The following is a 72,089-nucleotide window of genomic DNA, read 5'->3' on the forward strand; positions in this document are numbered from 1 at the left end:
AATGTTGTTGATTCTAAGACTGAATGACGGGTGTTTAAAAGCTGGTGTTTTCCACAGGAACTTACCATTTCTGTTCCCACTGTCGGTAACGGAAATAGGTCTGACCGGCAAGATAATTCATTTATGTCTCCTTGGCTGCTTACTTGTGCTGATGCTGTTGCCCAATATTTGTGCTGACGCAATAAAACGGTATGTAAGAAAGTCCTGAATGTTGTGCAGTGGTTGTTCTGTAGGAAGGGGGAGAAGGTTTGTAATATGCACAATGCTTCTGAATGTGTGTATGGGGAATCGAGGGAGTACTTGGTATGATGGTCGATGTGTGGAACTCCGTGTATATTCTATTGGCCCCTTTCACACTCTATCAAGTGCTGATAAAGCTGTCTCACACGAGTATGTGGCAGCTTCGTGTCCCTCACAATGATCCCTGAACATCGGATACTGTTCACGCCACTTACGTATCCCACTAGGCCTGGTAACAACACTAAACATGCACAAGGCTAGTGTAGTCGGGCGGCTGTTCTATCTGTCACACACAATTGCAACTCTAATCTTTCACATATCTACCAATGGTGCTGAAGTGCAAAAATCTGCACTAACGTCCAATAATGCCTTCTGGGTTTTTCACGTTTTTGGTGTGCAGTAAAATCAGATTGGCTGGAAGCATATTTGAATTCTGGCCACTGGATGCACAGTCTTTGACATAAAAACTGACCGCCGGCCGGCCGCCACAGAGACTAAGTCCGAGTCGTTCACTTAAGGTGGCCAATAAAACTGACTGCTCCTGACAACTCTAAGTCCGGTCATCTGCACAATCTGGTAACACTGTAAGATGGCGAAGTGTTGTCTACAACCGAGTTATTATGAACGGAGTGAGCCTGTGAGCTTACGGTAACCGTAGTGCATTCTAAACTTGAGTCGCATGTTCGCGTCCAACTGTTCACATTTCGGTCTAAAGTTATGAGTCTGATTGAACATCGAAGACAATTCGCTTAACATACTACCCACCCGCAATAACAAATATTCCAGAGATAATTCCGCAGGACAGCTCGTGGCTGCGTCCCGATCATAACAGCTTACGCTCGAGCGTTTCCTCGCGCTGCAGCGGCTACCGGCCACCGGCCAGACGCCACCCGCCGCCTGAAATCCGGCGCCGGACATGTGAACTCGGCGCCACGCTGTCATTTTCGAATTTGAAGTTCTAGTTATCATCTTGCAGTTAAGCATTGGATTTTGCATACTTGAAAATCATGGACTACAGTTAAGCGTTGTAAAATTGAGTCGCAAGTGGAAAAAGGAGTAACATCTGCAACACAACGTTTACTTTTGGTATAACAGCGGGGTGAATGTAGAGGAGGCAGCTAGAAAGATTTGAACTGTGGGTGGAGCGAGTGCCTTCGGGAAAAATACGTCAGAAAAAGATATTCTTGTTTCAACAAAGATCGTTCTGGCATGAATGATTTTCCACATTAAGGAAGTCTCGACTACTGATACATGTGACAGATTATCATTTTACCTTCATGCGACATTTGCATTCAACAGGCAAAGTTCAGAAGTCTGGTGTAGGAGTACTGCATGCTCTAATTCGAAACAACAAAAATCAACGGAGTGACTACTATTGACCGTCATCAGGTCGCTCATTGAGCATTCCTGTGCAGTACTGTTACTGGTGACGTGTTATGATGCCTTTATCGTTAACTTCCTAAGAAGAAATGAAAGGCTGAGCCCCACCAAAAGACGTTGACTAAAGTGTAGTGTGAACATAATATTTTACATTTAATAGCCCCATAAGTGTGTATTGGACTACGAATTCTGCCCCAAGGGGTGTGTGCAACACAGCTGGAATTTGTTGTCAACAACTGAGACACCTTTCGGTCGCAGTCTAAGAAAGTCGAGCAACAAAACTTCATCACCTGTGCTACTGCATGATAACTCACTCTGTTGATTTGAGAAACAAAACTGTCCGGGAGATTGGTAGGAAAGTCGTCTCTCAGACACTTGTATTGATAGGGAAGTCCTCTCTCAAGCACTTGTCCCTCTCGTCATATATTCGAAAAATATTACCTTTCCCGCTCTTGGTCGATCAACTGTCAAGGCAGTTCATTTCTAGACGAAAATACTCTTAAAACTACACTGGTTTAATGACATCGTTAAAACAAGTAGGTTTTTTACGGGCGTAGAATTTGTAAACAACTGTTGCATTGTCAGATTGTTGTGGATATCGCGAAAGAAATTTCAGCTGCTGAATGATTTCTCTTTGATGATTACTGTTGCGTTTAGTAAACTAATGGAAAATGCAAATAAAATATTCACTTTACTAATACAAATTAAATTCAGCTTACTACAGAAACATCACGACGGCAGTCTATCTTAATAAAGCATTAAGTTGAAAAATAGTTCAAAGGTCTCTGAGCACTATGGGACTTAATTTCTGAGGTCATCAGTGCCCTAGAACTTAGAACTAGTTAAATCTAACTAACCTAAAGACATCACACACATCCACGCCCGAGGCAGGATTCGAACCTGCATCCGTAGTTGTCGCGCGGTTCCAGACTGTAGCGAAGCATTAAGTGTCTGTAAGACGATTGATCCTATTTTAACACGAATTAGTAGGATATTACCGACTTTTGACTTCGAAAAGATCTGTATTTACTTCATTTCCTGTATCATTCGCAAGTATTATGAAAATGTGGCATCTCATAGATAAAATTATGCATTCACAACAACAAAAAATATGTCAGCAGAAAACAAAAGTGGCATTATGAAATTGGCAGTACCGAAGGGTGTCCGCTCTGACACTAAGGGTTACTGTAAGTAGCAAGCCGAATTTTGCTCGAACGTTATCTTACGATTCCCTTATTGAGTTTGTATCTGTCTGCTTGTAGCTCAGCTACAAAAGAATTAAAAATCTGGCTATCAGCGAGTCTCGAAAGACGAACGAAAGCAGCTTGCACCTGGTAGTCAAGCACGTTAACTGAGAACTGTTTTTTCTTAAGTGGGAAGACATCCATTTGTAGTTAAATTGTTGGCAAATGTCAGTCAGACGTGTGCCGTTGGTCTAAGCGTTTCGGTATGTTGAATTTGTACCATTGATTTTTCTGCAGGTTTTTTCTGTTCCAAATAGAGAGTTGAAGTCATCTTGGTGAATTTTGCTCATAGTATTTTCGAGTGTGTTCCAGAATTTTCCGACATTTTTGATGTTTTTCTTATTTTCGATGTTGGTGGGGCATGTGCATTGATGAGTGTATACTTTTTATTGGGGCTCTGAATGAGCATAGTCATAAAGTCGATTTTTGATGGGTGCTATTTCTCTGACATAGTTGATGATTGATCTGTGTTCGAGAAAAGCAATGCCGAAGATTGGTACGCCTTTCGCTACCTTTTGTTGTACTTTGCTCTTGAAGATGCAATGGTTTGCGTAATGCAAGGTTTCACTGTCAGTGGGTCGTGGTTCGTGAAGGGCAAGGATGAGAATTTTTTGTTGGTCGATTTCTTTCGTGAGATTATTTCGTTTTCGTTCTTGAGTCAATGTACCGATGTTTAGTTTTCAAATGCATGTTTTCTGCTTGTAGGGAACGCCACAACACTATCTTTACTTAACTAGATAGTCAACGCTAAATTATGCGTGCCACCATTAACGTTACTGTAAGCAGTTTGACAGCATAACACCACCTCAACTACTGACAACCTGAGCCATATCATCACGCAGTTGTAATTCGCAGTGATTACAAGTTGCTGATGTTTGTCAAGAATAGCGGAAAGCGTCTCTGAAGTTCCATTTGCATTACGCATAGGACCGAGAGAATCCTAAATAACAGTAATAGGTCACCCAGCGAAGAGAAGAGTCCACGTACTGTCTCAAGTTCTTGCACTTTGATATTAATGCAGTTCCCGATAGTTTCACACTAACAGGTTCTTAACCCTTAAACCTAGCTAACATAAGGACATCAAATACATCCATGCCCGAGGCAGGATTCGAACCTGCGACCGTAGCAGTCGTGCGGTTCCAGACTGTAGCGCCTAGAACCGCTCGGCCACCTCGGCCACCTACGTGGCTGTACATAGTCACGTGACCAAGTCAGTTTCGGCCACAGTCGGGCCTACAGTTCACTCTGCCAAGTGTTTAGCGATGTGTAGTTGTGATGAAATGCAGTGTGTAGTTTAAATCGACAAGTGTGTAAATGAAAATATGAAATGATCGTATGCCATTTATTGGCCGGAATATTCCCTTTTTAGTTGACGCCACTTCGGCGATTTGCGTGTCAATGATGATGAAAATGATGATGGACACACAATACCCAGTCCCCTGCTGGGAATCTAACCCGGGTCCCTTTGCGTGGTAGGCCGTAACGCTACCATTTTTTTTTGTTATTCTCATTTTTGTTCTATATTGTTCGTTGATTTTGTTCGTGGCGGACGTCCTATGACACTTGTTCTGGTTGTTCGTTGATCCGTTCACTTAGTTTTTTATTACAGAGGATAGCTAAACCCTGTGACCGAAAACGCTGAGTTACCGTGCCGGCTCACTGAGCTATGGATGCAAACAAGAGTGTTAATGATTACTTAACATATTATTAATTACTCATGAAACAGCGTGTAATGAGAGGTAGTAGGATAGTTGTACGAATAGTAAATAGTTCACGTGTGCTGTTTAAGGATTCCAACATTTACAGAAGAAAAGTTCAGAAGACTTTGAAAGTAAAAAGGAATCCAGTTTAATCTGAGAGAATCGTTTCATTAAAAAAAAAAAGCGTGGGAGGCCAGGTCGTCAGCGTATTTGACACAAATACTTTGCGCCTGAGTTGTTTGACAGCATTTCCTTCCGTGCACTACCAGCTGGTGAAATTAACCAGTGTCTAGGACCTGCCAATGAATATCAGAAGAATATCATCCTACAATTCCTCTATGTTAAATAAAGAGGAGAAACGTCGTTTTCAACAGGGTGTTTCATAACAGTTTCTATTACTTCTAGGGCCTTAGAGAGAATTTAGTAGATAAAGTTTTGATAAGGAACTCCTGTACGAAAATGTGCCTCTTGAATATAAAATAATTTTTAAGATCGGATCAGTTTCAAATTCCTTGCTTCTCGGCACGGTAAGTAATGGTATCGGTCCACAATACTTGTATCCAGAACGTTTTCGTCTCGCCTTGCTCTAAATACGAGGGTGGTTTGGTAAGTCTAGTAAAAAAGCAAGAAAAAAATGTTTGTTTCGTGAACAATTCACCTTATTCCTCGGCATAGTCTCCTTAGATGGATATACAGCTGGTCCAGCGAACCTCTGCAAAATACTCGGTGGCTGCAACTATCAGTTCCTCATTTGACGAAAATTTCTTCCCATCAAGCCAAAGTTTCAAGTTAGGGAACAGGAAGTCTGGTGATTAGGAGGAGTGAGGAATCAGCCCAGAGCCCAAATCATGCTCTCTCACCACAAGTGTCAGATGATCCGACAATGAAACACACTAGAGTCGAGTTATGGTTCTGCCTTTTTTCCCAGTAATCTATACGGATTATTCCTTGAAAGTCCCCAAAAAAGAAAAAAAAGCAGTGGTCATCAACTTACCAGCTAACAAATGGTCTTTGACTTCTTCACTACACTTTCACCAGCCTTTGTCCGTTGACTCTGGTGTGTAATGACGGACCCAGGTTTAATCAACAGTTACAAACTGGCGCAAAACTTTTTGCGAATTACAGCTAAACATCGCCAGACAGTGTATTGGAACGTTGAGTCGGTTGCGCTTTTGGACGACTGTGACAGATCGCGGCACCCACCTCGCACACAGCTCCTCCATAGCCAGTTCCCCGTGCAGGAGACTACGCACTCGCTCAAATGAGACGCCTTCAGTCTCAGAAATCTCACGAATTTTTATTCGGTGGTCTTGCACTACCATATCATGGATTTTGTCAATAGTTTTCTTTTTGGTGACCTCAATTCGTCAATTGGAGAGCGCTTTACATTCGGTGCTTGTCTGATCACGATTAAATTTATAAGTATAAAAGTAAATGACCTTCAGTGATAGTAGAGAGCCACGTGAACGTCATCCAATTGTGTTTTGGTTCCTGCAGCTCTTCAAGTGAAAATGGTTAATAACAGTACGAAACTCGACACACTGACCTATTCAGACGCCGGTCAACAATGAACTGTACACTGTACATCGTTCAAATTCTTTACACAATTCTTGGAATAATCAATCTTACCAACCAAGAAGCCCCAACAATAATATTCATTTCTTTAGTCGAAATGTACCAGACTTATCAAACACACTCCTATACCATTTTCGTTCAACTACAACGATGGCTCCGATAAACTGATACCTTCGTAACTAGGAGGACGGACTGTGGTGCTCTACGGACGCACTCCAGCGTCTGTGGAACGTTTGTATTGAGCACGTGTTATAGAACAGCACGGCGCTGCGAGAAGCAACTCCTGTAGAGCACACAGGTCCACTGTGTGTGTGTGTGTGTGTGTGTGTGTGTGTACGACCTTCAATCTTACTTTATATAGATACTGTAGAATATTTCGTACGACCGGGTCATATGTATCTTTGTACTTACTTGTAGTTATTTCTCTCTCACTCTCAGCCTTGCTTCCTTTCTCTGACATCGACAGGGCCGTGGCTTGGAGTCAGGTAGTATGTTCATGAAGCATATATTTCGCTTCCATTCGAAAGTTTGCAACCGTAAACAGGGACATCAAACTTATTTGTTATTTTACAGGAATGTGTACGTAATAGGACAGACGAAAGAACAAGAATTTCATAAATTTTGGAACATTGCTCCTGGAAAACAGCGATCAAGTAATAATAAAAAAACGGAAACAATCGAGGATCACATGTAAGTTGTTGAAATTTAAAATTTTTTGATCAGAGGGTCTTTTCGATCTTGGTATGATCATCATCAGACCATTAAAACCCCATGACGATGGCTTGAGATAATGGCGATCGGCAGCCCGCTATGTAGCAACGATTTATCGTCGCTACGTAGGGCGCTGCTATTCGGAAGTCTTTTCAGCCGTCATCATGGGGTTTTAATGGTGTGATAATGATCATACCAAGATCGAAATCAGCCCCGTGACTAATATATTTTAAATTTTTACCACTTAACTAAACAACACCGTTTTTTGCCTTGTTTCACAATTTTATTATTAACGTTACTGTACAACCTAGGTTTCGGGTTATAAGCAGGACTGAAACTCACGGCTAGTGTGTCAGTCTTGTTACACTTGACAGACGGGGAGGAAAATCTGTACCAGGCTTGAAGAACACCACAGAAGCTCGAGACTGAGGAAGGCTAATTCACACTTCTCAGAACATTGCCGGAACATTAACCAAAAATACATGATATATTTACAAATCTTATACATAGAGGAAAAGGAGGCCAAACTCAACCAATTACAGATTGTAGAAATTAAAAGACAGATGTGCATATCCCCACACCTATTATTAAACGAGGAAACCTATTTCAGTTATTCACTCCTTTTAGATGAGATCACAAACCCAGGATACAACCAAAACTTTGGGCCCCAATCCATCGTAGTTAAAAAGTTCTTGGCTGACGCATATCTTCAGTCCTGTCATTTTAGTGTAGTAGCTGAATTGTGTAATAATGTATTTAGTTTGTTAAAAATGATCATTGACGTGATTGGACATTAAGCTATGGATCGATACGTTAAGAAGTTTACATATTTATCTGTGTATTATCGTCTTTGGATTCAGTAATGTACTTGAAAACGGACTTATAACGCGAACCCTACGTTGTGCAGCAATATTAATAATAAAATTTGGAAACAAGGCGAAAACAATGTTTGTTAGTTAATTTACAGTGTTTCACCCAGAACCCATAGTTGATGCAGTTAAAATGATTTTACAACTTACATGCGATCCCAGATTGTTTTAGTTTAAAAACATATAAATCTGATGCGTTTACGAACAGAGCTATGGAATATAAAAAGTAATACACTCCTGGAAATTGAAATAAGAACACTGTGAATTCATTGTCCCAGGAAGGGGAAACTTTATTGACACATTCCTGGGGTCAGATACATCACATGATCACACCGACAGAACCACAGGCACATAGACACAGGCAACAGAGCATGCACAATGTCGGCACTAGTACAGTGTATATCCACCTTTCGCAGCAATGCAGGCTGCTATTCTCCCATGGAGACGATCGTAGAGATGCTGGATGTAGTCCTGTGGAACGGCTTGCCATGCCATTTCCACCTGGCGCCTCAGTTGGACCAGCGTTCGTGCTGGACGTGCAGACCGCGTGAGACGACGCTTCATCCAGTCCCAAACATGCTCAATGGGGACAGATCCGGAGATCTTGCTGGCCAGGGTAGTTGACTTACACCTTCTAGAGCACGTTGGGTGGCACGGGATACATGCGGACGTGCATTGTCCTGTTGGAACAGCAAGTTCCCTTGCTGGTCTAGGAATGGTAGAACGATGGGTTCGATGACGGTTTGGATGTACCGTGCACCATTCAGTGTCCCCTCGACGATCACCAGAGGTGTACGGCCAGTGTAGGAGATCGCTCCCCACACCATGATGCCGGGTGTTGGCCCTGTGTGCCTCGGTCGTATGCAGTCCTGATTGTGGCGCTCACCTGCACGGCGCCAAACACGCATACGACCATCATTGGCACCAAGGCAGAAGCGACTCTCATCGCTGAAGACGACACGTCTCCATTCGTCCCTCCATTCACGCCTGTCGCGACACCACTGGAGGCGGGCTGCACAATGTTGGGGCGTGAGCGGAAGACGGCCTAACGGAGTGCGGGACCGTAGCCCAGCTTCATGGTTGCGAATGGTCCTCGCCGATACCCCAGTAGCAACAGTGTCCCTAATTTGCTGGGAAGTGGCGGTGCGATCCCCTACGGCACTGCGTAGGATCCTACAGTCTTGGCGTGCATCGGTGCGTCGCTGCGGTTCGGTCCCAGGCCGATGGGTACGTGCCCCTTCCGCCGACCACTGGCGACAACATCGATGTACTCTGGAGAAATCACGCCCCACGTGTTGAGCAATTCGGCGGTACGTCCACCCGGCCTCCCGCATGCCCACTATATGCCCTCGCTCAAAGTCTGTCAACTGCACATACGGTTCACGTCCACGCTGTCGCTTCATGCTACCAGTGTTAAAGACTGCGATGGAGCTCCGTATGCCACGGCAAACTGGCTGACACTGACGGCGGCGGTGCACAAATGCTGCGCAGCTAGCGCCATTCGACGGCCAACACCGCGGTTCCTGGTGTGTCCGCTGTGCCGTGCGTGTGATCATTGTTTGTACAGCTCTCTCGCAGTGTCCGGAGCAAGTATGGTGGGTCTGGCACACCGATGTCAATGTGTTCTTTTTTCCATTTCCAGGAGTGTATATGCAAAGACCGAAGCTTAAAAATGGCATTCTCACAGTTACCATCGTAATACAAGATCTGTAAAACAAGCCGTAGTTGTATTCAGCTCGGGTTCTTAAGGTGTTTAAACTTTTTATGAGGTTCGTTGCGTTAGTTTCCGTGTGCATAGGTTGCGACCTGCCAAACGACCGTTTTTGTATACATTACGTTCCATTCCGGTCTTAGATGTACCGCATTTAAGAAATTTATATTTCTCTCGTTGATCTGCTAAACCACAATAAAATATTTAACACAAAGATTCAGCTGTTATTTCACACTACCTTAATCGATTCCTTGAGTTCATTTAAGAAATTGTTATAAACGCCTACTATCAAGAGGCATATCGGTGAGAAATAAGCAGGAGAAATACATAAAACTTCCGCATGACTCACCAGTAGTCAAAACCCGAAGTGTCATCGCCGGTCTGGTTGTGTTCTAAACATTCATGGTGGTGCCTGTTTGTTCTATATCGTGTCTCCCTACCACTTTCGCGCAACGACGCTCTGAGCGTGTGTTTTAAGGAATTAACTAGTTTGAACCTGCGACCTGTTTCTGGTAAGGAGAGGCCAGACCACACATGACATGTAGAATTCAGAAGAGTTCAGTGAGACTAGCGATGATATAACCAAATACTTAATGATCTCAGCGTCAGCTCCACAGCACTCCCTGTACAAGAATCTTAATACTAACTAAATTTAGTGGAAAGGGTTCAAGGCTTTCCTATTTTTAGTTAGCTGGTAAAATAACTTCGAAAAATCAGTTAAGTTTACCATTGGAAATTTTATTCTACTCACGAAACATCATTTATAAATTGCACTATTGATAAAAGGAAATGTTTTAATACAGGATGGTAAAAACCAACTGCGTTTGACAAAAATGTGAACGAATATTCCCTGAATGGGTTTCCAAGTTCTACAATCGATCGAAGGGTGACCTATGCCATATCACATCTATAATCTAAGTTTAATTTAAGATTCACAAAAGAGAAAACTATCAAAATGGTCTACAGTGACCCTTAATTATCTTTAATTACTTACTTGTCGTACATTACAGGGCTGGTGTGGCTTCTCAATAACTATATAAAAGAAAAATCATCGCGTTTCAGATCTTTTCTTCAAGTGGCAAATGTGAACACCATGAGTTTTAATTATCGATCGACACTAGTATTACGTAAAAAAGGGGTGTAACAGATGAGACTTCTGCAGTTCTGAGTGAAGCTTTATGCGCTCAAAAATGCGTCATCGCGTGCGTTCATTACCTTGTCGGTGTTTAGGCAGCGTCAGGACGACAGCGGCCGGCGCACCAGCCATCCAGCTCGCCGTCTCGGAACTAACTCTCCTCTAATTTCTCCTTACTACAATTTACCGAAGTTGGTTTAAAAAAACTATCTGGCTGTGTTTTCATATGACCAATCAGGGTCTCAATGTTAACCTTAAGCTCCGCCTACAAAAATTCTGTCTATCCAATGTGAAACGTTATACTTTTCGTGGTGGGGCAATGTTTTTAAAGTTTGCAACGTAACAGAGACGCTAAAAAGTCTCACGCTAAAACCTGCAGCTGGTGTGGCCCTTTTAGCGTTATCGTAAGACTTATACTGTTCTTCTGGAGGACTCTATCTTTTAACATGGGCTGGGGGTGGTCCTTGACGTACCTGAGACACGAAAAAGTCTCACCCTAAAACTTGCGGGTGGTAGTGGCCCTTTTTGTGTTATCGTAAGATCTATACTGTTTTTCTGGAGGGCTATAGCTTTTAACAGGGACTGGGGGGTGGTCCTTGACGTAACAGGGACGCGAAAAAGCCTCACGCTAAAACGTGCGGGTGGTAGACTTAGATGAAGGCTGGCGACGTGGGTGTCGTCCGTCCCTTATCGTAGGGCCTTCTAGCTTAACACGGTTCTGCTCTCGGCTTCTGTCCTCGTTTCTCCCCTCGGAACTGCGACATGCATTTAGGCATTCTTGTGTTAGTCTGTGGTATTCCATTTGCTCACTCGTTACTCGTATTACTTTGGTTAATTTAATTTCACGATTTATTCGGAGCTATATGACATACTACTGGATTTTCTTATCACGTCAGGGTTTTCATGGAAGGTGTTGGATTTCCCTGACACCTTACAGTGTACCAACATTCAGGAAACGTCGAGTTATCGTTTCGGGAAAACATAAACAAGTGCAAATTTCTCTTTTTCTTGTTATCTTCCTCACTAGTGAAATGCAATAGAAGGAGATCCCACACACTTCCACTTCCGTCCTTTTCGTGGCAATGCTTAGGCTCTTGTAAATAGTACTGGCACGCAAGTCTTTTGCCACTAACGTTACCGGGAAATATTGCCCGGCAATGCTACCGAACGCGCGGTTGCGATGCAAGTGACCGACGATGTTGCCGCACAACATTGCTCGGCTGTGTTGTCCACAATAAGCAGTTATTATGGTCCGTGTAGAGTAGGACGACAACGATTTGATCGAGCGTTTCAGGGGGACGACCAACATCTTCAAAAATTTTAAGGAAGATTTAGGTGCAATATATTTCATTTGCAGAACAAAATCGCATTTGCTTGGAATGCATGACAGTAGAGATATAAATATAAAAAGAACAATTGGCATACTTTGCTTCCTTTTACGCTATTGTGTCATACGGTATCATATCTTGGGGTTAATCTAGAATTCGAGAGAGAGTTTTTAGTGTGGAAAATCACTTAATAAGATTCGTGTGTGGCTTATGTTCAAGAACAGCATTCTGAAACCTATGCAAAAAAACTGTGTGTAATAACTACTGCGTCTGAGTATATTTATTCCATAATGACGTTTTTCATGAGTAATATGACTGGTTTTCCAGCCCATAGCTTGTTTCACAATATCAGTATGAGGAATGAAACCAAGCTCTATCGTTCCACTTGTTAACCTCTGTACAAGAATGTTGGCATTACCACGCTGAGCGATGATGAAGTCACATTTACATAGCACACAGTAAGCTCGGTAACGTTGGAAACCGTGGCCTTTAACGAAGAAAATTCTTCATCCTCACTACTTCAAATAAACATTCAAGCATTTAATTGCTTCGTAGAGTTTTTGCATCTTCGTTTCCACTGCGAGAGCACATTATGAAAATAGATTCCCTTTAGAAGCAGATGAAGACAGACGTGAACGCTGATCAGTATAGCGGGTATAATTTGGGGAAGAAGACCACACAAATCGGAACATTTCGTGTCGACTGTCCTCAGGCTTCGATTGCTACCAACTTAAGCGATCTGTCAGTACTCGCTCTTTCGAAGCGTTACGAAATGTTGTTGTGTAGTGTAAGACAATTGAGAAATAAATGATGTAAAGAGTGTGTTTAAACATGAACATCTCTGTAAATTGCCTTCTCCAGTCCCTGTTAGTTCCGTGAGTTATTTATACCATAACTGCTCGACGCTTGAAGAAAGCGTGGTAATGCCAACTGCAGCCAACATTCTTGTACAGAGATTAATAAGTGGAGTGATAAAGCTAGTTTTGCATCCATGGGTTGCCATTAGTGACCGAGGAACAAGTAGAAATTTTCCTTCTGACGACCCCTCTGCACGCGTAAGCTGTGTCATTCTTTCTACGTTCGTTGCATTTCCTTGAACAGACCGTCTGCTTTCGGTAGAAGCACGAACACAGAAAAGATAATATATCGACAACAGTATAGGTTATAATACCATAACTTTTAGAGGTCTTTCGGTCACGGAATTTGAACTGTCTTTAGCGGGATTGATATTTATAACAGTGAACACTGGCGAAATTCGTGGGAGAAGCAGGAGGTCAATAAAGGAACTGAGAGCATTTAAAAATGATTGCTATAGTACGGGAAATCCCGATAAATATGGGAGAGTTAGTGATACTGGTATAAAGGCGCTTTTAGGCAGTGGACAGAAGAGCGAGCCCAAGGTCGCGCCATGCGGCTAACCTGCACTACAGCACTGCCCCCAGCGCCCCTGCAGGGTCTGCCGCCGGCAGCACACGCCGCTACTTTGCCGCACGGGTCGTGCGCTGTAGCAGAGGTAGTCACGCCAGCCGCCCAGTGGAGGGTCAGCGACGCGCTAATGGCGTGTGGTCCTGCACGCGATCACACACTGGCTGCCCCGTGAAACGGAGCACCACGGATGAGTCCTAAGAGAGATCTAGAATTCATATCACAAGTCAGCGCCATCAAAAATTAGTCCCTTTTGGATCCATTGCACCTAGAAGTACGAGTTCTTGCACCTTCGAGGATAGAAAAAGAACAGTTTCTTTCCCTCCAAACTGCTCCCTAAACTGATTTAGTGACCAACTGTAGTAGCCATTCCTTCAAAATTTTTCTGAAAATTATGTGAAAAATGTGAGGAACTCAATGGTGAGGTGGAGTTTGGTTTTAGGAAAGGTTTATGTACAACAGGAACAGTAGGTGCACTAAAAGCTCTAGCACAAAATTGCTATAATCACGATTTAAATGTACACTACTGGACATTACAATTGCTATACCACGAAGATGACGTGCTACAAACGCGAAACTTAACCAACAGGAAGAAGATGCTGTGATATGCAAATGATTAGCTTTTCAGAGCATTCACACAAAGTTGGCGCCGGTGGCGACACCTACAAAGTGCTGACATGAGGAAAGTTTCCAACCGATTTCTCATACACAAACAGCAGTTGACCGGCGTTGCCTGGTGAAACGTTGTTGTGATGCCTCGCGCAAGGAGGAGAAACGCGTACCATCACGTTTCCGACTTTGATAAAGGTCGGATTGTAGCCTATCGCGATTGCGGTTTATCGTATCGCGACATTGCTCCTCGCGTTGGTCGATAACTGTTAACAGAATATGGAATCGGTGGGTTCAAGAGGGTAATACGGAACGCCGTGCTAGATCCTAACGGCCTCGTATCATTAGCAGTCGAGATGACAGGCATCTTATCTGCATGGCTGTAACGGATCGTGCAGCCACGTCTCGATCCCTGAGTTAACACATGGGGACGTTTGCAAGACAACAACCATCTGCACGAACAGTTCGACGACATTTGCAGCAGCATGGACTATCAGCTCGGAGACCATCGCTGCGGTTACCCTTGACGCAGCATCACAGACAGGAGCGCCTGCTATGGTGTACTCAACGACGAACCTGGGTGCACGAATGACAAAACGTCATTTTTTCGGATGAATCCAGTTTCTGTTTACAGCATTATGATGGTCGCATCCGTGTTTGGCGACATCGCGGTGAACGCACATTGGAAGCGTGTATTCGTCCTCGCCACACTGGCGTATCACCCAGCGTGATGGTATGGGGTGCCATTGATTACACGTCTCGGTTGTTAGCATTGACGGCACTTTGAACAGTGGACGTTACATTTAAGATGTCTTACGACCCGTGCCTCTACCTTTCATTCGATCCCTGCGCAATCCTACATTTCAGCAGGATAATTCACGACCGCATGTTGCAGGTCCTGTACGGGACTTTCTGGATACAGAAAATGTTCGACTGCTGCCCTGGCCAGCACATTCTCCAGATCTCTCACCAATTGAAAACGTCTGGTCAATGGTGGCCGAGCAACTGGCTCGTCACAATACGCCAGTCACTACTCTTGATGAACTGTGGTATCGTGTTGAAGTTGCATGGGCAGCTGTACCGGTACACGCCATCCAAGCTCTGTTTGACTCAATGCCCAGGCGTATCAAGGCCGCTATTACGACCAGAGGTGATTCTTCTGGGTACTGATTTCTCAGAATCTATGCACCCAAACTGCGTGAAAATGTAATCACACGTCAGTTCTAGTATAATATATTTGTCGAAAGAATACCCGCTTATCATCTGCATTTCTTCTTGGTGTAGCAATTTTAATGGCCAGTAGTGTACTTGTATGTATTATTGAATATGAAAAATCCTTTGGCAGAGTACAATATCACAAGCTTATGAGAATTATCAAAAGCATGTATATACATCAGAAAGACATCTGCTGTATTCAGATTTGATGTCGGAACTGAAACGCCCCTGCTCGTCCCTCTTCGCGGTTCTTTGTAGTGTCTGGTGAAGACCTGTTGCGGCAGTGGCCAGACACCACCAATTTTTATCGGCGTACGGTGCGTGAAACAAATCACGCGACGTATTGTTCCATAGACTTCCTCCTAAATGTATGTTGGCGGATTTGAATAGTTTATAGGCCCTGCTATATGTACAAAATAAAGCCAAGCAAGCGTCGGCAGCCTCGCTTAGACCATCGAGACAGGGTTAAAACAAAACCTTCCTCTATACCACTATTCAGTGCCCTGAAGCCATCTGGCTACGTGCGAAAGCTCCCAAGTCCGATCACTGGATTGGGAAACAAATACCGCAATCATTCACTACTCCATCACCAATCAGTTTCTTTCACCTCTTCTGTAAACAACACAGGAGCACAGTCTAAAACCAAAGAGGGTAATGACATACACCAGTCATCACACTAAAAAATTTCAATTCAAGCAAAACTTAGTTTTTTCTCCTTCTAACAATCCTCGCAAAGTCTGCTTTGTTCTATACATAACGCCTCCAGCAACTCAGTTGCTCCAAACACTGTTAAGTGGCTTCTTCCTAAAAAGTTCGTATACCCTCGCTGACATCAACACCCATCCAATGAGATGTTTCAGACGCGTGGAAATGAACACACTTCCAAGCACTTTTTGAACCTTCCACACACGAAAACAAGCTTACTGGCCCCTGATTATAAACTTCCAAAATACTGCTCCACACCACTCCACCCCAAAGGACTCAAACTAGCCTCCCACACGTTACCAGGGTCACCAACCGATACCTTGACTTCAAAACTGTTCGTAGCTCCTAGACATTCTTTCCACGTGCAGACGTTTCGGCCAATTAGCCTCCAGAGCAGAGAGCAGGCACTGCTGTTGGCCATTTCCCACTAATGCTCGACGTGCTATAGTAAAGTGCTGCTGCCTGCCCCGACACATTCAGAAGTTCATTTTGCAAAGGTATTAGGAAACGCCAGCCATTCTGTGGTTTCTGCTAGACAATGTAATGTAGTAATTTATGACGTGATTTTTTTTTTACCTATACAAAATTTTTCTTTTATGTTAAGATTTTAAAAATAAGTTTGAGTGCGTAATTGCGTTTCCCCTGTCATCGGAATTAAATACTCTCATATAATTCTCCCAGTAATACATCCAGTTTATGTTCTTCTATCAATTATAGCCTTTTAAAATTGAAAGGAGATACATATTGAGTTTATTTTCTTTTATAATCAAATATCAATTCTACTTTGAGATAACTAGAAGAATAACTTACTCAGCTCCATTTTCGATTTTTATTCGGAAAGAAAATAAGCTGTTTATTTTTCTTTCCTTGCATACACTTGCTGTTTTCAAGTACTGCTGTGTTCCCCGAAAGAACGCAATCTTCGCGTTTCGCAATAAAAACAAAACTAGATGCCACCGCTACTCTCTTCGGCATCAGGTAATGGCGTTTTACTGCACGTAAATATCCAAAAAATAATTTTACTATGCTTAATATTGTACACAGGAAGCGTTTCGTTCTTGAAGTAGAAAATAATGTTGCTTCTTACTTTCTACTTTTCCAGTGTAACAATTCGAAAATTGGGTAACTAAAGTCGATTCTATGTTGCGCTCAATACTAACTTCTTGCATATTCTCAAAATCCTGAATATGACTGTAAAAAAAAGGATAATGTTATTTCCACTTTTTAACACTGACTGATTGTATGTTATGGCCGACAGTTGATTTCACAACGACCAGCTTCAATGCTGTAGGCGTTCATAAGCATGCATGGTGTGTACTCTTTATTTATACCCTCATTCATCAATTCTGACAAGACGGGAGCCATGTGAACTTCTACAACAATACATATAGCGAAATTTCGTATGGATTCACAATATGTTAAAAAATCGCCATTCGCGTAATTTAAAAAACGAAATTTTGCGCTGGTATTCAGTCTAATATTTATCTATAGCTAACGTGGTGCAATGCTTTCACTGCGCATTACACTCATTGTTCAATGTGTGACTGAAGACATTGCATTCCGTATGGAGTGCTGATGTAGAATAGTTAGTGGTTAGTGGATGCCCACAGGAGACACACACACACACACACACACACACACACACACACACACACAAACACACACACACACACAGAGAGAGAGAGAGAGAGAGAGAGAGAGAGAGAGAGAGAGAGAGAGAGAGAGGGGGGGGGGGAGGAGAAGGAAGCTAGAACGGGCGCTGGAGATATAGAATTCATGGTTTTCAACTAAATTCTTCATATTTCGAGCGATTATCGTCTGCGACCATACTAAATCGCAGCTTTAGCAATGCGGAGAGCTATAGCAATAGTGTCGTTTTTTTAAGTTTATTTCTGTTAAACCACTTTAAGAATATTAATTTCGAATTTGTCCTGATTATTTTTGTTACTAGCTGTCAACATTTTCTCAATCGTTCTCATATTTTTCTCTTTCAAATTTTAAATTTTCAGTGACAACCTCACATTATTGGTGTAGGCCTTTGATAAAGATATTTCTTGTGAAAACCTTGTTAAATATCAGAATTTGATCATAAGAAGAATGCGATGTGAGATCTTTGATTAAAAATGAAGATACTCCTTTTCATATTTAATGATACGTAATTATGAACGTCGCATGTACTAATGAAATATTATTTTAGCATCAAAGTAATCGACGTAAAATCATTGGTGGGTACCTATAATCGTTTAAGGTACAATAAGTTTTGGGTAATTCTGGTCAAATTTACCTTTATATGTTATCAAGCTACATAAGAGACGGTAATTTTAGAATATTGCCTCCTCTCTGATAAATTTATATAAACATGAAGGTGAGTGATCACCACTTCATTAGTCCACGATTCATCACATGGAGTGTGGATAAGGCTAACTTTCATAAAGAAGGCCAGTCAATGGTTTGAGTACCACACCTCCAGAAAACAAGTCCAGTTGTTAAAACACTGGTCACGTCATTTAATTTTAAGAAGGAAGCCTTTCATTTAAGGACGTTAACACCTGTTGAACACTTACGTCTTCGGGCCTCCGAATATTTTTAGTTCTATGATGCTTGTTGCGAAAGAAAAGTGGCGTCTCTATGGCTACAATGCAGAACTTTCATACACTTGGTAACACAGGGCGACTTACTCAAGAAACGATTTCCGTGATAAGTGAACAATGTCGTCGCGTGTGTTGTGCAGCAGGTGCCAGTGGCATTGTTTCCTGCCACCAGCACGCATCCTCATCCGGGGAGAGCGGCTTCAGGTGTCGTGTACCACAGTGTGCAATTAGAAGCACGAAATTGTCGATCAACGCTGGAGGGAGGTCAAGAATTTTAATGGCCGAGTAGCGACTTGGGGTATTTTCCGGGATGCCTCTACGAGCACTTGCAACGGGTAACACGGGCGCTAATTCCTTTTGCAGGTACTATTTAGTGCATGGAGGCCCCAGTCATCGTGGGTTGCAGTCAGGTGCTAACAGAGAGATAAATGCAATTACGCCTTTTGCGACCGCTCCTTCCCCAGCAGGCCGTAAAATCTCTGCAGTGCTACTTTAAACATCGTCTTCTGCTTCCTAGTCTTTCTATTCTGGAGTTTTTCGTATTGCGTCGTAATAACGCAGGCTCTGAGTTGTGAAGTAGACCATCACTGAACGTATACAAAGAAGAGCAGCCCTATCGGTCACAGGCTCGTTTGTTTGGTGGTAAAACAGAGCAGCATTGCTAGAAGAACTTAACTGGCGAATACAAAAAGGCGGCATACCTCAAGTGAAAAGCACCACAGAAAGTTTGAAAAGCCGGATATCTGGAAAACTGCGGATATTTTTCATACTTACGGGGACCCATCCCGCAGAGATCATCATCGTCAGGCATATACTGTTCACTGCTGGAAATAGACCTCTTCCAAACTTCTCCATACACTACAACTTGCATCCAAGTTTTTCCTGCTTGTTTCTTTAAGCAATCGGTATATTTTCCATCAGATAGTCCTCTTGGCGTTTTATTATCAAGGTTAATCCAATATTGAATCTCCTTAGTCCATCTCCAACCACTTCGTTTCGCTAAATGTCCGGTTTATCTGTTTCTTGTAAAACGCTCCTGCACCTTCAACTCCTGGATTTCCTATTATTCTTTTGTTTGTTTTTCTTCCCTTTCTTTTTAGGTCCTATATGGAGTTTTACGCTGCTCGTTTAGCGATCCACAATTTATTAATTGCTAGAGCGCTTAATGTCCAACATTCAGTTTCCCCAAACGAACCCTAACCCATAGAGATTGCCAATGTGTAACAAGACTGAACAACATCTCACAAGGAGGTGTAAGAACAGGCATTCTTTCCATGCTTAATCTGAGGATGGAACGGAAAGTAACCCTTATATATGATACAATAAGAAAATAATCTCTACCGCTTGCTTTAGTTTAATACGTGCTCGGACTTTCCGTGCAGTCGGGGGAAATCTTACTGGCAGCCACTCTTTGGCGAGCGATGCAAATTATTCCATCTATTGCTAAGAAGATTAACTAGAAAGTATCTATTGGCAGATATAGATCAATATTCTGCAGAGCTATGCATTTTTTAAATTCTCAACGTAGACAGCTCTTCGAGTAGACCCTTGATAGAGGGGCGGACGGAAGCATAATCGGGAATCTTTTTGATTTTCCGACATTTCCTTTACAACCAAGAGAAACCTACCAAAGTCCTTGATGAAAAACGAGGGATGGGAAACATGCAGGGTGACAATTGTTGAACTATATGAAATAAAATCGTCATAACTTCTTAACGGTTTGCTTTAGAATGTTCAAACTGCACTGTTGGTCGCTGGGCGTGATGGGAATTAGCATACGCTGAATGGTTTTGTTTAGTTACGAAACCCACTTTCACTTGGACGGGCTCGTCAATAAGCAAAATTGGCTCATTTGGGGGACTGCGAATCGGCATTTCGCAATCGAGAAGTCTCTCTACCATCAACGGGTGACCGTGTGGTATGCAGTGTCCGTCACGGAATAATAGGTGCGATATTCCTTGATGGCACGATAATTACCGAATTGTACCAGAAGGTTTTGGAAGGTGATTTCATCCCTACTATCCCTGAACCTTATTTCGACAAGATGTGGTTCATGCAAGACGAAGCTCGACTCCATCGAAGCACGAGAGTGTTTGATGTCTGGAGGAACACTTTCGGGACCGCATTCTAGCTCTGGGGCCTCTATTGGCCGCCATATTCTCCGGATCTGAACACACCCTACTTCTTTTTGTGGAGCTTTATTAAAAACAAGATGTATACCAATAACCCCAAAACCATTGCTGAGCTGAAAGCAGCCATTCAGGAGCTCATCGACAGAATCCAAGTTCCAACATTGCCAGTGATGGCAGGCACATAGAATACGTCATAAGATAAATCCGAATATCCGTAGTGACGTTTACCTGTTGAACAATGTGTGTACAAGATGTAATTTGTAACTAATTTACCTTTTTTCATATAGTCCAATAACTACCACCCTGTGTTTAATTGAATTCTGGGAACATATGTCTCATACAATAATTATGAAAGCCTAGTGTACATGGAAGTGTATTTGCTTATGTGTAAGAAGAGTAAGCCTATGACATGCTCGACATATGCTGTGTACCGTTTTGGTTTCCTACTGACTCTTACAGTGATATTTTGTCAAATAGTCTTAACGGCGGTCTCGAACCTTATTTTGGCTACGAAACGGGGATGAACTTGTCAGTGGTCCCAGAACCAACGACAACGCTCTCTTGCTATGCAAACGCAATCAGAAAGGTTCCAAGATCTGGTCAATGGGCCGAAGAAATTACACCGCTAACAGCAAAGCTCCTGAACAGGACAGGCTGATCAGCTAAATTTAGGATGTCTTTGAGTGTCTTGCTATTAGAGATAAAACTAAATGCTCATCAGTATACTCAGTCTTTCTCCCAGCACTACGTTTAGCAGATGAAATTTTCCTGCCCATTCTTTTATGTTACTAATGAGATTTAATCACCTCTCCTTTCTTCTTACTCTTCTGTCTATCGTGGATGTTGGTTACCTCACTACGGACCTTTATTCAATGAATCGCAGTATTAACAAGTTGGCCTGCCCTTTGGAATCCTGTCCGCTGCTGTTAGGTTATCTAAGCAAGATATTCTTCTTCGCCCTTTGCGTCTTGTATCGTCCATCTTCCTGCCAGTTGTCAACTGTAGCAGCAAAATATATTTGGTGCTCCTCCGTAAAATAGGTAAGCAATTTTTCTTTTTTTAAACGTTGCTAACATCGCACGCTGTTTGTGTATTCTTCGCAATACTTCGGTGTTGGTTAACTTTGCTGTCCGCGGCATTTAAAAGGCGCCGATCTTATGTGCTTTTGGTGTATTTAGTGTCCGTACGTCAGAGCCTAACAGAAGCACAGGCAATATACACCATCTTACAAATCGATCTCTAAGTTTTTGAGTCTAGGTCCGTGCTTGCGAGAATTTTCGTGAATGTCATGAAAGAGAAATTTTACGATCTCTATGCGACATTTACCACCACGCTTGATCACCACACTTTACATAGCTAAGTTCCAAGGTATTTAAAATTGTCTACTATTTCTGTTAAGCAGCCACTGAACAGTAGAGTGACATTTGCAGAGGAGTCGCGCTAGACCTAGACCTATATTTCTACCGTAATCTCCTGCTCTGTTGACGAGTTATTGAAGATCATTATCAGCAATGATCAGCAATCAGCATACCGAATATTGTTGATGAAGGCTCCATTAATCTTTAAGTCTTTTCTATACTGTCAGTTGGTTCCTGAAACTTACTTTCTGAGTAAAAAGTGTAAAACAGGGGCTACTTATCATATACTTGCCTGACTCCTCTACGGATGTTAACCATGTCGGTGCACTCATTATTAAATTTAACTGTGCTGGCTGATTCCGTAACGGATAATTTACAGGCTGCGACATCTGGAGAGGACTGGGTGCTATTGTGAGCAACAATGTCGGTTTCCGGGTGAGCGAAAGACTGCAGCTGTTCTCCAGCCAGAAGATAAACAATTGGGTTCCAATAGTCTGGCTAACACATGATGACCTGTCAAGAATGGGTTGATATAAGTTATAGAGCAAGTGACGCATCAACAGAACATTGCTGCAAAGCCTTGAAATCACAAGGAGATGTATTATTTAAGTTATGATGCGGTCCACCATTTCTTCAACTTTTCTATTAATTATTTTTTCTCGTCCGTACACTTAATTCACGGAAGATCCTAGTAACTTTTCAGCTATTTGAGATGGTATCTCTATTGCCCTATGCCTTGCTAAGTATTTGTGATTATTATAGCAGACCTACTCATTATTCTAGTAATTCTCCCTATAACTCACGCCTCCCTTGTTATTTCTAGTGTCTTCCTTTCGTAAACCTGCTTCTGTACGTTAAGGTGTACATCTTTCGGGAAACAGATATAAGCCAGACATGGGAATCAACTTTCCCACTTTTTATATCGTTTAGGGTGATTCATGGTCAGTGTTCATAAATTTCCTTATATAATTTTTCAAAGAATGAAGATTAAAGTACAGCACGAATTCAACATAGGTTTCTTGCAAAAATTTTGATTGTTTAATTGGACAAGGATGGGGCAGAGAGGAACCATCAGTCATCCGCATGATGTACTTAGGAAATCCACTCGAAATATATAAAAGAATAGTCTTCCTGAGATGTAAAGCCATTATTCCTACACACGATCTCAGCATCTTCATTCATTAAATTGTCTTCGTCTGTCTTAGCATGTTCCTAGTATTTAGTATCTCCTGACAAATTACCATAAGAACAGAAAAGCCACTGTGATTACGTAGTAGTGCAAAGGCATCAGGACCAGATAAGATACCTGTAAGGTTCTAGAAAGATAGCACAGGTCATTCCCGTTTTCAAGAAGTGTCTTAGGACAGATGAACGTAATTGTAGGCCTATATCGTTGACATCAATTTGTTGTAAAATTGTGGAACATTTTTATGCTCGAGAATTACGACGTTTTTAGAAAACGAAAATCCCTTCTATAAAAATCAACATGCTTTCCTCCACGAGAGGACGCAAGTTAACTCCATGTTCCTTGATTTCAGAAGGACATTTGACACCGACTCGCACTGCTGCTTAATGAAAAACATACCAGCCTACCGAGTATCGGACCAGATTTGCCACTGGATTAAAGACTCCCTTGCAGATAGAAGTAGACACGTTTCTCTTAACGGAACAAAACAAAAAATGGTTCAAATGGTACTGAGCACTATGGGACTTAACTTCTAAGGTCATCAGCCCCCTAGAACTTAGAACTACTTAAACCTAACTAACCTAAGGATATCACACACATCCATGCTCGAGGCAGGATTCGAACCTGCGACCGTAGCAGTCACGCGGTTCCAGACTGTAGCCCCTAGAACCGCTCTGCCGCCCCGGCCGGTGGGACAAAACAGACGGATGTAAAGGTAATTTGCAGAGTACCCCAAAGAAGAGTGATAGGACGGTTACTGTTTACAGTGTACGTAAGTGATCTAGTAGAAAGCGTCGGAAGCTCTGTAAGACTCTTCACAGGTGATGCGGTTGTCTATAAGGAAGTACCAACCCCGTAAGCCAGTATAGACTTGAAAAATGACCTGCAAATGACTGATGAATGGCGCAGGCTGTGGCAGTTGATCCTGAACTTAAATACACTGATAAGCCATAACATTATGACCACCGCGACGTTGGATACCGCCATTTGGTGTTGCCTGCATGTGAAGAGGTAACAAAAGTATTATTGGAGCAGACAGAGACCTGCAGAAGGTATGGGCTTAAAATGTGGACATCCATTGAGGTAAGTGACTTTGACAAAGGATAGTTTATTAATACGCAGGGCCTGTGAAAGAGTATATCGAAAACGGTGAAGCTGGTCGAATGTTCACGTGGTGCTGTCGTGGGCACCTACGGAAAGAAGTGGAATGATAGTGAAACTATCACTAGGCGCTAAATGGTTGGACGTCCACGATTTTTCACTGAACGTGAACTTCGGAGGCTTGTCTGTTCTGTAAAGTAGGCTAGGTGGTGATCTGTTACATTTACCCAGAAAGAGAACGATGCTGGTGAATGCACAAGTGGTTTGGAGCACACCGTTCATCGTCCATTGTTGAACATGGAGCTCCGCGGCATATCACTCCTATGTGTTCACATTTTGACCCAACGACACCGTCAGTTACGATTTCTGTTGACACGGGACCAATGTGATTCGACCGTCGATCAATGGAACTGTGTCAGCTCTTTGTCTCCACAAACGCCCTCATCCAGGTGAAACGGCGGCTCGAAACGTGCAGCGCGCCACGGGCGCAGGCTGGCGGGAACAATATTATGCAATGGAAGACATTCTCAGTGCTTGCATGGGATTTGTGGTAGTAACAAAGTCACGCTGACAGCTGCGGACCGACTGCATCTCTCCATGCTTGATATCTTCCCCGACGGCGATCTCTTCTTTCAGCACTGTAATTGTCCGTTTCTCGGAGCCAGAACCGTGCTAACCTAGTTTAAGGAGCATTACAATGAACTCACGTTGATGTCTCCGAGACTGTTAATTCCATATTACTGAAGAAGGGAATATCGTGTCGATGTGTGTAACAGCTGACTGGCGGTGAAACAGACGATTTGGAAATGTCTGGGACAAGTCAAGGGGGAACCGGCTGTTGAGCGTTGAGTCCCGAGTCCCCGGGAATTCCTTCTGCCGCTTTCTTGGCAGACAGCTGCAGCGACGCGGCCTTCACGTCATTAAGAAACATTTTTTCCCCTCCACGGCGTGACACTCAGGTAGCCAGGGACGGAGCGTTCTAGAACCTTCCAGAGCTATGACAGCTGCACCGTAGGGGAGCACACTCGAATTCTACGATGTCGGGGACACCACCAACAATTTCAACACACACGTTACGTTCTTCCAACACAAAGACTCTTCCTTACGGAAAGAATATTGAAAGTGTGCAACATTTTGAAACTCAATGATTATAATTGGAAGTCCCTATGTACAGAAAAAACAGACGCCGGAAAAGCAGTAGCTAACTTCTGACATACTTCACGCTACCGAGGAAAAAAAAGAAAAAGAAAAATACAAAGTTTGAGATGTGAAGTCAAATGATTCAGCACTAGTAGTGGAGGGAAACCGACAAACAAATCGTTGGATGAGAGCAGTCTACTACTTCAAAAGTACTTCAAAACAACATCTTGAATGGGTAAATACACTCCTGGAAATTGAAATAAGAACACCGTGAATTCATTGTCCCAGGAAGGGAAAACTTTATTGACACATTCCTGGGGTCAGATACATCACATGATCACACTGACAGAACCACAGCCACATAGACACAGGCAATAGAGCATGCACAATGTCGGCTCTAGTACAGTGTATATCCACCTTTCGCAGCAATGCAGGCTGCTGGTCTCCCATGGAGACGATCGTAGAGATGCTGGATGTAGTCCTGTGGAACGACTTGCCATGCCATTTCCACCTGGAGCCTCAGTTGGACCAGCGTTCGTGCTGGACGTGCAGACCGCGTGAGACGACGCTTCATCCAGTCCCAAACATGCTCAATGGGGGACAGATCTGGAGATCTTGCTCGCCAGGGTAGTTGACTTACACCTTCTAGAGCACGTTGGGTGGCACGGGATACATGTGGACGTGCATTGTCCTGTTGGAACAGCAAGTTCCCTTGCCGGTCTAGGAATGGTAGAACGATGGGTTCGATGACGGTTTGTATGTAGCGTGCACTATTCAGTGTCCCCTCGACGATCACCAGAGGTGTACGGCCAGTGTAGGAGATCGCTCCCCACACCATGATGCCGGGTGTTGGCCCTGTGTGCCTCGGTCGTATGCAGTCCTGATTGTGGCGCTCACCTGCATGGCGCCAAACACGCATACGACCATCATTGGCACCAAGGCAGAAGCGACTCTCATCGCTGAAGACGACACGTCTCCATTCGTCCCTCCATTCACGCCTGTCGCGACACCACTGGAGGCGGGCTGCACGATGTTGGGGCGTGAGCGGATGACAGCCTAACGGTGTGCGGGACCGTAGTCCAGCTTCATGGAGACGGTTGCGAATGGTCCTCGCCGATACCCCAGGAGCAACAGTGTCCCTAATTTGCTGGGAAGTGGCGGTGCGGTCGCCTACGGCACTGCGTAGGATCCTACGGTCTTGGCGTGCATCCGTGCGTCGCTGCGGTCCGGTCCCAGGTCGAAGGGCACGTGCACCTTCCGCCGACCACTGGTGACAACATCGATGTACTGTGGAGACCTCACGCCCCACGTGTTGAGCAATTCGGCGGTACGTCCACCCGGCCTCCCGCATGCCCACTATACGCCCCGCTCAAAGTCCGTCAACTGCACATACGGTTCACGTCCACGCTGTCTCGGCATGCTACCAGTGTTAAAGACTGCGATGGAGCTCTGTATGCCACGGCAAACTGGCTGACACTGACGGCGGCGGTGCACAAATGCTGCCCAGCTAACGCCATTCGACGGCCAACACCGCGGTTCCTGGTGTGTCCACTGTGGCGTGCGTGTGATCATTGCTTGTACAGCCCTCTCGCAGTGTCCGGAGCAAGTATGGTGGGTCTGACACACCGGTGTCAATGTGTTCTTTTTTCCATTTCCAGGAGTGTACATTCATAGGAATGATATACGAGAGGGTGAGTCAATAGGCTCGTGTGAGTACAGCGCTAACTATGAATTTCCGTGATCCAAAAGGAAGAATATTATGATTCTCAGGATGATGCCATGTTTCTTAACTTCCAGAAAGTCTTCAAAAAGTGGTTCAAATGGCTCTAAGCACTATGGGACTTAATATCTGAGCTCATCAGTCCCCTAGACTTAGAACTACTTAAACCTAACTAACCTAACTGTGATATCACACACATCCATGCCCAAAGCAGGTTTCGAACCTGCGACCGTAGCAGCAGCGCGGTTCCGGATTGAAGCCCCTAGAACCGCTCGGCCACAGCGGCCGACAGAAAGTCTTCAATACAGTTCCAAATCTACGCCTAGGAAACAAAATACATGCTTGTGGGATATCTGAATAGAACTGCTATTTAAAACTTCCTTTCAAGCCGAATTATGTATGTGTCTTAACGGAGAGGCCTCGTAACAAGTAATGGTCATGTGCGGTATGCCTTAAAGTAGTGCGATAAGCTTGCTGCTCTTAACGATATCCAGTGTGTGTTACAATCAACAAACTGACACGAGTAAAGGGAAGCGGTAATAGAAGCAATAACGTTCGAGTAAACTTACTGTCCGATCGGAAGTATCTGGACACCCCTATGGGTCCACAGCACGTGGTTGTGCGGTAGCGTTCTCGCTTCCCACGCCCAGATTTCCGGGTTCGATACCCGGCGGGGTCAGGGATTTTCTCTGCCTCTTGATGACTGGGTGTTGTGTGATGTTCTTAGGTTAGTTAGGTTTAAGTAGTTCTAAGTTCTAGGGGACTGATGACCATAGATGTTGAGTCCCATAGTGTTCAGAGCCATTTGAACCATTTTTTAACACCCCTATGCAATGTGGAATTTACCATTAGATCTCACAAGAGGCAGGCCCGCCCATATAAAGAAGGTGGGGAATGTTGTCAGTACAGATGCAGTAACAGCCGAATTTGTCGGTCAGACCTTATTTGCAGATAAGAGAGCATTTTACTTCATTTCTAATTTTCTGTTTCATATACGTGAGAAGACTGTATCAGCGCTGCAGTATGTACAGAGTAAGGGTCAAAACAGACTACTCTGACGTGACGTCAGACATGAAGCGATATTCACATTGGCATGATATATAGCAACATGAAACAACTACTTCTTGTGCATTGAATTTCCCGACAGTTTGTTTTGAACCTGCAATCATGAATGTACTCCGTGTTTTTAACATGCTAGAAGAAGAAGAAGAAGAAGAAGAAATGGCTGCTCTGTGTATTGCATCCATTTGCTGGTCTAGAGAATGGGTGCACGCTATCAATATGGGGCGAAGCGAATTCGGGGAGTTCCAAAATTTAACTCTTCGACTAATAGAAGATGGAGAGCTGTTTAAGTGGTATTACAGAGTGACAAAAACTGAATTCTGCCTAACTGGTCCGACAATAGAGAAACGCTCCACTCAACTCAGCGAAAGCATTCCGACTGAGATACGACTTGCAGTTTGCTTGAGGTAAGTGCTAACACATTTTTTTATTGTATATCTGGGAAGGCAAAAAATTATCACAGTGACATTTTGGAACTGTTATTGATTTTCTTTTCACAAAGTGAGTTTTGTTATACATCTGAAAATTAATTACAAATTAGTAAAGTTTTCTTGCGGTTTCTCTCGCCAAGTGAAGGAGAACGTGGAGTCCGTTGAGCAGAGCAAGCTGTGTTTATTTTTCTTAGGAGATGGTGTTGAGGAAGATTGATAGAATGATGATGGATTTTTATTAAGAGTGCTGTGGTAACTAGGTTCACCTGAAATGAGCTCCCACATGCAGCTTGCAACGCTGCCCCCCCCCCCCCCCAAAACAACGTTGCTCTCGTGCATCTTGTTACCTGATGCAACGGGTGCTCTTTGAAGAAGTACTTAGAAGCGCAAACGTTGGTTGTCTTTCACAACTGTAACCATTTTTGTACGGATGACAATAAACGTTTTTTTTTTCGACATAAGGCCTTAAAGACTCTTTGCTGTAGGTTCAGTGAAAGTAGCTGGAGAATCTGACACATTGGCTGTGGGATTGTCGATGGCCTCCGCCATTGTAGTGATTTTGTATAGCCTGAATGTAAGCATACCGTACTTCACTCCAATTGTCTCTACATTCATTACATAGAACAGAGAAATGAGTTTGGAATTCCAGGCTAGTCTATAGTTATCTATCAGTTATTCACTTATTCTCCTTTGGTGCCCAAAGACAATAAAAGGTCGACTAGTTGCCAAAGAACAGCATAAAGAGTAATACATCAATAATCGGCCTTTCTTTCACTGTTCGTAGGTACTTGGCAACTGGAAATTCTTACAGAACATTGGGTTTTTCTTTCCGCATTGGATTTTCAATTATTGGACAAATAGTTACAGAATGTTGCGAGGTAATTTGTAAAACTCTGAAATCGATTTACTTGCCAGAACCAAACAAATACGAATGGAAACAGATTGCCAAGGATTATGATGAGAAGTGGAATTATCCACACTGCATAGGAACTTTGGACTGAAAGCACGTTCATATTCGAAGTCCAGCTGGTGCTGGTTCACTGTACTATAACTGCAAAGGCACATATTGCATTGTTTTATTGGCTTTGGTAGATGCAAATTACAAATTCACGCATGTTGACGTTGGAGCTTACGGCAAAAGTAGCGCTGGAGGAACTTTTGAGTGATCTGAGATTGGGAAAAGATTTAAAAGCAACAAACACGCCACAAGACAAAGAGCTACTACCACCAATGCAGAAGTTTCCTTATGTAACTGATGTAGATGGAGCCTTCCTTCTTAAAACCTATTTGATGCGCCCATACAGTAAAGCAGCCATTAAAAAAGTGACGAAGAGAGGGTATACAACTACCGTCATCCAGTAGCTTGACGGACTGTAGCAAATGCGTTCGTATTACTACCCGGGCACTGGAGAATATTTCTAAACCCTACTGAAACTAAACCAGGAACTGATTTAACTTCCACCTGCCTACAAAACACGCTTCGGAATACATCAACCAATATTTCCTCTTTCGAGGAACAAATGTAAATGGAAAGTGAACACATTCATGGTGTAGCCAACCACAAACTCATTCGTAGAAATTTCGTGAGAGAAGCGGCTTTCACCAGAGATAAGTTCAAAAAGTACTTCGTTTCTGATCATGGTCTAGCAAGTTGTCCTTTACAATGACACTCCATTCGCAAAGGTAGAGTTTCTCCGTGACGTGCCCAGTATTATTTATTTAATGGGTGCATTCGTAATAACCGACCATTTTAAATTCAATATAACTTAGTTTCAATTCCAATTTTGAGTGTTATATTTAGTTATAAATTCATATAAACTAATTTATATAATAAATATCTGTTATATTCATGTCTGGTTTTATTTGATATTGATTAATACTTTTTTCTATCAAAATCAAATATAACGCCTATTGAAGTATTATAAATTGTAAAAAAAGAACAAACTAATAAAATATATGGAAAAAATAACTGTCTTCACTAACCCGAACCGGCCGAGGTGGCCGATCGGTTCTAGGCACTACAGTCTCGAACCGCACTGCTGCTACGGTCCCAGGTTCGAATGCTGCTTCGGGCATGTATGTGTGTGATGTACTTAGGTTTGTTAGGCTTAAGTAGTTCTAAGTTCTAGGGGACTGGTGACCTCAGAAGTTAAGTCTCATAGTGGTCAGAGTCATTTTAACCACTTACCCAAAATGCCGAGTTTTTCTTCTATTTCGTCCCAAGCCTCTTTTCTTGAATGCTGTTTACAATATTCCAGGTCTGTAGGGTCATACAGCACCGGATTTGACTCAACGTACTCAGTCAACATCTCCATCTTCAAATAATAACTGGAAACGGTAAGGAGAAACCAGTTGACTCTTCTGACGGCCTCCCAATACTGACGAAAAATCTAGATCTTTTGATATTCTTCCCACGCGTCATAAGGCGTGTTGCGTCAGATTGCATCTTCTGGCGCATTCCCTCGTCACGTCAGCTCAATATAAACATACTCTCACAAAACACTGTATTGCATTTTTATATGAATCGCATTATAATGTGAGCCCACGTAACTCCCACGCCACTCCCACGTCACGTCAGTGTAGTCTGTATTCACGTTAAGGAGCGAGCGGTAGGTTCCGACGATGGCTAGCAGTGGCGGTTGGCCATCTGGTGGTTTCAGAGGCAGTGGGGTGAGGTGCCGATGCAGAAATGGCTCGTGACACCAGCAAAGAGATATGTAGGGAAAGTACATTTATTCTGTCGCGAATCAAGAAATTGTTAATAATAAATATTTTCTGACAAAAGTTGCATTTTGCCACTCAGACATTAGGAGGAGTATGTCGGACATAAATATTATTTTCCAGTAATTTTATAATGTCAGGAAACGTTAATATTGATAAGTAAGTGAATAACTTTTGCATTCCCAAGATTTACGGCCTTATACGAACGATACCGATTCTATGCTCAAGTTACAGACAGTCGTCGATACGATGCCTTTCGATCTAGTCATGCGGTAGACATTGCTCTTGTACCGCTAATAGTTAACTTATAATCACTGTGTACAAGTTCAATTTACAGTGTTTCTTAAATAAATGTACCATAATGGCGTCCTGTGTAAAAATTATTTGCACAAAGAAACTTCTTCACACTTCGTTACATAAAACATAGGCAGTAATATTGCACTTTTAGAGCCCGACGGCGCTGTTACTACCCTGCAAGGGGATATAAAGCTACGAGAACATCACCACATTACAAGTAGGAAGAATTGCTACGTGGCAGCTTACCAAGTCAGTTGAACGAAGGACTGGCTTCATTATCGCAAAACTCAGATGGGAAGCGTGGCCAGTTACACAAATGTATGACCCTTATACTAAAGCCTGTAGAGTCATCGACTAAACTGAAACACTTCTGGAGGTTTAATGCTAGGGGGGGATCTTGCAAAAGCTCATAGGCAGTAGTATTGCACTTTTAGAGCCCGACGGCGCTGTTACTACCCTGCAAGGGGATATAAAGCTACGAGAACATCACCACATTACAAGTAGGAAGAATTGCTACGTGGCAGCTTACCAAGTCAGTTGAACGAAGGACTGGCTTAATTATCGCAAAACTCAGATGGGAAGCGTGGCCAGTTACATATACTGTATGACCCTTATACTAAAGCCTGTAGAGTCATCGACTAAACTGAAACACTTCTGGAGGTTTAATGCTAGGGGGGGGATCTTGCAAAAGCTCAGTAACTTCGAACGTGGACTGTCACTGGATGTCACCAGAATAACAGACCTATCAGGAACGTTTCAGCTCTTCCAAAGCTGCTCAAGTCGACTGTTGGTGATGTACTTGCGAACAGCCGATGGAACAGCCACAGCTAAACCCAACACAAGGCAAACTTCACGCACTGCCGTACTGGGATCGACCAGCATTCCAGAGTTTGGTCGTAAAGGACCACCTGAAAATAGAAGAAGCAATCGCAGTGTGCCACAGTCGGCCCAACTGGCACAATAACTTCGTGTAAAGATAAAAAACAATGGGGTACAGTGGTCGAGCACTTCCTCGTAAGCAACCCATCGCTGTACTCAGTGCTAAGTAATACTTAAGATGGTACAAAGAACAATGCCACTAGAAACTGGATGGCTGGAAACGATTTATTTGGAGTGATGAATCACGATGTATCCTGTGGCAATGTGGTGGAAGGCTTTGGGTTTGGTTAGTGCCTGGACAACGTTACCTACCAACATGTGTGGTGCCTATAGTGAAGTATACAGAAGGTAAGAGGATGGTTTTCATGGTCAGGATGTCACACACTTACTGCATTTATAAAAACGCTAAATGTAGTAGGATACGAACACACTGTACAGCATTGTGCACTGAGTACAGTAGAGGAACATTTCGTTAATCTTTTTTTTTCAGCATTACAATGCGACCTGTCATAAATCAGTATCTGCAGCCAACGGCCGGCCGCGGTGGTCTGGCGGTTAAGGCGCTCAGTCCGGAACCGCGTGACAGCTACGGCTGCAGGTTCGAATCCTGCCTCGGGCATGGATGTGTATGATGTCCTTAGGTTAGTTAGGTTTAAGTAGTTCTAAGTTCTAGGGGACAGATGACCACAGATGTTAACTCCCATAGTGCTCAGAGCCATTTGAACCATTTTTGCAGCCAACGGATTATGCATGCCATCATTTCTGAAATGAATTGCTATGCCCTGAGTCGCAACTTGAATCAAATGAAATCACTTTGGGATAAGTTCGAACGTCAGCTTCGCTCAGACTCCATCGTCTAACATTACTAATCTTTCTGGTTTCGGATACTGAGGAAGAATGGGCTGCAATTCCTCCAAGACATTCAGGTACCTCAATAAAAGTGCCCCCAGCAGATTTCAAGTTGTCACAAATACAAATGGTGGAAAAACAACATTTTTCTGTCCACTAATTGGTGTCCGGATGCTCTTGAACAGATTTTGTAGGCCTATAACTGCTTATGTGCGGTAACCAGCCACCACAGACGTCAGTAAAGAGAATTCTCCCAATTAACATCGTTGTTTTTGAAACGTAAAATTTTCAATTAAGACCACATCTAATTCGGCTTAAATTTCAGTCACAGGCTACTTTAACGAGAAATACAATGAAGTTTCACGAAGTTATATGTTAAAGATTACTGTATACTGTGCCTGTTGAAGGAGATATTCTGCTTGTCGTCCTCACATTTTGATTCATTACTGCACTCGTTTAAGCAGTGATTTACCAACTCTTTCAGAAGCTTCAGGATTATGAGGTACATATTGACAAAAAATGTACAATTTGCTGGTCCAGTTCTTCAGCCTTATCAAGTGGAACACTGTACACGTAACTTTTGCAATGACCCTAGACAGAAGAATCTAGATGGTTGATACTACGAGCCACGGTACAGGTCCTGCTCAACCTTTCCATCTCGGACCACAACGCCCCGTTAGATATAGTCTTATAGCGGCAGCAAAAAACAAAATGTGCCAGTGCTCTATTATGCATGTACCACATTCGCCAACCATGGCCCACATATGAAATCTGAGCCTTACTATATGGCGACTTAACTGAAAAATTTACATTTAAAAAACATTTGTGTCAACTTGGACAATACCTTACATTGATTTTTAACCACAATTCGCTATTACCTTACAAATGATTCGTTGATGGTCCTGCAACATTATTGCGTCTATTATCGTGCATTTTCACGAGGGCTTATTTTCGATGGTATTTATGATGCACCCTGTATATAAAAGACCTGTGTACCTACGAGCTTCTTTGGACAACATAACTGTGGATATCTTCCGCGCAAAGAGGAAACACAAATACCCTGAAAAGCCAGGAGGTAAAGCTATTCATTCGGTACGATAGTAAAATCTCGTGCTGTGTGAATTTTCATAGCGTAAAAACAACTTGATATTAGAGACTGGCGTTGATAGTGTACCGTCCCGTCACAATGTTCCTGCTGTCAGGAATTTCCTTTTGGAAAACACTCAGGTAAACCAAATTACGAGCACTTCCATCATTTACATAAACCACGATGAGGTAGCGAAGGCTGAGAAGCTTTTCTCGCCACCCTATATCAAAATATAGAAATAAACTTGAAATGACACGACGCAATAAATTTAAGTTCTCATAAATGTCTTCTGACGCCTTCTCTGGAAGACGATCAGGTGAGATCGGCCCTAACGAATCGAACACAGTTTTTTGAGAGGACTCTCTGTACATCTCCAGATTCACTGCTGTCATAGCATTAACGATGTCACTTAAGATGTTTGATGAGAATTAGGCATTCCAGGGGACAATCTCCGCAGGGCGTAGATGGAATTCAAGTTAGTCGATGGATCGTCCAGTAGAGAAGAGTTAATAAATTTGGTTGTTAACCTATTTCATAGAAGAGATGACTATTTTGAATTTGAAATGACGCCCATGAATTTAAACTTGCGCTTGACACAAATGGTTTTAATCCGCAGCAACCATGTCCACGCTGCTTACTGATCATGAATTTGGCTGAGCAGATGGGATTTCGTGTAATCTGTTTACAGGAGCACTTTACCAAGCAAGGCAACGTCAGATCTGTGTAAGTTATTATTACAGGAAAGTTTCCGATAAGAGCATTAATCATCGTTAATAAACCTGTGTAGGCTGTACGACTGACATAGTTGTGTGGTGAACAAGTCTTGGTACCAGAATTAAACATTTCTTTCAGTAAACAGCAGCATCTTTTAAATATGTGCTTTTAGTTCAGTGAACAGATTAATATCCATATAAAGAAAGAAAGACGTTTCTACGAAGCTCTACATCATGTCGCGAATAGGGGGACTGATGACCTTAGCTGTTTAGTCCCCCTTAAACGTCCCAACAACCACCACCATGTCGCGAATGATAGGAAACAGGGTTAAAAATCAAGTAAGATGTAGGCTTGGAAATTCTTGCTACGAGCGAGGTGGATGTGACCGGACTTAGCTTATGTGTAATGTTCAATCTGCTAACAAGAGCGGGCTATGCCGCATCATGAGGCTCGAGAGACGTTACAAGCCGCAAACGTTGGACGCAGCAAACATAGCGGAGTACGGCCTGTTTGTCACATAGGCATCTCGTGCTGCCGTGTGACACACACGCAATGCTCGAGAGTACTGGAAGCTTCTAGAACAAGTGGTGCCGGGTGCACTACCGCCTATAAAAAGGCTAGCCGCCATATTGTTGGGGCAGTGATGGCAGTGGTGAGGCAGCTGGTCAGTCGGTCAGATATGGTTTAACTGGAGTTATGATGCTGTGAGGTTGTAGTGTAGTGCTGCGTAACCACGAAGGGACTTAGACTCATTTCCATGTAGTCAACACTTAGTCCGGCAACGGCCTTGCCGCAGTGGACACACCGGTTCCCGTCAGATCACCGAAGTTAAGCGCTGTGGGTGTGGCCGGTACTGGGATGGATGACCGTCCGGGCCGCAATGCGCTGTTGCCATTTTTCGGGGTGCACTCAGCCTCGTGATGGCAATTGAGGAGCTACTCGATCGAATAGTAGCGGCTCCGGTCACAGAAAACCATCATAACAACCGGGAGAGCGGTGTATATATATTTCATCAAAACTTGTATATAGAACTGTTTATAAAACGGACGTGCCAGGGGTGCTTCCAGTGTACATTCCTCATGCAATGGTTCAAATGGCTCTGAGCACTATGGGACTTAACTTCTGAGGTCATCAGTCCCCTAGAACTTAGAACTACTTAAACGTAACTAACCTAAGGACATCACACACATCCATGCACGAGGCAGGATTCGAAAGTTCGACAGCAGCGGTCAAGCGGTTCAAGACTGTAGCGCCTAGAACTCTCGGTCACTCCGGCCGGCCTCATGGAACCATTTATCATTGTGTCCGGTGTACCGTGAGATCCCAACAGAGTTCCGTATTCTAACTCACCCTACAGCACTCTTTTCAGTGGAGCGAGTGCACAGGAGGCAGCCCAAGACCACAAGACCTCCTGCCAAGAAAGTTCTTTGACGTGCATTCATGCAGTCCTTCCACTCCCTCTCAGGACTCGTCAGTGGGGCACAACAGGAGGAGAAAACTATTTGGTATCAAGTGTGGGGTAGGGGTGGAGAATCGGCAGAAATAAGAGTACAGGAATAGGCAAAGGGGCGTCAAATAGCACCAGCACAGAGCCAGAGGGTAGACACACCGCGTCTGCACAGAGGGTTGTCGCATCGCGCCAACACAGCACCAGCGTCACATCGCGCCGTCGCGGAATCGGAGCGTGGCAGATGGGCGCCACCGCAGCAGCTCACCCATCTCGCGCCGCACTCGTTGCGGGCAGGTCCACGCGTTGGCCACCGACAGCGCCGACTTCGCCGTACAGGCCACAAGAAACAAGGTTAGTGAAGGTGGGAAATGCTGACGCAGTAGGCTCAGGCGGGAGTATGCATGTAAACCCCAGTGAGAACAGATTTTATTTATGTTACAGTGAGGTTACCAAGTTAGTGCTACATAAATTTGAGGGGGGACAGAGAAAAACTGTCCGAATTCATAGATAATTGTGATAACGCTTACAAATGAGTAGATCCTAGTAATAAGCAAGTATTTTAAAGTTTATTATTGGCCAAATAACGGGCTCCGCCCACAGTAAGGTATTAGAGATCACACAGAAACTTGGTCTGACGTGAGGGCAATTTTGTTAGAAAATTACGAAAATAAACGCACTATTGATTACTATGCCTGCACCATGTTCAATGGTAGGCAATAAAAGGGGGAAAGTGCGGCTCAACTGGGCTCTCGCGTGAATTCCATGTAATTCCATTTTAGAGAAGAGGGCCATGGATGACTATGAAACTGCGGGATGCAATGTGTTGCTTGGGAAGTTAGGACGGACCGTCCCTTATCATTTAGCTATAAAATAGCAGGTCAGCAACTGGAAGCAGTTAATTCCACAAATTATCTGGGAGTACGCATTAGGAGTGATTTAAAATGGAATGATCATATAAAGTTGATCGTCGGTAAAGCAGATGCCAGACTGAGATTCATTGGAAGAATCCTAAGGAAATGCAATCCGACAACAAAGGAAGAAGGTTACAGTACGCTTGTTCTCCCAATGCTTGAATACTGCTCAGCAGTGTGGGATCCGCACCAGGTAGGGTTGATAGAAGAGATAGAGAAGATCCAACGGAGAGCAGCGCGCTTCGTTACAGGATCATTTAGTAATTGCGAAAGCGTTACGGAGATGATAGATAAACTCCAGTGGAAGACTCTGCAGGAGAGACGCTCAGTAGCTCGGTACGGGCTTTTGTTAAAGTTTCGAGAACATACCTTCACCGAAGAGTCAAGCAGTATATTGCTCCCTCCTACGTATATCTCGCGAAGAGACCATGAGGATAAAATCAGAGAGATTAGAGCCCACACAGAAGCATACCGACAATCCTTCTTTCCACGTACAATACGAGACTGGAATAGAAGGGAGAACCGATAGAGGTACTCAGGGTACCCTCCGCCACACACCGTCAGGTGGCTTGCGGAGTATGGATGTAGATGTAGATGTAGATATATACAACGTTTGTATGATGAGAGGATAAAGACAGTAATACGGGCTCAAGGTGAACGGATCACCCTCTCCGAAGCTATTGATTTAGCAGCTCTCAAGATACATCAGTGTGAGTGCCGTGTTTACACAAGGTTTGTATGATGAGAGGATAAAGACAGTAATACGGGCCCAAGGCGAACGGATCACCCTGTCCGAAGCAATTGATTTAACACCTCTCAAGATAAGACATTAGATTAGTGTGAGTGCACTGTCATTCTGCTCAATCCACTATAACGCAACTTTAGCCTTGTCGTATGGACTAATGTCTCAAGGTTGACGGACTACAAACGTCCCGCAATAATGATCATGACTTTAGTATTAATACACTTTAACATTACATAGAATATCAATACTACCCCGTTTTCCCATATATTAAACAGTGAGCAGTTATGGAAATTTATATCTCAGGGCTGTGTATGTCAAGTGCATACCGCCACCTTGTTTCGCTTTGCGTTCTCGTTCACCGTGTTTGATGACGCGCTATGACCATCTCTCTCTTCCTATTGGGAGAGATGCCCGTACCATCTTTTGGATAGTTAGGCACCCCATAAAACACCTTTTTTTTATAGATGCCAACTAAGTGGATATTTTATGTTTCCAGAACGTATTCTTCTACAGGGGCGTGAAGAGAAAAAGACCAAATTGTTATTAATAAAGCAGAAAATGGTAGTTACTCATAAGGGAAAGGCTCTATAAAGTTTAGTATTCTAAGGCAAACCATAGAGTGGAAAATGAAAACCGGTTTCGATTCAAAAACTGCAAATGGTTCAGGTTGTTGCTTGAGTTCAGCCAGTGAGAAGCGCCTTGTGTGAATACTTATAATTTTTTCTGCAGAACTTACCTCCAACGAGTTAAGATCATTGGATAACGCGAATGAAATTAGACAGACTGCCTTTCCATGGCTTTCGAAGGCAGACGTAGTTGTAGAGTGAACTAAGGGCACAGGAGGTCCCAACAATACACATTTAGTAGCCTTCGAAGTAATCTCTGTCAGCCAAAACACGTTTTTAAATCGTTCATAGAGTTGCTTGACACAGTTAGGAACAGATTGCTTTGAGCCTGAGCGAAGTACCGATATCACACGCTTTTCAGAGTAGGTCAAAATAAGCTGTCGATTTATTACCGAACTTAAAATGAAACTGATAACGCCAGGTCTCAAATACTGCGTCGAGAATTGGTACCAAAGTTTAATTTCAGTCGTCATTTACTTTTTGCAGCATAAAACCATGGAGGTATAGTAACCATGTAGACAACAGAAAAAGCTCATACACTTATTCATATCTCTGTGAATGAACGTCATACCACTGTATATGATAAGACCCAGTTTGTTTGATACTTGCACTGTGACAGTCCCGACTATTTTCTAGGATTTCACACTCATGGTTGATGTCATGAGCCGTGTAACGGTCCAGTTATATACATTTTGTTGAAAAAAATTCCTCTTTGAAGTAATAAGTTAAAATGTGTCACAGAAGATTATGAATCTTAAATAACTGCTGAGTGGTGGGAGATGGCAGGCAAGTGTGGAGGGAACGATTTATTAATATTTTTGTAAAAATCTGATCCGTGTCTGCTGCAAAGAAACTGGAAGGAGCCACGCAGTTACGCGTTCCGGAAATGGTATACGTCTGAATTTACTGTGGATGCGGTGTGGGGGCGGAACAGTCGCCACTGAAACAGAGCCTCTGTATGCTCCACCAACGGATATTTATATTAAGAGGAAGCACCAGTTCTTGCTTTGTTTACATGATAGATATTATTCAAAAACCGATGTATTTTGTTTGCCCTTCGGTAGTCTGCTGAGTTCTTTGCAAAATCCACTGACGTGAAAATGTGCTTGGTTTATTTCCAAATCATTTTGCCTCGTTTGTAGATTTTTAAATCGTGGCTGAGCTGCAATCATTTATTCCCAGTATTAACATTTTGTGTTCGGTTGTTGTACGAGAGGCAACTGTAGCTGCGGGACGTTGTTAAAGCAGTCAGATCGTAATCTAGGCCCCAGTTATGACTTTTATATTGTAGCATCAGTCTCCCAGGGGACTTTTACTTAGGCCCTTTAATACTGTGGTTTATCCGAACCAGACAGTAACAACAATCTTACATTTTTGCTGAACTCCCGCATTCGGGATTCGAGGTTATCAAATACTGTTTGAATAAAATCCTCTCATTTTCAGATAGGGTGGTTGCGGTTATTGACAGCCGATAAGAAAGTTCTTAAATCAACAATTCTATTTCTGTTGAAAAAATGATTGAACCGTATATGAAACGCTTTGTGCAGAAAGGCACGGTGTCCACATTTCCTAGTATTACAGTAGCGACAATAAACGGAATAATACCGGTTTGATGCAGTTCATTTCGTGACATGTATTTCTGGTTTCTTGACGTAGGTATACTTGCTTATTTTATACATGCAAAAATCAAGTATGCTGTTAGGGGAAATAAGAGGACGACTTTGCTAGTGTTGGACATGTTCCCTTTCTGCAGTACACTGGATTTTCAAATTAATTTTAGCGTTTAGTTATTTGTTTTAAAATAGAACTGTACATTAAGCATCTGTTATTCTGATCAACATTGTTTGTTACATATTTTTGAGTAATATTTGACGTTCGCTTGATTCATTACTCACTTATCTTCATCTACATGACAAAATGCCTTAGCTATCGGTCAAGATGCAAATGAATTCCAAAAGTACATATTGTCTTGATTGATGTAGACGAAAGAATTCTTTATATCATCCACTTCATTATTGTTCATAGGCAGAACGGATATGTAAGCTTTCTTTCTAGGGAGTTCTAAGGGATGTACAGATTTACTCGGTCTAAAAGTGTCCGTCGTCAAGCCAGAAACATTCATGTTACACGTAACACTCTGCGGATTTTCGGATAATAATATCATCTGTTTGCATTTCGGAGTAGTGTAAACCGATTTCAAGTATCTAGGAACGACATTACCATACGAATCATTGCTCATGCTGCTTCTTTTCTAGAGCGCAGACAACCAGAAACTGTAGTCGATAAAAGAATAGAGCTTCATTTGAACAATGGAAAACTTGTTACCGTTTTTGTGGAATGTTTTATGTCATCCATTGAGTAGTACCTTTCTGCCTTCTATCAGCATGTGCCGAACTAGTTTCCTATCTGCAGTAAGCACGAAGTTGACGGCTTTGGCAGATGTTATCGTACAAAGAAGTTTCCTATTTGCAGTAAACAACGCATTGATCCACTCACAACTACAGTCGTCAAAAAACGGAAATTTAAAACTTTCGGACTAGATGCGTTGCTGCGGTACACGATTCATACACACACTTCTTTGACTTCTTTTCCGCCAGTAACGTAGCTGCATAACTACAGTGCACTGAAGTAGTATATAAGTATCACTTCAAGCCAATAATGGTTTTCCTCCTGCAGTCATTGATATGTTTGCGTCACTCGCCACTAAGAGTAATTTACAGCATTGGATCAATGGTGGAAGATCTTTATAAGCGAACGTCAGCTATGTGTGCAATGCAGCATATCGTTCAAAAGCCAAACTAGGCAAGGAGGAGCAATGTGTCCCACTAGACGAAAAATTATTTAATGGCGCCTCCATGTAGTCTTAAGAGATTTCGTGGCCAAATCGGCGAGCCGGAGACTTCAGTACGTCTGTATCATATCTCCAACAACACCAATATTTTGCAATCGACCCTAGAATGTAAAGAGGAGAGCACTTGAGGCATCACAGTAGTCGCCATCCCCTTTTCCGGTTACATCTGCACGTGGACTGTAGGGAGATACAACTCGAAAATGTATATTTATGAAAACTAAGTTGTCATTTTTATTTTTTATTTTTTTAATGGACCACCACATAGGTAACCAATATTCCAAAATACATATCAAATACTATTTTTATTACTCGAAGCACCTAGTACACTCGTGACGAACGGTACGACACTGTAAGTTACTCTGCACTTGTTTTTTCTATCAAAAATAATGAAATGCGGTAGGAAGCTGGTGTTGACTGGAAAGGTATTTAGCCGTAACGAATTTATTAACGTTTTCTAAAAACACTCATGAATTTATTTTTAAAAACAAACATACAAGAATAACATTAACAGAAGAGGCTGAATTTCAAAAAGTAACTGATGCCAAACACCTCAAAACATACGATCAGATGACGATAGAGGCGGTGGCAGAGGCAACGCCAGAAGCAGCAATTGCTCCTTCTCTACTAACGTAGGAAGCAGTTGCCGCTACCACAGTATTAGAAACCTTCATTAAAAATTTCAGTCATGGTACACAGGCAGCTTTAGCTAGAACACAGTTAACAACAGATACAGTCAGATATCGTGTAACACAGAGACAACTCGTTAATTATTTAATACTGGTTTGATGCAGCTCTCCATACTACTCTATCCTGTGCAAGCTCCTTCATCTCCCAGTACCTACTGCAACCTACATCCTTCTGAATCTGCTTAGTGTACTCATCTCTTGGTCTCCCTCTACGATTTTTACCCTCCACGCTACACTCCAATACTAAATTGGTGATCCATTGATGCCTCAGAAGATGTCCTACCAACCAATCCCTTCTTCTGGTCAAGTTGTGCCACAAACTTCTCTTCTCCCCAGTCCTATTCAACACCATCTCATTACTTACGTGATCTACCCATCTAATCTTCAGCATTCTTCTGTAGCACCACGTTTCGAAAGCTTCTATTCTCTTCTTGTCCAGACTATTTATCGTCCATGCTTCACTTCCATACAAAGCTACACTCCATACAAATACTTTCAGAAATGGCTTCCTGACACTTAAATCTATACTCGATGTTAACAAATTTTTCTTCTTCTGAAACATTTTCCTTGCCATTGCCAGTCTACATTTTATGTCCTCTCTACTTCGACCATTATCAGTTATTTTGCTCCCCAAATAGCAAAACTCCTTTACTACTTTAAGTGTCTCATTTCCTAATCTAACCCCTCAGCAACGCCCGAGTTAACTCGACTACATTCCATTATCCTCGTTTTGCTTTTGTTGATGTTCATCTTATATCCTCCTTTCAAGACACTGTACATTCCATTCAACTGCTCTTCCAAGTCCTTTGCTGTCTCTGACAGAATTACAATGTTATCGGCGAACCTCAAAGTTTTTATTTCTTCTCCTTGCATTTTAATACCTACTCCGTATTTTTCTTTTGTTTCCTTTACTGCTTGCTCAATATACAGATTGAATAACATCGGGGAGAGGCTACAACCCTGTCTTACTCCCTTCCCAACCACTGCTTCCCTTTCATGTCCCTTGACTCTTATAACTGCCATCTGGTTTCTGTACACATTGTAAATAGCCTTTCACTCCCTGTATTTTACCCCTGCCACCTTTAGAATTTGTAAGAGAGTATTCCAGTCAACATTGTCAAAAGCTTTCTCTAAGTCTACAAATGCTAGAAACGTAGGTTTGCCTTTCCTTAATCTTTCTTCTAAGATAAGTCGTAAGGTCAGTATTGACTCACGCGTTCCAGTATTTCTACGGAATCCAAACTGATATTCCCCGAGGTCGGCGTCTACTAGTTTTTCCATTCGTCTGTAAAGAATTCGTGTTAGTATTTTGCAGCTGTGACTTATTAAACTGATAGTTCAGTAATTTTCACATCTGTCAACACTTGCTTTCTTTGGGATTGGAATTATTATATTCTTCTTGAAATCTGAGGGTATTTCGCCTGTCTCATACATCTTGCTCTCCAGATGGTAGAGTTTTGTCATGACTGGCTCTCCCAAGGCCGTCAGTAGTTCTAATTGAATGTTGTCTACTCCGGAGGCCTTGTTTCGACTCAGGTCTTTCAGTGCTCAGGTGAAACTCTTCACGCAGTATCAGATCTTCCATTTCATCTTCATCTACATCCTCTTCCATTTCCATTATATTGTCCTCAAGTGCATCGCCCTTGTATAGACCCTCTATATACTTCTTTCACCTTTCTGCTTTCCCTTCTTTGCTTACAACTGGGTTTCCATCTGAGCTCTTGATGTTCATACAAGTGGTTCTCTCATCTCCAAAGGTCTCTTTAATTTTCCTTTAGTCAGTAGCTATCTTACGCTTAGTGCGATAAGCCTCTACATCCTTACATTTGTCCTCTAGCCGTCCCTGCTTAGCCATTTTGCACTTCTTGTCGATCTCATTTTTGAGACGTTTGTATTCCCTTTTGGGTGCTTCATTTACTGTATTTTTATATTTTCTCCTTTTATCAATTAAATTCAATATTTCTTCTGTTACCTAAGGATTTCAACTAGCCCTCGTCTTTTTACCTACTTGATCCTCTGCTGCCTTCACTACTTCATCCCTCAAAGCTACCCATTCTTCTTCTACTGTATTTCTTTCCTCCATTGTTGTCAATTGTTCCCTATGAACGTGTGGATAATATTCATTGAATTATGTAATTATTTCTTAAAAAGATGATAGTTATGTAAAACAGAGACAATATTTGTCTCACATTCTTTGTTAATCTATGTCATTCTCTTCTTTTGTTTTGTACTCTTTTGTCATCTTCTTCTGATGTACATCGCCGACGTAAGACGCGAATCGATTTGAGGTCTGTTAAATGAAAACATTTAATGTAAAATTATTGTACTTTTATGTTCATTTGCTGGTAAAAAGAAATAGAGCCAAATGCGTTAAAAACTATTTATGATTAATTATTGAAAATTCACATCCTCCTTTAATTATAATTTTGTATTAATTGTTTTATCATAGCTGCAAGAAGCGCAACTATTGTTAGTTGCGATTATATAGCAACTTCGTCTGTACTTCTAGTTGAAAATAGCATGGGTTTGTGTTAAACTAATATTGTACGATGGTTTTGAACTTTGTCCACTGATCTCTCAACACTATCTGTACTTGAGACAAAACTTTTGTGTTGAGCCGTCAGGTACTCTGTAATCTGCTTTTTGTCACTTTTCCTAAATAGAAAAATCTTTCTTAATATTTCTATTTACGGCTGAAGTCATCGATGCAGTAACCGCTTTATGATCGCTGATTTCCTGTTCTGCGTTAACTGTTTCAAATAGTTCGGGTCTGTTTGTCACCAGAAGGATATATATATATATATATATATATATATATATATATATATATATATATACACTCCTGGAAATGGAAAAAAGAACACATTGACACCGGTGTGTCAGACCCACCATACTTGCTCCGGACACTGCGAGAGGGCTGTACAAGCAATGATCACACGGGCGCTAGCTGCGCAGCATTTGTGCACCGCCGCCGTCAGTGTCAGCCAGTTTGCCGTGGCATACGGAGCTCCATCGCAGTCTTTAACACTGGTAGCATGCCGCGACAGCGTGGACGGAACCGTATGTGCAGTTGACGGACTTTGAGTGAGGGCGTATAGTGGGCATGCGGGAGGCCGGGTGGACGTACCGCCGAATTGCTCAACACGTGGGGCGTGAGGTCTCCACAGTACATCGATGTTGTCGCCAGTGGTCGGCGGAAGGTGCACGTGTCCGTCGACCTGGGACCGGACCGCAGCGACGCACGGACGCACGCCAAGACCGTAGGATCCTACGCAGTGCCGTAGGTGACCGCACCGCCACTTCCCAGCAAATTAGGGACACTGTTGCTCCTGGGGTATCGGCGAGGACCATTCGTAACCGTCTCCAAGAAACTGGGCTACGGTCCCGCACACCGTTAGGCCGTCTTCCGCTCACGCCCCAACATCGTGCAGCCCGCCTCCAGTGGTGTCGCGACAGGCGTGAATGGAGGGACGAATGGAGACGTGTCGTCTTCAGCGATGAGTGTCCCTTCTGCCTTGGTCCACTGATGGTCGTATGCTTGTTTGGCGCCGTGCAGGTGAGCGCCACAATCAGGACTGCATACGACCGAGGCACACAGGGCCAACACCCGACATCATGGTGTGGGGAGCGATCTCCTACACTGGCCGTACACCTCTGGTGATCGTCGAGGGGACACTGAATAGTGCACGGTACATCCAAACCGTCATCGAACCCATCGTTCTACCATTCCTAGACCGGCAAGGGAACTTGCTGTTACAACAGGACAATGCACGTCCGCATGTATCCCGTGCCACCCAACGTGCTCTAGAAGGTGTAAGTCAACTACCCTGGCCAGCAAGATCTCCGGATCTGTCCCCCATTGAGCATGTTTGGGACTGGATGAAGCGTCGTCTCACGCGGTCTGCACGTCCAGCACGAACGCTGGTCCAACTGAGGCGCCAGGTGGAAATGGCATGGCAAGCCGTTCCACAGGACTACATCCAGCATCTCTACGATCGTTTCCATGGGAGAATAGCAGCCTGCATTGCTGCGAAAGGTGGATATACACTGTACTAGTGCCGACATTGTGCATGCTCTGTTGCCTGTGTCTATGTGCCTGTGGTTCTGTCAGTGTGATCATGTGATGTATCTGACCCCAGGAATGTGTCAATAAAGTTTCCCCTTCCTGGGACAATGAATTCACGGTGTTCTTATTTCAATTTCCAGGAGTATATATATATATATATATATATATATATATATATATATATATATATATATATATATATGGTAAAATAAAAAATAAATAAACAGAGTGAATTCAAACTGCAGAATATCATAGAGTATCGTATCATCCATATTCATTGCACTTGTCGATGTTGATGATACACAAAAACCGCCACACCTTCATTCTGTTTGCACTCGCCGTGATCTCCTGCACATCACGTCATATCCTCCTGCTCAAGGCACCCGTTAGTTGGCCACCATGCCGAAGCCTTTACTGCTCGTACTGAACATTTCATTCCCTGAACTTAGGCTGTTCGGAGAGAGCGATAGTTAGCCTCGGCATCTGTCAAGCCGCAGCCGTTGCCCAGCAACAGTTGCCAGCGGGCCGGGGTCGGCGCGGGTTATCGGGGGTCGACGCGCGGACCGCGGCGGCGTGCCTCCTGCCCGCGCCGTTCCCCGCAGCAGAGGCAGGGGCAGATAAGCGAGCCGTGGACTCTGGCGTGCCGCTGCTCAACATCCATCGACCGCCGCCCGCGGACACGCACGGGGCCCGGCCAGCGTTCACGGCACGCGAGGGACCCCCAAGAACCAGTTACCGCCCAGCTTCTGTGCCCCCCACACACACTATGTCGACAAAATTCTGCGGACACAGCTTTCATTTCATTAAAATCACAACACGCAAGTAACAGCGTATAGGATTTGATGCTGCTACCATTAAGCTAGTAGTTTCGAGCACTATACGTCAGTGATATAGGCTGTGTTTTTTGGTTACTTCCAAAAATGGTATGCTTGCATCATACAGATTTGGGCTGCCACATCCACCGTTTTTGTGTTCTTTCTGGATAGTACTTGCAACCTACATTCCCGATGGATGTATACCAATCTCTATCTTCCTCCACAGCTATGACCCTCTACGGCACCCTCTAGTACTACACTCCTGGAAAATGAAATAAGAACACCGTGAATTCATTGTCCCAGGAAGGGGAAACTTTATTGACACATTCCTGGGGTCAGATACATCACATTATCACACTGACAGAACCACAGGCACATAGACACAGGCAACAGACCATGAACAATGTCGGCACTAGTACAGTGTATATCCACCTTTCGCAGCAATGCACGCTGCTATTCTCCCATGGAGACGATCGTAGAGATGCTAGATGTAGTCCTGTGGAACGGCTTGCCATGCCATTTCCACCTGGCGCCTCAGTTGGACCAGCGTTCGTGCTGGACATGCAGACCGCGTGAGACGACGCTTCATCCAGTCCCAAACATGCTCAATGGGGGACAGATCCGGAGATCATGCTGGCCAGGGTAGTTGACTTACACCTTCTAGAGCACGTCTGGTGGCACGTGATACATGCGGACGTGCATTGTCCTGTTGGAACAGCAAGTTCCCTTGCCGGTCTAGGAGTGGTAGAACGATGGGTTCGATGACGGTTTGGATGTACCGTACACTATTCAGTGTCCCCTCGACGATCACCAGAGGTGTATGGCCAGTGTAGATGATCACTCCCCACACCATGATGCCGGGTGTTGGCCCTGTGTGCCTCGGTCGTATGCAGTCCTGATTTTGGCACTCACCTGCATGGCGCCAAACACGCATACGACCATCATTGGCACCAAGGCAGAAGCGACTCTCATCGCTGAAGACGACACGTCTCCGTTCGTCCCTCCATTCACGCCTGTCGCGACACCACTGGAGGCGGGCTGCACGATGTTGGGGCGTGTGCGGAAGACGGCCTAACGGTGTGCGGGACCGTAGCCCAGCTTCAGGGAGACGGTTGCGAATGGTCCTCGCCGATACCCCAGGAGCAACAGTGTCCCTAATTTGCTGGGAAGTGGCGGTGTGGTCCCCTACGGCAATGCGTAGGATCCTACGGTCTTGGCGTGCATCCGTGCATCGCTGCGGTCCGGTCCCAGGTCGACGGGCACGTGCACCTTCCGCCGACCACTGGCGACAACATCGATGTACTGTGGAGACCTCACGCCCCACGTGTTGAGCAATTCGGCGGTACGTCCACCTGGCCTCCCGCATGCCCACTATACGCCCTCGCTCAAAGTCCGTCAACTGCACATACGGTTCACGTCCACACTGTCGCGGCATGCTACCAGTGTTAAAGACTGCGATGGAGCTCCGTATGCCACGGCAAACTGGCTGACACTGACGGCGGCGGTGCACAAATGCTGCGCAGCTAGCGCCATTCGACGGCCAACACCGCGGTTCCTGGTGTGTCCGCTGTGCCGTGCGTGTGATCATTGTTTGTACAGCCCTCTCGCAGTGTCCGGAGCAAGTATGGTGGGTCTGACACACCGGTGTCAATGTGTTCTTTTTTCCATTTCCAGGAGTGTATATATGTTTGTCGTTGATGTTGTAAGTAGGCTGTTTAGGTTTTGTTATTGGTAACGCCACCTCTGTATGAAAATCACTGGCTGTGCTGTGTGCAGTCTGTGGCTGGTTGGCATTGTTGTAATACTCGCCATTGTAGCGTTGGGCAGTTGGCTGTTAACAGCGTGTAGCGTTGCGCTGTTGGAGGTGAGCCGCCAGCAGTGGTGGATGTGGGGAGAGAGATGGTGGAGTTTTGAAATTTGTAAGACGGGATGCCATGAACTGGTATATACATTATGACTTTTGAACACTATTGAGGTAAATACATTGTTTGTTCTCTATCAAAATCTTTCATTTGCTAACTATGCCTATCAGCAGTTAGTGCCTTCAGTAGTTTGAATCTTTTATTTAGCTGGCAGTAGTGGCGCTCGCTGTATTGCAGTAGTTCGAGTAATCAAGGTTTTTGTGAGGTAAGTGATTTGTGAAACGTGTAGGTTAATGTTAGTCAGGGCTATTCTTTTGTAGGGATTTTTGGAAGTCAGATTGCGTTGCGCTAGAAAATATTGTGTGTCAGTTTAAGCACAGTAATTCATCAATTGTTCAAAGGGGACGTTTCAGTGTCTTAACAGATGTCCTATCATCCTGTCCCTTCTTCCTTTCACTGTTTTCCATATACTCCTTACTCGCCGGTTCTACAGAGAACCTCCTAATTCCCCGCCTTATCAGTCTACCTGTTTTTAAACATTCTTCTGTTACACCACGTCTCAAATGCTTCGATTCTTTTCATTTACGGTTTCCCACATCCCCTATCTCACTGCAATACAATGCTGTGCTCCAAAAGTACATTCTCAGAAACTTCTTCCTCGAATTGAGGGCTACGTTTGATACTAGTGGTCTTCTTTTGATTGTAATGCCTTCTTTGCCAGTGCTAGTCTGATTTATTCCGTCCCCCTTGCTCCGTCCTTCATGTGAGTACATTATTTTGCTGCCTAGGTAGCAGAATTCTTCAACTTTATCTATTTCGTGATCACCAACCCTGATATTAAATTTCCCATTTTTCTCATTTCTGCTACTTCTCATTACTCTCATCTTTCTTCGATTTACTCTCAATCCATGTTCTGTACTAATTAGACTGTTCATTCTACTCAACAGATCCTGTAATTCTACTTCATTTTCACTGACGATAGCAATGTCATCGGCAAATCTTAACACTTATTTGCGTCGGAAACTCGGCCATGTTCTCACCGAGCTATATAGCGCAATGGTCAGGACATTTGACTCGCATTGGACGATCGTTAAAGTCCGCATTCGACCATCGAAATTTTGGGGTTCCATGATTCTCCTATATCACTCTGAGCAAATGCTGAGATAGTTCTGTTCAAAAGGCACGTCCGGATTTCTTCCCCATATTTTTAAATAATCGGAGCTTGTTCTTCGTTTGTTATGATCTCGATGTTGACGGGCCGTTAAATGTTAAACTTTCTACTTTCCTTCAAAGTTGTCACGCAGTTCAATATCAGAAGACGATCTAACTCACATGTTCTTTTTGTGTGAATGGTATCGCGATTAGCAAGTAGCTCTGTCCAAGGGTGTAAGCGAATGGAAGCATTGGTTTCGAAGTAATATCAGCAGTGCCATTTCACCAGAAAATGCAAAAAAGTTACATAATCGTCATGGAGATTTTTAGAGATTGTAATTTTCACGAGTAATCGTGTGTCTATGGCACTTTCTATCAAACGTTAGTGTTATTCTGCGTATTTCTTAAGATTTACCTTTCTGAAGCCACTGTATAATCTCAATATATTTCCAGCACATTACTTCGCAGCACAGTGTATTTCAACTTTCTTTACTTTTTTCTTTAATAACATAAAATAGCTGTGTATATGGCGTTTCACTACCATGTGCTTTTATGGTATGTTATTAGCTATTATGTATTCTGTGTGTACTTAGACGGCCTTGTTCTAATGATTAGATTATCGCTAACAATAAATGGTAATACGCAGGCAAAGTACAATAGAAATCTGTTAATAGATTAAGTAGAGTATTTCGTAGCCGGTAAATGCGTTGGGCACCACGTAAAACTTGGCCGTAGCCCGTAATTAGGCTAATTAATTTAGAATTAGACTAATTAATATAAATATAATAAATGTAACCCAAGTACTCTAGCAAATTAACACACGTACACGACGAGATAAAAATAACGCTCAACATACACGGTAAGCGCCACTATATGTAGAAATAGTAACATGCAGCTAAGCTAGAATAAAAACCTGCGATTATAATAAGTGGGGCCGATCGTGGCCGGTTATTGTACCGGGCGTCACATTAAACAAGTGATCAGAATAAATTAATATGGAATAACTGTAACACAATCTAGCAAATTATAACGCGTACAGTATAAAAACGGTAATAAGGCCTAGATATTAGTACATTCATGCTAGAGGATAATGATTTTGTGAACTCCGAGACGTGAATTATCTCACGTATTAAACTAACAATGGGATGAACGTCCCATGGAAGTTGAGCTCGAGGATACATTCCGAAATCAACCCCATGAGCAGCGTCGGAGAGGGGACAATTACCTCCACCACTAATCTTTCCTTTCTTCTTTTCATTCGCTTATTAAAAGTTAAAATTTTATAATCTTCCGTTCCAAAATTTCATGCATTGTAATTTCGAAAGTATTCACAGTTGTACATTACACAAAAAATAGAGCAAGTGCGAGTAGAACCAGCGCTCTGAACGTTCCGTGCAAACCTAATTACGAGAATGACTACTGATAATTCAGCCATTCCGGGAATCGAGAACTGGCTTTTATCTGTATCAATACCGGCAACATATCGGTCCCGGAAATTCCAGGACTTTCATGTGATACCATTGAAAATTTAAAATTTTCCTTTTTTTGTTTGTTAAACCTTGCGTCTTGGCAGTTCCCATGATACTAGGTCAATGGGAGGTTCCAAAATAGGATTTTACGACCGAGTTTACGAGTATAAATATGTGTGACATAAATGGTCGTATCTTCTCGATGCATTAGAAGCTTAAATTTTTTACACCACCAAGGGACCATAGACAGAAATTTCACCATGATATCTCTACCCATTCAGTAGAAAAATGGGTCGTAACAGACGTACAGATAGATAACGAATGACAAAAAATATATTTCTTTCGTGTGACCTAATTACAGGTCAATAATTTTCGGATGTTTTCATTTACTTGTACTGTGAAAGCTTACTTCTCGGCTATTTTCATGATGTGTGACTCAAGCTTCCCCGGCGGAATTTTCATGATTCTAGATCAACGGGACGTACCTTACAGGTCTCTATGACTGAGTTTTCAAACATCAAAATATGTGACATACATAGCTGTATCTTTTGATTTCATAGAATATCACATGTTTTACATTGCTAAGGGACCACAGACCTTATTAGGAGAAGAAATCTGATCTTGATACATCTACTCCTTCCTCAGAAAAATCGATCTTCGCAGACAGACTGACATACATTCGGACAACAAGTGGCAAAAGTAATTAGTGTGATGTTATTACAAACTAACAATTTTTGGACTTATTTCCTTTACTTTTACAGTAAAACCTTGCTTCTTGGCAAATTTCTAGGTAATTTCCAAGAATGATTGCCTATCGAAGTCACAGAGTCCAAACAATACATATCGAACGTGAGATTGTAAATCGATCATGCGAATCCGGTGGCAGGCGTTGTGATCAATTATTTGTGATCGTAATTTTTATCTGTTTCCCGCTGTTCCCGTAGGTGCTCTAAATTACATACCTCCGCGAAATATTTGTAAGTTGCTAGGGAAACCCAGACGATTTACGCCATTAGTACAGACCGGGGTGGCCGAGCGCTTCAAGTTGCTACAGTCTGGAACTGCGCGACCACTACGGTCGCAAGTTCGAATCCTGCCTCGGGCATGGATGTGTGTGGTGTCCTTAGGTTAGTTAGGTTTAAGAAGTTCTAAATTCTAGGGGACTGATGACCTCAGGTGTTAAGTCCCATAGTGCTCAGAGCCATTTGAACCATTTTTGTCGTTAGTGAGTGGAATGTATGGTGTTCTTGATGTTTCTTCGGCGAATTCTCTCACATGGAAAAATCTAATTCCATGTTTATCCAGCGTAGAAAATTGTTTGACTTTTTGTCGCAAATATGGAATATTACCTGATGAGGGAAGAAGGGACTGTGTAGACTGTGGTGGTGCGAAGTGTGTAAAACTTCGTAAGAACAGTTTCGATGCTGAAATACCGTTACAGTGTCATTTCAGACAGTGCGGAAAACGTCTAACCGTTCCTAAGAAAAGGGAAGAATGCATGGTTCGCTTCTTCCAAATTATCCGTCCAGACGACGTAATTGACTTTAACATGACAACGACACCTACCACGAGTGTGGTAAGTCGTCTCCTTTGCAATTGCAAGTGTTTTTGTAACGCTCTTCTTTTGTCATTGCTGTAGTGGCCTCCGTAAACATACTCATAACGCCCACCACCAGAGTCGCATGATCGATTTGCGATCGCACGTTCAATATGTATCGTTTGGACCCAGCGACTTCGATAGGCAATCAATCTTGGAAATTACCAGTTTCTATGTCAATGGGAAGCACCCTATAGGTTATGATGAGCGAGTGTACCGGTATCAAAATTTGTGACATAAATAGCCATACCTTTCCACTGCATTGACTTAGGACTCCGTCAAAGGACCATACCCCTCGGTATATGACGTGCGTTGCAACTTGATACGTCTAACCGTTTCTAAGAAAAAGGATTCTCAACATCTAGACAGACAGATGGACAGACAGTCGAACGAGAAAACGATCCTATAAGGATTCCGTTTTACCGACTGAGGTACGGAAACTGAAAAGCTCAAAAGACCTTCATGCAGCCTCAGCTCTACACTGTGTTGCATAGGCAACGGTGTCTATAATATAATAAAATGATAATATAATAGGATAGGGAATGAATGATAATAAACTGTTGGAATGTGTGGCTTTTTTAAAATGGATGAATTAAAGAGATTAATTCTTTGGCATGAAGGACAAGCACAATAAGCTAGGCATTGCCTGTAACGGGAAAGGAGTCATTTTAGTTTATATTTATATAAAAAAATCGTCTTCATAGTATTTTATGCGTACCAATTATTAATATTATGTCCGATCGCCGTCTCCTTGACTGTGGCCGTGTTGTTATATTCGGATCTTCGTAAATTTTCCGAAGTACACAGATGGGCTTCCGTTCTTCTTATTGCATTACTACTTGAAATAATAATAACTCTCACAAATATTCTGTTAATAAAACACTACTATATTTCTGTTCGATGCACATAGAAAATACACACAGTGGCGTTCTGCAATTACTCGCTAAAAAATGGCGGTTCTCACTCGTTCACTCACTGAGCGAAACCTTTCTTCCAACAACTCGTACAAGAACAAAAACTGCTCTGAAACTTCCTGGCAGATTAAAACTGTGTTTTAATCTGCCAGGAAGTTTCATATCAGCGCACACTCCGCTGCAGAGTGAAAATCTCATTCTAAAAACTGCTCTGTCTTTTAACATCTGAAAGTCAAAAATACCTGACGGTAGGCACAGGCTCTACGCTGGGCTACTACCACCTCATCTTTTCTCTTTGCTTTTAAAGAGGATGAAAACATGAAAGTAAGAAATGCAAAAGGTATATCACATGTCCGAGGCCTCAGCTGAGTACTGAAATTTCGCTGCGCTGTGGGGGCAGTGGGTACCGGTTTAGTGGACTGAGTGGATCACTAAGGGCTGCACAAAACTTATCAGATGCAAGCCTACTTGTCTAAATGCAGTCTTGGAAAAAAACTGCGCTAAATTTCAAGAATGATTGCCTATCGAAGTTGAGGGGTCCAAACGATACATATCGAGCGTGCTATGATGGTAAATCGATCATGCGACTCTGGTGGCGGGCGTTATGAGTATGTTTACGTTGGTCACTACAGTAACGACAAAAGGAAAGCGTTACAAAAGTACTTGTCACTGCAAGCAAGACGACTTACCTTACTCGTCGTCGGTGTTGTTGTCATATTAAAGTCCATTACGGTGGTCTGGAGGGATAATTTGGATGAGTCGAACCATGTATTCTTCCTGAAACTCGTTCGCTTCCGCACTGCCCGCAATGAAAGTATAACGGAATTTCAGCATCGACACTGTTCTTACGAAGTTTTACACACTTCGCACCACCACAGTCTACACAGTCCCTTCTTTCCTCGTCTCGTAGTACTCCATATTTGTGACAAAAAGTCGAACAATTTTCTACGCTGGATAAACATGGAATTAGATTCTTCCATGTGAGAGAATCTGCCGAAGAAACGTCAAGTACCCCAGACCTCCAACTCACTAACGACATAAATGGTCTGGGTTTCACTAGCAACTCACGAATAATTCGCGGAGGTATGTAATTTAGAGCAACTACGGGGAACGATGCAAAACAGATAAAAATGACGATCACAAATAATTGATCAGAACGCCTGCCACCGGAGTCGCATGACCGATTTACGAGACTTCACGGGTCGTCTATAATCTATAGCATGTCTAATTTGTAAACCTTCCTGAGGAAAGGGCAGTATATCTTAAATTGTGATGCAGGCGGACATTCTGGTCCGTGGTTCTGTCCGCTCATCTATCCATTCCTTACGTGCCTGTTAAAATTGTAAACTCAGAATAACAACTTTTAAAATCATAAGCAGAAAATGAAGTTCTATAAATAATTTATATAGGATACGGACGCATATTAGAATATGTAATTTTGTGTTTCACGTTTCGCCCAGCGTAGTCGGAAAAAGGTCATTGATTTGGTTCTCTCTGTAAGCAAAATGTCTTTCACAGTGGAATTTTCTGAGCCTTAGCAAAACACTAGGGATAACCTGCAACCTTTACTCTAGGAGGACTGAGTACCCCTGCTGCATGATTACACACCATTTATCCGTAGCCTTCCTGGCTTCCTTAGCGTTCAGATACCGTCTTCCTTGAGATGTTTTTACAGATTTCGGAGCCGGCCGCGGTGGTCTCGCGGTTCTAGGCGCGCAGTCCGGAACCGTGCGACTGCTACGGTCGCAGGTTCGAATCCCGCCTCGGGCATGGATGTGTGTGATGTCCTTAGGTTAGTTAGGTTTAAGTAGTTCTAAGTTCTAGGGGACTAATGACCACAGCAGTTGAGTCCCATAGTGCTCAGAGCCATTTGAACCATTTTTTTCAGATGTCGGAACAGATAATAGTATGAGGGAGCCAAGTCAGTTGAATACGGTGGAGATCTGTGGATTTCAGAGTGAAGATGTGCAGCTTTTACTGCGTAATGTCAGCCTTATGAGGAGGGGGATTGTCCTGCAGAAACCAGCAAGATTTCTTTCTCGACTTTTGGAGGCCAATTTTTGCTTTTTTTCTCTAGAAGCTCAACATAGCAATTTCCAGTGATGGTTTTAGCATGTTGTAAGTATTCAATATATAGAATTCCATCTTTATCCTACATTTATCCAAATATCAGCAGACAATTGCACACACCAGCAGACAACAAATGAGCAGCTTGTCTGCTGATGTTCGTGCTTCTAACTTATATGAACATGTAGAACCACTATGTCTCCAGCCTTTCGACCGTGCGCTAGTTTCTGAATCACGTTTCATCCACGGTGACGGGACGAGCACAGAATCCCACAGGATCCCGGCGAAATCGGGCCAAAATAGACAGTGAAGCAACCACTCTTTCGATCTGCAATGAGACATTCGGGATCCCATTTGGCTGAGATCTTTCTCATGTCTAAAATCTCATGAATAGACCCACACGTTCTCGGGATATACTGAACGTCTACGTCATATTTTTAGCAGTTCGTGGAATGAACTGCATTCGTCAGCCATCCGGGACATTCTTCATCTTCAGTGCTGCATCACCCTGTATTACACGCAGAAACCCAGTTCTTGACTGTGGAATAGGAAGGGCAGTTAGTACCCAGTATGCCAGACATATCATCATAAATTTGTTTGCGCATGTTCCTTTCAAAAGAAGATACTCAATCAAAACACGACTCTCTTTCACTGTGAATTCTCTATTGTCTTGCACCATGTTCACTTCAGACCTGCATATAAAAACATAAAAAACAAGTTACTGCATCGCAATTACTATCACATAATGTAACGAACAAGATTTAAAGCTAATCAAAAAGTGACTACCTGGTAATTAGCTTATTTGGAGCAGAATATAACATATAATGTGCGTGGCATGGCTTCCACAACACTCTTCTATGTACTCTTACTTATGTGGCACCAGATGTCTACGCTCAGGTTATGCAGTTAAATTACGAGTCGCTAGCTTGCAGGTGCGGTGATGGTGCCGGATGGCACCCCAGGTGGGTTCCAGTGGGTTCATATCAGTAACATTTGGAGGTCAAGACAAAGTGAATGCACTGTCATGCTCCTGACGCCACTGCAACACGATTCTAGCTCTGTGGCACGGGCAGACATACTGCTGGAAGCTGCTATCGCCGTCGGGAAGACAAGTATGAACCGATACAGGTGATCCGCGATGACGTCCACATAATGCACAATTGTCACAGTGCCTTAGATTACTGTCACAGGTCTCACGGAAACCCAGGTGAATGCACCGCACAGTAGCATGGGTAATGCCTCCACAGGGCTGCGTCCATAGCGCAGTGCATGTTCTCAGCATCCGTTCGTCTGGATGACGGCGTATTATGACACAACCAACGACCTGGTGTAACGAGGAATGCGATTGATCCGACCGGGCAACATTTCTGCATTGACTCGCAGTTCGATCTCCATGATATCGTGCTCAGTGACTCTTTGGGCCAACATAGGACGCAGGAGGCCCATGCTGAACAATGTGCACTGAACAGAGTGGTTCGAAACACTTGCGTCTGTACCAACGCTGTACTCACAGATTGGCTAAGTCTCCGACTTCCACGTTCTGTGATGTATCGTGATCGAACATCTAGTCGCCTATCCGTGGTTTCTTTATGCTTCAACCACAATCCATAGATGCTACCTAACATTCCATACACTACCCACGCTGTACATGCGCTCTACAGGCCGACGTCAATACAACGACAATACTTCTACCATTCCAAACTATCCTTACCATTTCCGAATCGGCATGGCCGAAGACAAAAAAGTCGAACTGCATTTAGAAATCCATTAGAATTCATTGTTGTCGGTCTGACAATAATATATCCATAGGTGCGTCAATAAAGGTGTAATAGACTCTTACGGTTAGGTGAGCAAGTGACTCTCTCCTTGTTATCTGCAGTGCAGCTTCTATTCATGATCCTGATATTAATAGATCGTCCAGTCATTCCAAGTTAGGCTTTTGCACATGTACATGGTATGTGGCACATTCCCTTTAGTTGCGACAGGTTGAGAAATCAGCTGTGCCGGAGATCGCGCTGAGAGAAACAGACCACGGAATGAAATTAATCAACTTGGTGATTCACGCTGTGTAGAAGACCTACAACGCTCCCTTGTTCAACAAAGCTGTAGAAAGTCACAAACGTGACAGCTTCAAGAAGAAAGAAAAAAATTTAAAAGTAAGCGGTTCCTGGATTCCCGTGCTGCTACGAAGGACCATTCCAGGCGGCAAGGGGAAAACCACAGCGATAATGACCGCAGAAAAGCTCTTAGAAGTGGCCACGACAGGGGGCATTATCTCCGCCGCGAGCCACTAGCAATGGAGCGTGAAGTTTTGACAGCGGCAGCGTCAAGCGCTGGTGAAACGTTAGGAAAATTGTTAAACAAACGTCGGCTGAAAGATCCGAGACAGAAGTCAACAAGCAATGCGTCAACCTGTGGCAACGAAAGCTAATTATTCGTACTCTTCACCAGTCCATTTTATACATAAGGCACTATACATACACGCTATAGGCTGAAATCAGTACCACGACAATACTTCTGCCATTCCACTATGTCCTAAGTGCTTCCGAATTTGTCTGCCTGGAAACAAAATAGTTGAATCACAGTTAGAAATTTATAAAGCATTGTTGGTAATACATCGAATTCTGCAGCACAGCCTTGGCTTAGTAACTGGATAACCGGTAAAAAAAATCGATAGGTGTGCCAATAAGCTTGTAGTGAAATCCCATAGATGACTGCGATGTTTGCTTGTGCAGTATGAATTATTGTTGATAGGTATAGATGACTAAGCAAATTAAAGGAAGTGTGAGCATATAGCCTGTTCTTCTGAAACACCAGGAAGAGAGCAGCAGGAAGTAGCTGCTCCGTCCAAAGGACGCATCACCACTAGCAGTTTTCCATGTCTCCACTCGAAATACAGCGATTTTGTATTTAATCAAGAACGTTGGTGGCAGATCTATTGATCAGGAACTGGACGCTACTCCTTCTCCCGTAGCCGCCAAAGTACTAGGGGTGCATAAATGTCTTCCACCACCAAGATTAGAACCAATGTATGCCACACACTAGGATGTGTTGCCATATAAGGTTTCGTATACAACTCAAAAGCGTCTGTAATCACCCATAAGCAGTTCCAGTGGCCAGCAGCCAAGAATATCATGCCAGCTATCCTGTTATTCCTTCCATCACGTAATACTCTTCGTTCGATGATGCTCCCTTACTCGTAATACGTAACTTGTATGTGAGTGGCCGAAGCAAGTGACGAAGATATTAGGATGTTGCACGCATAATGTAAAGGAGTGGGGTTTAAGCCCCAGAATGCAACATTCAATTGCAATACTAACGTTGAGCAAAGGTATCGGATGAATTGATCGGTTTATGCAGTACTATTTATTTGTAGGCCGTCAGTCTGCTGCTCTGTGCGCAGGTGCCACTGGCACATGGGCTGAAATAACAAATGGCGCTATCATAATCTGAAGCTTACGGTTACATTCCAGTTGCCACACGTCCGAGCAACGGGTCGTAGAGTCACACAGTTACGGTGGTCGGCAGGTGATCTCGCGGTTCTAGGCGCGCAGTCTGGAACCGTGCGACTGCTACGGCCGCAGGTTCGAATCCTGCCTCGGGCATGGATGTGTGTGATGTCCTTAGGTTAGTTAGGTTTAATTAGTTCTAAGTTCTAGGGGACTGATGACCATAGATGTTAAGTCCCATAGTGCTCAGAGCAAATTTTTTTTAGTTACGGTGGTCTGTTTACGATGGCCACTCTTTCCCGATGACAGCACTTATCTCATATATGAAACAGGCTCTATTTAGATGAGACATCGTTGCTGCCGACAGGTTGTGACTTTAAGAGACTGCCTGACAAAATGTGACGGTCTAGATGGGGAATAGGAAGCGAAATGAAACTTGGTGCGGGCCGGGGTGGCCGAGCGGTTCTAGGCGCTACAGTCTGGAACCGCGTGACCGCTACGGTCGCAATTTCGAATCCTGCCTCGGGCATGGATGTGTGTGATGTCCTTAGGTTAGTTAGATTTAAGTAGTTCTAAGTTCTAGGGGACTAAAGACATCAGCAGTTAGGTCCTATTGTTTGAAAGATATTTGTTTTATATAATTTACGTAACTGTAAAGATGCGCATGCAGCGCGGACGCTAATACTTCGATTGCGCAGTCAAAGAAACATTTTAACAGAAGCTGAACTGATCGTTCCGCTTCGATCTAAATAAAAGATGACAGTAAAAACTTTTGTAGATCTTCAGATTTTATCGTACTTCTGCTTGTGATGAGAAAGCGTAAAGAAGGTCGTCTTTAAGCCATAAAAGTGAGCGGTCTTGTCAGCGTGCAGACAACATTATTAATTAATAAAATTCGAGTAATTTGTCTTCGATAGTGTAAACCGGCGGCAAGTTATTGTGATGAAGGTGTTGAACGGCGCAAGAATTGTGTTGAAGGAAGAAGAAAAGGAATGACTGTAATTTGTGACAAAAACGTGAGCCAAGGAGCTAGCACAGGGCAGGCTGAAATCTGATCGCACCATACAGTTAGAAAAGAACTTGTGTAAGTTATACTGTTTATAAATAAGTCATAATTGCTTGTGAGAATTGTTTGAAGATATTTAGTGTTTACCAGATATCTTATTCTATTCTTTTCCTTTATATATTTTTTTACCTCCATATCATATTATTTTTTGCAAATATCTAACAGCCTTTACTACAGCAGAGACTCCTACACAAGTCATAGCTGCCCCCTTTATTAATGATTTCATTTGCAAATGCAATTTTTTATTGTTCATTGTTAATGGTCCCTTAAGTGATGATAAATTTCATACTGATTACGTAAATAAGTCCAGGTAATTCTTTTAAAAAGAATAGAAGCCATTGCGTAATCAAAAACCAGCCTCCTCCTGATAAGGATCAGGAGCCGAGTGGCAAAGCTGTGCCAGACTGGGAACACGACATTCTAATATGAAACACAATATATATATATATATATATATATATATATATATATATATATATATATATATATATATATATATCAGATTAAAATTGAAAGAATTGAAATACACTCCTGGAAATGGAAAAAAGAACACATTGACACCGGTGTGTCAGACCCACCATACTTGCTCCGGACACTGCGAGAGGGCTGTACAAGCAATGATCACACGCACGGCACAGCGGACACACAGGAACCGCGGTTTTGGCCGTCGAATGGCGCTAGCTGCGCAGCATTTGTGCACCGCCGCCGTCAGTGTCAGCCAGTTTGCCGTGGCATACGGAGCTCCATCGCAGTCTTTAACACTGGTAGCATGCCGCGACAGCGTGGACGTGAACCGTATGTGCAGTTGACGGACTTTGAGCGAGGGCTTATAGTGGGCATGCGGGAGGCCAGGTGGACGTACCGCCGAATTGCTCAACACGTGGGGCGTGAGGTCTCCACAGAACATCGATGTTGTCGCCAGTGGTCGGCGGAAGGTGCAGGTGCCCGTCGACCTGGGACCGGACCGCAGCGACGCACGGATGCACGCCAAGACCGTAGGATCCTACGCAGTGCCGTAGGGAACGCACCGCCACTTCCCAGCAAATTAGGGACACTGTTGCTCCTAGGGTATCGGCGAGGACCATTCGCAACCGTCTCCATGAAGCTGCGCTACGGTCCCGCACACCGTTAGGCCGTCTTCCGCTCACGCCCCAACATCGTGCAGCCCGCCTCCAGTGGTGTCGCGAAAGGCGTGAATGGAGGGACGAATGGAGACGTGTCGTCTTCAGCGATAAGAGTCACTTCTGCCTTGGTGCCAATGATGGTCGTATGCGTGTTTGGCGCCGTGCAGGTGAGCGGCACAATCAGGACTGCATACGACCGAGGCACACAGGGCCAACACTCGGCATCATGGTGTGGGGAGCGATCTCCTACACTGGCCGTACACCTCTGGTGATCGTGTAGGGGACACTGAATAGTGCACGCTACATCCAAACCGTCATCGAACCCATCGTTCTACCATTCCTAGACCGGCAAGGGAACTTGCTGTTTCAACAGGACAATGCACGTCCACATGTATCCCGTGCCACCCAACATGCTCTAGAAGGTGTGAGTCAACTACCCTGGCCAGCAAGATCTCCGGATCTGTCCCCCATTGAGCATGTTTGGGACTGGATGAAGCGTCGTCTCACGCGGTCTGCACGTCCAGCACGAACGCTGGTCCAACTGAGGCGCCAGGTGGAAATGGCATGGCAAGCCGTTCCACAGGACTACATCCAGCATCTCTACGATCGTTTCCATGGGAGAACAGCAGCCTGCATTGCTGCGAAAGGTGGATATACACTGTACTAGTGCCGACATTGTGCATTCTCTGTTGCCTGTGTCTATGTGCCTGTGGTTCTGTCAGTGTGATCATGTGATGTATCTGACCCCAGGAATGTGTCAATAAAGTTTCCCCTTCCTGGGACAATGAATTCACGGTGATCTTATTTCAATTTCGAGGAGTGTATATTTAACTAATTTGTTTTTTTTCTCTTATCATACTAGATGTGGCGCCCGAGCAGGGAACTAATAAAAAAATTTTAATCTGTTCTGTTATTGTTTCATGACATCGACCGGTGGACATCGGAAAGCTGTAAAGGAAGTACTGAACAAATACGTGGAAGTATTAAGAAAAATTTCGAAAAATAACAGCAATGCGCAATACGACCGATTTATGTAATGTTTTCATTACGAATATAATCTCGGGTCTTGTATAAAAAAACTGATTTCTGGAATCTCTTTCCTTATTGCTTCATTTTATGCTATCGCTGTTAATTTCCTTGCAGAGTTGCTTATTTACGTAGTTAGAATTCAGTTCTGTACATTGTTGCTACGGTTAAGAACATAAGATGGATGCCATAATATCAGGATTCAGTGTCTAGTAGGTGATTGTCACTTATTTTCAAAGTTAGGTGCAATCTTGTCTTCTATCCGGTATAGCTCTGCAATTGTCAGCTACCGCGGTGTAACGTTTGGCTACCAGGAAGCATCGCAGCATGCGCATCTGAGAGTTGATGACGATCGGCCTGCCGCGGAAGATTTCTTTGAGCAGTTAAGTCACAAACTTGGAAATAAACATGGCAGAGGCAAGCCGACAAACAGTGTGAGTGACGCTGGTGTCACAGTTGTCAAGTCATGCCCACTACGTTCGCGAACGGGAACAGGCAGACCCGATTCGCTAATGGCGAGGACCGCAGACGATGATAGTGTGCGTGACGTATCGTCACAGCAATCGGGAGAAAATTTGATGGTTGAAATGATGAGAATTTTTTTTTCATGAAAGAGAATAGGAGAAACTGGAAAGGGAAGCTTATAAATTACAAAAAACAACGAGATAGACAAGAAAGGGAACAAAAATAAAGGGAAAAGGAACAGGAAACAGAGCGAAAATGGTTTGATCTAAAGGCCACCATTGGCAGAACGAAATATCGGTTAGATAATATTGATGCCAACTTAGAGGCAAGAATAAGGACAGTCACGGTGGAATATATCGCGGAATTAAGTACTAAAGTTAATGAAAGGATAGAAGGTATTCTGCAGAAGGTAGATGCATGTGAGAGCAGAGTAGGTAATATGTAAAAAGACATCAAAGTACAAGTCGAAAGTTGCCAGTCAGTTACAACGGAAGTTTCATAAAATTCCGCTGAGGTCGGAGCTGAAGTAAACAAGCTTGCAGGCTATGTCATCACTCTTCAAGACCAGGTCAACGATCTGACACAGGCGCTATCCGACATTAACGTTGAAATGAGGGTGAATGAAGCTGCAGCAAACGTTCGTTCCACGATAGGAAAAGAATTTGTAGAATAGGTCGAGACTAAAGAACAGTACATAGAAAACAAAGTTCAACACGACTGAAAAGAAGCCATTAAGTCAGCCACAGTTGAAGTTTTAGCTGCTCCAGGTACATCAGGAGATACGCCTCTCAGTGAATTAGGAGAGATTCGTAGAGTTTTTCACCGAGGTCTTCCCAAGTGGAAACTACACCTCAGTGAGGATATCGAGAAGTTGAAACAACAAATCAGTGATTTTCCTAGTGACAACAGAAGTGAGTATTCACACTTGCTTTCTTCAGAACATGGGTGCAATAACAATCTCGTGTCTCGTGTAAAATTCTCTCCACTTGTTCATGGTCACAGCAGTAAGAACCCGTTAGTACGCAACCAGAATGATCAAGTAACTCTTGTCGAGCTCATGAAAGAAGAAAGCGTTCTCAAGCTCCGCGTGTTCCAGCCTTTTCTGCCAGAGAAACGCAACATCCACCCAATGGTTTTTGTGAAGCCATTTAATAGTGTTTTTCCTGAGAGCTGGGATGACAGACAATGTATGCGCTTTATAGTAGGTTACATTCAAGGAGAGGGTTCTGTCTGGGGAACAGAAGTAACTGACAGATGTAATAATTACGCGGACTTCGAAAAGCAATTTCTGAACAAATTCTTGAGTTCAAGAATGCAACAACGCCTTAAAGAGGAAGTATATAATGCTGAACCGTTTATTACGAGAAGCGCTGGTCTCTGTAGGTACTTTGAGAAATATCTGCGAAAAATAGAATATTGGGACACGTTCATTTTCACGAAGGATATAATTATGATCCTTAAGTCAAAGTTACGATATCAATCAGGGAGAAGTTAGTATATGTCAGTGACGACGACACGGGGGCTTTTCTGTCAGTACTTGATAACCTTGACATGATTCAAGAAGACGTGCGCGCATACGACCATCATTGGCACCAAGGCAGAAGCGACTCTCATCGCTGAAGACGACACGTCTCCATTCGTCCCTCCATTCACGCCTGTCGCGACACCACTGGAGGCGGGCTGCACGATGTTGGGGCGTGAGCGGAAGATGGCCTAACGGTGTGCGGGACCGTAGCCCAGCTTCATGGAGACGGTTGCGAATGGTCCTCGCCGATACGCCAGGAGCAACAGTGTCCCTAATTTGCTGTGAAGTGGCGGTGCGGTCCCCTACGGCACTGCGTTGGATCCTACGGTCTTGGCGTGCATCCGTGCGTCGCTGCGGTCCGGTCCCAGGTCGACGGGCACGTGCACCTTCCGCCGACCACTGGCGACAACATCGATGTACTGTGGAGACCTCACGCCCCACGTGTTGAGCAATTCGGCGGTACGTCCACCCGGCCTCCCGCATGCCCACTATACGCCCTCGCTCAAAGTCCGTCAACTGCACATACGGTTCACGTCCACGCTGTCGCGGCATGCTACCAGTGTTAAAGACTGCGATGGAGCTCCGTATGCCACGGCAAACTGGCTGACACTGACGGCGGCGGTGCACAAATGCTGCTCAGCTAGCGCCATTCGACGGCCAACACCGTGGTTCCTGGTGTGTCCGCTGTGCCGTGCGTGTGATCATTGCTTGTACAGCCCTCTCGCAGTGTTCGGAGCAAGTATTGTGGGTCTGACACACCGGTGTCAATGTGTTCTTTTTTCCATGTCCAGGAGTGTAGATAAAGGCATTCTTCACCGTCAATAGTTCTTCCACTGTGCCTGCGGCCTGTCACCACCACTCACTCACCCCTGAGTGCAGCTTCAACTTCAGAAAGGAGTCCGTGTGATCGTCACGACCGGCCAATCTTCAGGGTGGTGTCCGAGGTGCCAACGTTTCTATAGTCAGCAGCGAAGAGTGTGCCAACTCTCAGCACAGCGTCAGCTACAGACCGTAGTATCATCGTTTGGGGAGAATGAACGCTTTTTTACTCTTGTGTTGAGGCAGTTATGCGGTCGAAGTTCAGATAGTGTGACTATACGGAGGTTACCTTTCTAAAACTGGAAGAACCGGTGGATTTGTCGCAGTTTAGGGATAATGCTAGAGGTGAAAGATTGGTGTCTATACGTTGTACACGGTAGAATTTGCTTGGACATTCTGCCACTTTTGCTGAATCTGTAGCAGTGATGTGCTTTACATATAATAGTTTTGCCCACATCGCTAGACAATGTAAAGGGTCCAGGTGCCTCAATATTAAGCAGAGGAAATAGGATGGTAATGCAAACAGCTGCAGGGTGTTCTGACTATGGTAGTGTTGGATCACCGTTTTGTGTTATTTCTGAATCATTGTTTCTGAGTCTTAAAAATGACTATCGGTGAGGCAATGGCAAAATCGGTGACACGGGGTTTCGCTGGAGATGAGGCCACAGAGTCATTAGTGAATTAGGAAACTTAATTAAGGAAAGGTAGTGTGATTGCGGATGTGTTAACGTTTGTAGAGGATCTCAAGTCATTGGTTGACTTTGGCGGTTTCTGGGATAAACGATTATTGCAGACTGCTAGGTTGCGTTTAATGGACGACGGCGAGGTGTTCGTACGGAGAATAGAAGCGGAAGCAGAGATGTATGAAACTTCACGGTTTTCTCGTGATCAAATGGGAATGGTTTCCAGAAAGCATAACGAGGTAGAAGAAGACTTTGAGGACCGAGTTATGATGCTGGATGTCCACATTTATGAAATGTCAAAGAGCGAGGAGGTGAAAAAAAAATGGTACGACAGGAGACCAAGCAACGAGCACCAGAAATGTCGAGGAGGGCATCTCCATCCGGGGCTGGGATTAAAATTGGAGTACGAGGAGATCGATAGGTCGATGGGAGTCAGAGATCGAAGACTGTATCGAAAGTAAAGTAATTTTTTTGTGGGCATACGGGGCATAGGCAGAGGCAATGCTACCAGCCACGAACGAGTGATGGGGATAACATGGGCTAGAAACGATTTATTGGGAATAGCAGCAGCGGTAGTGCATGTCATCATCGACAGATATATATGAGTAGTGACACAGGTGACCAGGGGAGGCGGCGGAGGAGTAGGAAATGACCGTTAAACTATAGGGGGAGCCCCAGAGGTACCGATAGGAGTTCCCAGTGAAAATAAATTTCGTAAAAATGAATGTAGAGGGGAAATGCGTCGTAATAGGTGTGATAAATGGCAGAGACTACATGGTTTCGTTTGACGCTGCCGTACATACGTCAAAGGCCTCAAGAGAGTTAGCATTTAGGAGGCATTGGAAGCCACCATGTTACAACTTGCGTGGATTAGTGGATAATGATATACGACCATAGGAGTCAGTAATGACGAATTTTTGTTTTGATACAACCGAGTTTGGACTATGTTTGGAAATGGTGTGTAGATGTAAGCGAAGGCTGCAGCATGATCCAAGTATTAGACGTTCTGCATCAACATATGCCATAGTTGACCTTTGACGACGGATAGCAAAACTTAATGTGAATATATTTCGCCAACGGATGCTGTTGTCGATGCTGGTTTGCCATGAGCAGTCTCCAGTAAACGAATAGGCAACCGGTCCGAGGAAGAGAGAGAGCTATGTGCTCGCCTTGATCTCCACCTGGCATGCATTTTCAGCTATTTCCAACGAAGCTCAGCTCTCCTCGGGTTTGCGGTTCATGACACAGAAGAGTCAAGGTTTTGCTTACTCAGCGCACGTGCAGTGCCATTTCACCACCACGGGATTATAACAACAAAGAGAAACAAATTTCCAGTCTGAGCTCGAAGTTACAGGTAACGTACTCGTGTGTGCGTGGAGAAAACAGCTGACTGTACTGAAGTGGTGAGGCAAGAAGAACTTTCGCCTATGGATCAGTTCTGACAGTACACACGCTTTATTTAGTGGTTGCTGACTACGTTTGTGCTACACACTCACAGACCACAAATGTTGGCTGTAGGCGACAATGGCACGAAAATTATCGGCTACTCGTGAAATGTGCCGACCATACAAAGCCAGAAGGGGCCATAACTTAATGAACAAGTTAGCTGCCTCCTATTGCTTCATATGTAACGTTCCGTGATAGTGGGTCAAATGGCTCTGAGCACTATGGGACTTAACTTGTGAGGTCATCAGTCCCCTAGAACTTAGAACTACTTAAACCTAGCTAACCTAAGGACATCAAACACATCCATCCCCGAAGTAGGTTCGAATCTGCGACCGTAGCGATCGCGCGGTTCCAGACTGAAGCGCTTAGAATCGCTGTGATAGTGGTCCATTGATTTCGTTCATATGTTTAGGTGCGACTTTGCTAAGTTCATTCGTAAAAGGTTCGTCTTTAGAAAGAGAAAAGTAGATGCTGAATGTCGGTCAGTTCTGAGTAAATTCTCGAACCATTCAGCCTTCTACCGTCTCGAACACACGATATTTTAGAAGTGAGTGTGGGACGATAGAATCCTACCTACTGCGCGTAAGATGTTTGTGTGTGCAGGTCTGAAATTCAGTCGCGAGAAGGATGTAGACGAGGCAGTCGAACGGCAACGACAAGTGCTTGTCGGGCGATCCATGGAAGTTTTAGTGAAAGTGTACGGAAGAGCCATGGAGCTTCTATGTTATTCTGTGCTAATTGCGTCAGTGACCATTGTTATAATAACAGTTGAGAAGGTACTCTTGAGAAAAACTCTTGTCTTAGCCTTGTTGAAGGAAAGACATGTATCCTGGTTCGCGTAGAGAATGGACAGTGGGTTTAATCCACCTTTCTCTTATATGTAAATTAGTTTGTTTCTGACGTTTGGAGACACGAGAGACTTACTAAACAGTGTATATTTATGTGAAGAGTGAGATTTGTAAAATACCTGAAGTTCAAATAAACGTCGTTAGATGAAGCAAATGAAACTTGTTATGTCAACTTATTTTTATAACTAGAGAGAGTCTTAAGACATTCCTGTACTTAGCAGCGTACTTCGGAGAAAAAGTTGTAAGTAGGCTGTTTAGGCTTTTATATTGGTAACGCCACGCAGCGCTCTGTATGAAAATCACTGGCTGTGCTGTGTGCAGTCTGTGGCTGGGTGGCATGGTTGTAATATTCGCTACTGTATTGTTGGGCTGTTGGCTGTTAACAGCGCGTAGCGTTGCGCAGTTGGAGGTCAGCCGCCAGGAGTGGTGGATGTGGAGAGAGAAATGGCGGAGTTTTGAGAGCGGATAACCTGGACGTGTGTCCATCAGAGACAGTACATTTGTAAGACTGGATGTCATGAACTGCTATATATATATTATGACTTTTGAATACTATTAAGGTAAATACATTACTTGTTCGCTATCAAAATCTTTCATTTGCTAACTATGCCTATCAGTAGTTAGTGCCTTCAGTAGTTTGAATATTTTATTTATCTGGCAGTGGTGGCGCTCGCAGTGTTGCAGTAGTTAGAGTAACGAAGATTTTTGTGAGGTGAGTGATTTACAGGTTAATGTTAGTCAGGGCCATTCTTTTGTAGGGATTATTGAAAGTCAGACTGCGTTGCGGTAAAAATATTGTGTGTTAGTTTAAGCACAGTCATGTATAATTTTTCTAGGGGGACGTTCAAAGTGAAAGAGAGTTTTCAGCAGCAGGCAAGCCAGCAAGGAAGGTCGGCCGAGCATCTCAAGTAAGTCATTCCGTAAAAGAAAGTTTTGATATCTACTTCGCACTTAAATCGCCGTCCAAAGCCTCTAGTGTTTCTGATTAAACGATCGACGTTTCGCCTCCTCTGCTGCCATTTTCTTCAGGGTGTTGTTGTGATGTACGCTGTTGATTGAACACAGCGGACATCACATCACCCTCAAGAAGATCCCAGGAGATATATCGAGATGAAGATGGCGTAGATGAGTTATGACGCGACCTAATGACCCAGAAGATTTTACCTTCGATGACAACGAAACTCAGGCTTACACTAAACTTAGTTGTTTGTTGTGTAGTGAAATGCTACATGTTGTGCAGGAATATAATGTGTAAAGGTACTTTTCTACGAAACGTATTGCTCAACAACAGCAGTATTACAGAAACCCAACGTTAAAATATTAATTCCCAGTTTGGACAAGCAAAAGAAAATGTTTGCCAAACCGATGACGCAGTGCGGCAATTCAGTTAAAGCTAGTTTTGCATGTTGAATAAAACTGCTGCAGCAGTTGTAAATCCTTAATTAAAGGCACGACGGATGTCGTAATTTAGATTACATCATCGGGTGTAGATATCATAGTGGTGAAGCCACATTTACAGTCCGATATCAACCATGTCTTTAAAATTTGGCAAAAAGCGATAATCGTGGATTAAACCGCGGTAATGAAACTGGAAACACAGCTGAAGCCACACCAGGACGGAATGCAGCGGCTGCCATAGAAGAACTCGATAGAACGGATTTACAACACCTGTGGTGGTTTTTATTCATATGCAAAAATTTGGCTGTGGATGCCCGTCCAATAAACCGTTCTGCCAAATAGCTAAAGCCTTTTGCTGAAGATGAACTCGTAAGGGAGTGCCTTTTATCGAGACGAACAGTTTTTCGAAGAATTATTATGATTGCTGATGACATAAAAAAACGTTTTTGTGATTGTGCTGCCACTTTCAAAGCATTTGCGAACACTTTCGAGAAGGGCACTGATTCGTCAGCCACAAAATATCTAGCAGCATGTGTTCGTGGTGTAGGTGGGACTGCACTATAACGGAAGCAGTGTTAGCATTACAGTCATTAAAAGGAAACATTACTAGTTAAGATATTACCGATTAAGTGGAAAAAATCATGGAAACGTGCAATCTGCGTGGAGTCAACTAGCTGTAGTTTTTATTGGTGAACCACCTGCGACGGTAGTTTTAAGAAAAGGTTTTGTTAGCTCATTATTTAAAAAACCTGCTGAATGAAATATTGATATTTAATATAATTAAATTAATACAATTTAACTAATTGAAAATAATTAATATAATATACTTAATAGCCGGCCGCGGTGGCCGAGCGGTTCTAGGCACTTCAGTCCGGAACCGAGCGACTGCTACGTTCGCAGGTTCGAATCCTGCCTCGGGCATGGATGTGTGTGATGTCCTTAAGTTAGTTAGGTTTAATTAGTTCTAAGTTCTAGGCGAGGGTGATGACCTCAGAAGTTAACTCGCATAGTGCTCAGAGCTATTTTGCTCGTGAGCTTAAATAATTATGTGAATCTAGCCCCCGGGCCACCAAAGGTTGCCGCTGCCTGGTCTAGTACATGAGACAATACAGTCAAACCGTGAGCAATGACGTTAAGGCTAGATTCGCATGACTGTATGTCGAGTAGCATTGGAAAGTTGCTATGGGTGAACGTGGAGCCTGATTTACGACTTAATATGTTACTCCAAAGGGGAAAACGAAGAAGTTCGTAATACGGTACCGGATTGAGACCATTTCACCAGTAAATGTAATCCTACGGTCTGCGTGGAGTCCACTAGCTGGAGTTTTTATTGGTGAACCACCTGCGATGGTAGTTTTAAGAAAAGGTTTTGTTAGCTCATTATTTAAAAAACCTGCCCTGTAGGGCATACAGGTCATTCAAGGGTGGACCAGAAGTTATTCCATGGGAGGTCGGAACGAAAGTGAGGAAAGAGGCAGGAAAGAGGCAAATAAGACGAAACGAGGGGACGAAGAACTGAAGGTCATACTCGATATGAGTTGAGGTCAAAGGAAATAGTCGATGTGTATTGTGTTTTTGGGGTCTTCAGTATTTTTAAAAAAATTTTAAAATTTTTTGACGTTGTTTTACATAACATAGCGTGTTTGTTAGGGTAGGTTGTATCTGCAGTGTATTGAGACACCCTGTCGGAGACACTGGACTTCTGAGGGGAGGAGAAGTGATGATAATCCCTGTGATCAAGTTGCTGTCCCATGAAAGGATGATCGAAAACGATGAGGAGCTGGGAGATATGTTGATTATGCAGAGGATGGAAAGAAGGGAAAGAGGGAGAGAGCAGAAATGAGGGAGAAGGGAAAGGAGCGGGCATATGTATAGTTTACGTGTTACTGCAGGACATCCAGTTGCCATTAACAT

At 43.5% G+C, this 72,089-nt stretch overlaps 1 pseudogene; it reads left to right on the forward strand.

Annotated features, from left to right (window-relative positions):
• Positions 1–35,892: 35,892 nt before the first annotated feature.
• On the forward strand, positions 35,893–36,009 carry LOC126356968 (5S ribosomal RNA; annotated as a pseudogene).
• Positions 36,010–72,089: the final 36,080 nt, after the last annotated feature.

Source organism: Schistocerca gregaria, chromosome 3 (genome assembly GCF_023897955.1).
Source record: "Schistocerca gregaria isolate iqSchGreg1 chromosome 3, iqSchGreg1.2, whole genome shotgun sequence".
Lineage (NCBI taxonomy): Eukaryota > Metazoa > Arthropoda > Insecta > Orthoptera > Acrididae > Schistocerca > Schistocerca gregaria.